General features: G+C 45.5%; 1 protein-coding gene and 1 long non-coding RNA gene across 8 annotated transcripts; both read right to left on the minus strand.

Moving 5' to 3' along the window:
• Nucleotides 1-15,088: 15,088 nt before the first annotated feature.
• Nucleotides 15,089-27,987, minus strand: LOC113630027 (uncharacterized). 2 transcript variants are annotated; one of them, XR_003436800.1, is made up of 4 exons: nt 27,859-27,987; nt 24,209-24,404; nt 17,736-19,308; nt 15,089-16,898 (listed from the first exon to the last, which is right to left on the minus strand). It is a non-coding gene; the product is annotated as an uncharacterized LOC113630027 (long non-coding RNA). The 2 variants fall into 2 exon arrangements; XR_003436799.1 differs by lacking the exon at nt 27,859-27,987 and having other exon boundaries at nt 24,209-24,657.
• A 14,000-nt stretch (nt 27,988-41,987) lies between these two features.
• ZNF605 (zinc finger protein 605) lies at nt 41,988-60,562 on the minus strand. Of its 6 annotated transcripts, none has more exons than XM_027125240.1 (7): nt 60,504-60,562; nt 56,138-56,267; nt 54,463-54,599; nt 53,962-54,129; nt 49,468-49,588; nt 49,145-49,237; nt 41,988-45,729 (listed from the first exon to the last, which is right to left on the minus strand). In XM_027125240.1, the coding sequence occupies exons 4-7, from the start codon at nt 53,974-53,976 to the stop codon at nt 43,934-43,936; spliced, it is 2,025 nt and encodes a 674-aa protein (XP_026981041.1). In that variant the 5' UTR covers nt 53,977-54,129; nt 54,463-54,599; nt 56,138-56,267; nt 60,504-60,562; the 3' UTR covers nt 41,988-43,933. The 6 variants fall into 6 exon arrangements, with proteins under 6 accessions (XP_026981041.1, XP_026981042.1, XP_026981039.1 ...); XM_027125241.1 differs by lacking the exon at nt 60,504-60,562 and adding an exon at nt 60,307-60,447; XM_027125238.1 differs by lacking the exon at nt 60,504-60,562 and adding an exon at nt 56,367-58,702 and having other exon boundaries at nt 53,962-54,020.
• Nucleotides 60,563-60,948: the final 386 nt, after the last annotated feature.

Consider the following 60,948-nt stretch of genomic DNA (forward strand, 5'->3'; position numbering starts at 1 on the left):
TCATAAGGGATGAAAATAAAATTTAATTCTGGTTCGTTCAGCTGAATTTTCTTGTTGCAGTGACACAGTCTTGAATCATGAGAATAATAATCACTTGGCTGGGTACACTGCTTTCTGATTTCCCTTTCACTGGCCCACATAGGGCAAAGTGGGAGATACAGTGAGTCTCTGAAATTTTTGGAAAAATGCCTTTGTCCCAATCCACACCTTCATGTGAAAAGTCTGGGCATGAATTTGGGTTAATTGTTGAAAAGATAAACTTGTAACTTCTGAATACACTGATTGTGTAGCAGTGAGAGAGAGCAACAACATTGGTGATTTGGAGCAGGGTGACCCTTAGACCCTGGGAGGTACAGGGAGTTCATGGGGCAGCCAGTGCTCTTTTTGCCCCCTCATCCAGCACTGATTCAACAGCTGTAGCTGGCAATCTGACCTGCAGGCAAACTTGTCATGCCCACCCATATACTATCAAAACAAAAAACTGACTCCCAGATTCCAGTCCAAGGTGTAAGGAGCTTCAAGTTATCTCTCCCAGCCTCACAACAAGAAAAAAGCTGAAGAAGCTGGAAATCAACAGCTCTTCTCAGATCTAACAGATAATTGACCCCAAAATTGTAGAGACAGAAAAATACAGGGAATCAAAACTTACCGGAGCAGAAGCCACTACTGGAGCCAGTACCAGGATATTAAAACTTACATGTTAATTGGAAAATGGCCAGAGGCTCAGTGTGGACAAGCTTGAAAGTTAAAAACTCCAGGGGTGCCAGTCTTAGAGGGGTCCTCACACTTTTGTTAATTTTACTCCCAGCAACCAAACACCCCCTTGTGCTCCTGGTAGGGGCAGGAGAAAAGTAAAAATTTTGAATATACCCAGAGTATTCTGTTCTCCTTCACAAAAGTCTGCCCTCAAGGGAAACTATTCCACCAGAACCTAACCTACTGGGGTTTTATTGGAGCCTATTTGACAGAGGGGAAGGAGAGAACCCAACTCAGCCTCCTCCAGCCTGCCTGCCACACATGGGAAGGGCAATACCCAACTCCAGTCTTCTCTAGCCTTCCTGTCTCACCTGAGGTGCGGGAGCTTGGAATAGAACAATCTGAGAAGCACTGTAAAGGTCACAGCCCAGGAGTACAGATTAAATAAATACTGAGACCTAATCATAAGCGGATAGACTGCTTCCCCGGCCCCACACATTAACAATACACCAATAGGGACGTTGTATAATAAGAGGGGGTACAGCTGCAAGAACTGCAGAGCTCAGACCTTACTTAAGAAGTAGTCTCTTGGGCTTCCCTGATAGTGCAGTGGTTGAGAGTCCGCCTGCCAATGCAGGGGATGCAGGTTTGTGCCCCGGTCTGGGAAGATCCCACATGCCATGGAGCAGCTGGGCCCGTGAGCCGTGGCCGCTGGGCCTGCGCGTCTGGAGCCTGTGCTCCGCAACGGGAGAGGCCACAACAGTGAGAGGCCCGCGTACTGCAAAAAAAAAAAGAAAAAAAGAAAAAAAAGAAGTAGTCTCTAGGGAAACCCAAGGACAAAAGGGGAGACAAAAACAAATACACCAAAGAGGAAATTTTAGCCTCTATCATCACCTACACCTATAGGAAACAATAAGCAACCTGCCTCCTAGCCAGATAAACATGAAACCTCACACTAAAAGCCTATTTACCTCAATTCCTTTTACCCAATGCATCATGTTCCACTTTCAACCAGAAGTCTACAAGGAAGACTAAAAGACAAAAACACAGTTTGAAGAGAGTAAGTGTCAGAATCGGACTCAGACACGGCAGAGATTTTGGAATTATAAGGGCCCTCATGGAAAAAGTGGACAACATGCAATAACAAATGGGTAATATAAACAGAGAAATGGAAATTCTAAGGAAGAATCAAAATGAAGTGCTGGAGATAAACATTAACAGAAATCAAGAATGCCTTTGATGGGCTCATCAACAGACTGTACACATCCAAGGAGAGAATCAGTGAGCCTGAAAAAATATGCCAACAGAAACTTCCAATGCAGAAATGCAAAGAGAAAAAAAGTTTTAAATGAAAGAGAATATCAAAGAACTTTGATGGACTAACATGTAAAGGGAATATCAACAGGAGGAAAAAGAGAAAAAAACAGAAAAAAATATTTGAAATAATAATGGCCGAGAATTTTCCAAAATAATGACACCAAACCACAGGAATCTCAAAGAACACCAAGCAGGATAAGTACCAAAAAAATTACAACTAGACATGTCATATATGCAGAAAACAGAACAATAAAAGAAAATCCTGAGGTGAGTAAGAGGAAAAGAAACAAAAGCCAAAAACACCTCACCTATTGAGAATCAGCATAAGAATTACATCAGGTTTCTCTTCAAAAACCACACAAGGAAGAAGAGAGTGGAGTGAAATATTGAAAGTATTGAAAGAAAAAAAAAAAAACCAAACACTGAACTAGAATTCCATACCCTGCAAGGTTATTCTTCAAAAGTGAAGGAGAAATAAAGACTTTTTCAGACAAACAAAAATTGAGAGAATTTGTTGCCAGTCATCCTGCCTTGCAAGAAATGTTAAAACAAGTTCTTTAGAGAGAAAGAAAAGGATAAAGGTTAGAAACTCTGATCTACATGAAGAGTTAGAGAAGGAATAAGTGAAGGTAAAACAAAAACCTTTATTTTTCTATTCTTCAAAGAGGTAACAGTTCAAAGTAAGAGCAACAATGTAGTCAGTAATTATAGCTGTAATAAGAGCTAGGAAGAAGGAATTGGGAATATTCTGTTATAAGATTCTTGTGTTACCATGAAGCAGTACAGTGTTATTTGAAAATGAACTTGGATTAGTTGTAAATGTTTGTTGCAAACTCTAGGGCAACCATTACAAAAAAAATTTTTTTAAGTATAATTGATATGCTAAGAGAGGAGAAAAATGGAATCTTATAAAATGCTCTATTAAAATAAAAAAGGCAGAAAAGAATATGATAAGTAAGGAAAAAATAAGGGCGATGCATAGAAAACAGTAACAAATATGTAACAGTAACAGTAACAAACATTCTACAAATATGGTAGATATTTACCTAACTATATCAATAATCACTTTGTTAATGGTCTAACTACATCAATTAAAAGACAGAGACTGTCCTTGTGGATTAAAAACAAAACAAAACAAACAAAAAACCATGAAGCAGTACGGAAAACCAGAAAAACCCAAGACCTAACTCTGTGTCAACTACAAGAAACCTTTCAATATAAAGACACACATATATTAATGGTAAATGAATGGAGAAAGTTATACTATGCTAACACTAATCAAAAGGAAGTGAGAGTAGTTACATAAATTTCAGACAAAGCAGACTTCAGAGCAAGGCAAATTATCAGAGATAACGAGAGGCATTACATGGTGCTAAAGGATTCAAACCTCCAAGAAGATATAGCAATCCTTAACGTATATACACTAACAACACAGCATCAACATTTGTGAGGGAAAAACTGATAGAACTGCAAGGACAAATAGATTAATCCAGTATTATATTTGGAGATTTCAACACTGCATATCAGTAATGGGCAGATCCAGGAAGGGCATAGTTGAACTGAACAGCACCATCAATCAACTGGACTTAATAGACATTTACAGACTACATCATCCAATCAAGGCAGAAATCACATTCTTCTCAAGTTTATCTGGAACATTCACCAAGATATGCCACATTCTGGGCAATAAAACAGTCGAACACATTTAAAAGAAAGTAAATCATACAAAATACGTTCTCAGACCACAATGGAATTAAACTAGAAATTTTCCAACAGATAGTTGGAAAATCTCCAAACACTTGGAGATTAAACAACACAATTCTAAATAACAAGCAAAACAATTTCTAAATAACAAATGGGCCAAAGAAGAACTCTCTCGAGAAATTTTTAAATATTTCAAACTAAATGAAAGTGAAAGTACAACTTAAAAGAGGAGATATATATATATATATATATATATATATAGCTGATTCGCTTTGCTGTACAGCAGAAACTAACACAACATTGTAAAGCAACTATACCCCAATTAAATATATATATTTTATATATATATATAAAAGTATGCTATTTCTCAGCTGCTGAACCTGATATAAAAATTAACAACAACAACAAATTTATGAGATGCAGTGAAAGCAGTGCTTAGAAGGAAATTTATAGTATTGAATGAATATATTAGAAAAGAAAAAAGATCCAAAATCATTAAGATACCACCTTAGGCAACTAGAAAATGAAGAGCAAACAATAAATGCTGGAGAGGGTGTGGAGAAAAGGGAACCCTCTTGCACTGTTGGTGGGAATGTAAATTGATACAGCCACTATGGAGAACAGTATGGAGGTTCCTTAAAAAACTAAAAATAGAATTACCATATGACCCAGCAATCCCACTACTGGGCATATACCCAGAGAAAACCATAATTCAAAAAGGGTCATGTACCACAATGTTCACTGCAGCTCTATTTACAATAGCCAGGACATGGAAGCAACCTAAGTGTCCATCGACAGATGAATGGATAAAGAAGATGTGGTACATATATACAATGGAGTATTACTCAGCCATGAAAAGGAACAAAATTGGGTCATTTGTAGAGACCCAATGGTGGATGGACCTGGAGTCTGTCATACAGAGTGAAGTCAGAAAGAGAAAAACAAATATCGTATATTAACACATATATGTAGAATCTAGAAAAATGATACAGATTAACTTATTTCCAGGGAAGAAATAGGGACGTAGACATAGACAATGGACGTGTGGACACGGGGGAAGGGGAGGGTTGGACAAATTGGGAGATGAGGAATGACATATATACACTACCATGTGTAAATAGATAGCTAGTGGGAACCTGCTGTATAGCACAGGGAGCTCAGTTGGTGACCTAGCTGGGTGGCGTGGGGGGGTGGGAGGCAGGCCCAAGAGGGAGGGGATATATGTGTAAATATAGTTGATTCACTTCGTTGTACAGCAGAAGCTAACACAACATTGTAAAGCAACTATACCCCAATAAAATTTTTTGTTTAATATTTTCATGGGTATATACATATGTAAAATTCAACAAATTGTAGGTTTAACCTAAGTTCAGTATCTGTGTATCACTTAAAGGTCAACACAGCAGTAGGAAAAAAACCTGACTCAAACTGTAAGAGCTTTTAACTTTCTTGACAAAAAAATAATAGCTTTCTAAAACAGAATTAAGCTTATGAATTTATAAGCCAACTTACAATTGGGCGTAAAAATGAACCCATAATTTACATACTAATGAATCTGGTGTTTCATTAGTAAATTCGCAGACTGCTTGGCTTAAGGCCATTGGAAAATATCTAAATGCATTCAGCATGGATGGGAAATGCACACTGTCTGAAAGGAAGCAGTGGCTCTTGCAGATGTGGGCCAAACACACACAAAGGCAGAGCCATCCTGTCACTAACTGGTCATTTCTACATCGGGCAACTGGATGCCGATACCTAGATTAGATTAGACTGGGCCGAGGAAACCATGCCTCAGGTGATTAATATCTGACAGTCTAAGAAATTAAAAAAAAAACTGCAGAATGAAAACTAAGAGTTATTTTGAAGGCTATACAGGGTGAAATTAAAATTCACTCATGTATAAGACTTACAAAGTGAGAGGCTTGACTGAGAAAAAATACTTTTCCTTCTGAGGAAAAGTTTAATGAGAGAGAATCTGGAAGACGGAAAGAAATCAGAGACACCTCGAGGAAGGAGACATTTATCTTTGTCTACTCTTTGTCACTGAGACCAGGGTTCATAGCCAACTCCATGTTTACCCATAGGGTGGTTTCAGCGTGGCTATAATCTCACAAAGAATCATAGGCCATCAACACCAGATGTTGTATGTAGGTCCCACCACCTGGTAAAATCAATGGTCGAGTTTACCTCTGTGCATCATCCCCACCAAGGAATTATTCATTTGAGAAAACAAGCCAAATACTCTGCTTTTACAGAAGACACTCTGCATGAGTGGTCGTCAGGAAGCTGTGCTACCAGGAAGGCAGGATAGTGGACAAGATGCTGTTGTTCCCCACAGAGCCTGTGACTTTACGGGAGAGGCCAAGCCATGTGCACACAGCAACCGCAACTCAGGCAGTGGGAACAGATGCCTCGGGGGCACCCAAGACAGCAGAGACTCCTGGATGGTCCTGAGGCTGTGTGACCCCAGAGTGGGGAGGGTACGAGTTGGCCTCAAGAATGGTCAACTGCACTTGAGGTCAGACATGGCCGTAAGCAAGGTAGGAAATGCCAGACAGGTAGGAAATACCTACTCTAGTGCTCAGAGCTGAGGCAGGAGAGCTCCCACTCTATGAGTAATGCACCCTCGCTCCAAGGAAGAGTTCCAGTTTTAAAGATTATCTAAAAATTGCCTCCTTATTCTGCAGAGATGCTTATTGTATTAGTGCAGTCGTCTGCTCTAGAAGGCCACTCCCATCATATACTATAGTGAACACAATATGTTATCTCTGATCAGTTCAATGAAAACACATATTTCAGAAGCCAATTTCCCAAATACACCAAGCTTTAACGTTCACCAACACCACTGACTTACCAAAATCTTACTATTAATAATACATACAGGGCGTCCCTGGTGGCCCAGTGGCTGAGAGTCCGCCTGCCGATGCAGGGGACATGGGTTCATGCCCCAGTCTGGGAAGATCCCACATGCTGCGGAGCGGCTGGGCCCGTGAGCCATGGCCGCTGAGCCTGCGCGTCCAGAGCCTGTGCTCCGCGACGGGAGAGGCCCACATACCGCCAAAAAAAAAAAAAAATAATACATACAGGGCTTCCCTGGTGGTGCAGTGGTTGAAAGTCCACCTGCCGATGCAGGGGACACGGGTTCGTGCCCCGGTCTGGGAAGATCCCACATGCCGCGGAGCGGCTGGGCCCGTGAGCCATGGCTGCTGAGCCTGCGCATCCGGAGCCTGTGATCCACAACGGGAGAGGCCACAACAGTGAGAGGCCCGTGTACCGCAAAAAAAATAAAAATAAAATAAAATAATAATACATACATACATTTTGGGACTTCCCTGGTGGTCCAGTGGTTAAGATTACACGCTTCCCAATGCAGGGGGCCTGGGTTGGATCCCTGGTCAGGGAACTAGATCCTGCGTGCCGCAACTAAAGATCCCACATGCCGCAACAAAGATCTCACATGCCACAACGAAGACTCAGTGCAGCCAAGTAAATAAATATTTTTTTTAAAAAAGCATACATTTTAAGGTAATTCATATTTGGATGGGATGGTTTTTAACATTATTTGAGGATAGCTAGGAAGTTTTAGTTGAAGAGATTCTGTTTAATTTTAATGGAACCATTAAAAAGATTGTTACCTGTTTACTGTCAGGGTGGTTTAGTATTCTAATGAATATAATATTTACTTACAAGTGTATACTTTGTCATTTGTATCCCAAATCTAATTATAAATTGAGGTGGAAAATGAGATAAAATCACAAAAGTAACCCAAATCAGGAAAAGATTGACCTACCTGTGAAAATAGAATCAGGAAACTCCTGGGAAAATACTGCTGTAACAGAGAGGAAAGTGTCCCCATTCCAGAGAAATTCCTGTGAATGTCCAAGAGTTAAGGAAAACAAGAAACTCTGAGTGACCAGAGACACTGAGGGAGAATCCAGAGACTACAAAATCAGGCAACACAGGATTCAGATAAATTCCAGATACCATGGCAACACAGACTCCTTAATCTTAAAGGGAAGCCACAGGTAAATGGTATTTCACTGAGTTCAATAATTACTGATGTATATTCCACTTCTACTAGTGATTCTTAACTATTCTTTTTATAAAAGCCATTTTGGGAATGTACACATGCCACTTCCCACCTCGAACCTCCTCTACCCCAGCCCTACCCAGTCTCTGAGAAAAGCCCAGCCATCCTACAAGAAGCACAAAAGCTTTTCTTTAAGTGACAATAGGTGATGAAATATAGGTGAGAAAAATTTAGAAGTAAATCAATTCCTGTAAGAAAAAATGTACAAATTGTGTCAAATGCCCTCTAGAAATGAAAATCTGCCAATTTGCTATACCATGAATTGAGAGACAATATATTAAAAAAATTTGTAGGTGAGAATAATAATAAATAAAATTTCAATATACCTCAGTGAAAATTTTTAATTTGGTGGCGTATGTTCCTACATGTCAATTGCAAGCTGAGGAAGAAAATGGGGCAAAAATCACAAAATAACAGGGAAAACAAAGCCAAGAAGACAAATGACCCATCTGTTAGCTCAGGCAGAGGAAGGAAGCTACCCAGGAACGGACTTGGCCTGACACAGGAATTTCCATCATAGGTGGCTAGAAGTACAAAAGACCCTGGAAACTCCGAGGGGCCAGGGAAGTGGCGGAAGGATTCCTATCTTTAAGGAAGTGGGCAACAGACCCTGCTGGGGCCGGGGGGAGGGGCCATGCAGGCCGACACCCGCCCCAGCCCGAGCCCTGCTGCACAGACCCTCGCGGTGCGGCGTCAGCGCTGGGAAGGGCTGCCGCCCCGAGCCCGGGACAACGGCGGACCCCCGCTGCGGGGCCCAGGTGCCAGCCCGAAGCCGCCCCCGGGGCGCCCACACGGCGGACCCTGCAGATCCTCCGCCCTCCGCGCCGCCAGCTCTCCACCCCTTGGGACCCGGGACGGGGACTGAGGCAAAGCGCGGCAGGGGAGCCGCCTCCGCAGCGGGAACCGCCCCAGCCAACCTCAGCACCTAGGCCAACGGCAATTGTCCGCCTCCCGTTGCTGGGCAGGATGCTGTCTCCCGGCAACACAGAGGCGCGGAATTGGCCAACAGACGGACAAGGATTTTAGCCAATGGCGTCTTGCGCCAGTGGGCCGTGGGCGCCCTGGCCAATGGAAAACGTGAGCGGTCAGTTACTAAGCTGAAACCGGTCTCTACGTAGCACGCCTGCGGAGGATGGAACCCAGAAGGCACTAGCTGAGCGTTGATAAAGGGAAAGAAAATATTCTCTGTGAGCCAGATTTAAAAGTTTTGCTTGCCTTCCTAAACCCACTAGGCTTTCAGTGTTGTTCAGCCTCGCTCATGTACTGCTGTCGATCTGGCAGCCGCTCTGCCCCAGGCCACCCCATCCAGACCCGGGTTTATCCCCGAAGAGCCCCGAGGACCGGGATGCCAAGGGATCACTGCACAGAGAAGGCAGGAGCAGCGACCTCCCAGGAACACTGAAATCAGTGCTTTTATTTATTTCTGCTTTAATTTTACTTTTAATTATGTTCTTGGGAAAGAAGTGCTGCATTCCCACGGGCTGGAATTTAAGTGGGTGGTCGGTAAGCTCAGTGACAGAAACCTGGCTGGCTGTGATGAGATTCCTTGGGCTCACAAGATGGGGACAGGGGTGTCAGAGAGGTGAGCTCTATCAGCCAGTGATGGGTCTGGTTTGAAATAGTGGAAAGATAAAAGGAAGAGTAACTCATCTGAGTATACATTTTGGACAGCTGTGATTTGGGAACTTTTTATATATTCAATAATAAAACAAAATAAACAAGGTTGGGCTTAAAACATTTAAAATTGAATACAAAGATAAGGGCATGGACTTCACTGTGTTTCAAATGAACACTACAGTCACACAGGAGAAATAAAAAGAACCAGGCCAAGTAGATTGAAATATCAATACGATACTTTTGTTATATGTGCTTAGGCCAAAGACAGAAATAACTGCAAAGAATTCTGAAAGCTACTAGTAGGTTGTTTTTTGCAGTAGTATGGTGTAGAATTCTAGAATTATTTTTGTATTATGTAACTGAATACATGATTAAATAACTGAGCAGTGATTAGTATTATTGGGACCCACAGTTTTCCCCACTGGAGAAAGGAGATACAGACACTGAGGAGGGAAGGGGAGAGCAGTTGCAAGAGGTTAGATTAGAATTAGTTATAGCAGGGATTTATAATGGTCACATATACGAGGTTATGTGTGTCTGTTTCCTAGCTCTGTCCATTAAAACAGCCTAGCTCTAATGATACCTCAGTAGCAACGAGCACACCAGCCTCCATATTGAGATTGATGAATCCCATTCGCCCCTGATAGGAACCAGCCTCCCTTGGAGAGGGGTTGGCTGAAGCAGGGAACACACAAGACTGACGTGAGGGCAGGGTCAGCGTGGCACAGCTGCCCGACACGGTGGCCACACCCCTCAGAGATGTTTTTCTGTGGTCTTTGCTCTGCGGTCCTCAACCAGTCACTCCCTCTCCGGGCCCTACTTCCTCCCTAAGAGAACAAAGGATTGTATCCTGGCAGCCTGGGGTCTCTTTTGCCCCCTTTGCTCCCATACCTACCTGTGACCCTGTGGTCTTTCTCCAGCACCAGTCTGAACAGTGGAAGTGGGGTGTAAACAAGCTGTGAAGCCACAAAGCTGAGTCCCCACCCTCGCTCTGAGACGTCTAAATGGCCCTTCTGCTCTCGTTTCACGGGAGCTGCAGCCTGAGGGTCTCAGCACTGCGCTGGGTTTGGGCAAGAAGGGGAAGCTTCTCCAGACTCGGCGCCCGGCTCGCAGACCGGCCGGGTGGGAGAGCTGGCACGGGGTGGGGTCCGCAGCCTCTCACTGCTCCAGTGGGGCCCGCAAGACGTTGCACGCGGGCCCCCGGCGTGTGTGCTAGAGGGACTGGCGGTGGCAGCTTCGTGGGCTAGTGCTGGCCTCCAGTTCTTCACGTGTGGCGACCACAGCCTGCAGGTCTCACTGTGAGGGCTCGTCTTCCGACTTCTAACCCACTGCAGGTTGGGGGCCACGCCCACCCTGAGCCCGAGCTGAGTCGCTGTGAACGCCCAGACCACGCACTGGAGGCCCTGCTCCGCGACAGCAGAGGCAAAGGGACCGGAGACCCTTGCCTCCCAGCCCCCCAAGCCTGTGCGAGCAGACTGCAGGGACTCCACTCCCTTCCTCATTCCGCGGAGTGCTGCTGGGGCTGGTGGCGGGCGCCAGCAGGGGCAGCCATCTCGTGACCCCTGTGCTGAGCTGCTTCCCCGAGGGAGAAGCAGGGCGGGCAGTGCCACAGTCACTGCCTCCTATGGCTTGCCCGTGGCCTTCAGCCTCTGCCTCAGCACAGCTGGAGGCTGAGTGGCAAACCCGAGAGCATCCTTGGCAGGAGGACACTTGCCCCGGGGGGCCAAGGAGGCCTCAGCAGCAGGGCCCCCTGCCCAGCCAGAGGTCCCCTGATAGCCCACCGCAGTCCCGTGGATGAGGAGGCGTTTCTGACCCTCTCAAGGGACCAGCAGCCACCCCGACCCCCGCCCTGGTGCTGGCTGTCGTGTAGCCCTACAGCCTCGGGCTTGGGTAGCTGTCGGCCCTGCAGCCGGGGTTCCTCCTGCCCGTTCAGTGTCAGCCCTCACTGGGGCTTCAACACAGACTCGTTTCTTAAGAACGTTTAAAACGTGAGCACACAGCAAGGTTTGGACGGTAAACTGTTGTGGATATGATTAGATGCATATAGACGTACTGTTTTACGTAGACATGCTAGAGGCCCCCAGGAAAGTCAGGCTCAGGGTACCAGCTCCTGCATTTCAGTGGCAGCTTTTCTCCTTCTCCCACGCTTCAATGAAAAGTAGGGGCAGGAAGTGAGGTGGGGACCTGCAGCCCATCCGCTGCCATTGTCGTGCTGTCCGCTCTTAAATCTGGTACTGGGGAGAAGCAGGAGGGGAGGAAACACCTGTCAGAAAATCCTGGAGGGACTTCCCTGGTGGCACAGTGGTTAAGAATCCGCCTGCCAATGTGGGGGACACGGGTTCAAACCCTGGTCCAGGAGGATCCCACATGCCACGGAGCAACTAAGCCCGTGAGCCACAACTACTGAGCCCGTGTGCCACAACTACTGAGCCTGCGCTCTAGAGCCCGTGAGCCACAACTACTGAGCCTGCAAGCCACAACTGCTGAGTCCGTGTGCCACAACTACTGAAGCCTGCGCGCCCTAGAACCCGTGCTCCACAACAAGAGAAGCCACCACAATGAGAAGCCCGTGCACCACAACGAAGAGTAGCCCCCGCTCCCCGCAACTAGAGAAAGTCCGCGTGCAGCAACAAAGACCCAATGCAGCCAAAAAGAAATAAATTTAAAAAAAAAAAAAGAAAGAAAATCCTGGAGCCACAGGGAGCTCGACTGGGGGATGAGGAGACCCTGGGTTGGTGGTATGTGGGATCTTCAGCTGAGGTAGGGTCAGTGTCCAGGCAGCCAGGGAGCCCTGGCTTCAGGCCCCTCCCCGTTGTCTCCTGCTTTCTGACCCTGACCCTCCCCTCCATAGGAACAGATGTCACTGCTTAAATGTCAGTCCCACGGGGCTCGGGGCTGGGAAGTGCCGAGCCTCCCTCATGGCCAGATGCCAACTTGGAGAGGCCTAGGGCAGGAAAGACTGGCGTCGGCGCCCGAGAGCTTGCTCACGTCACATTGCAGAACATCCAGGAGGATGGGAGACGGATACAAAATGGAAATTTCAAACATGAAAAGCGTTTTATACGAAATGTTCACAGCACAGAAAAAGCAGTTTAACTCAGAACAAAGTGACTTTGGCTCTGACTCTGACAATGAGTGAGCAAAGCACGTGTGACACCTCGCCCACCTGTGCCCACCTGCGCCCCAGGTTCTCACCTGAGCGCCCTGGGCTTGCGCTCTGGGGAAAAAATTCCCTCTGGGTTTACACTTCATCTTCAGAAAGCCACCTCTCATCTTCCGGAACTTTTTTGGAACTGAGGGTTTTTCTCACCCTCCCGAGGTCCCACATTCTTTGTTTCCCAGAATTTCTTCTCTATCTCTTTGATGTTACTTAACAAGAAGGATAACATGAAAGAGGGATTAGTGATCACTAAACCCTGGGGATGATCCCTCTAGCAGTAAACTGGTACATGGTTCTAACCGGTTCTATTATTAGTGCTGTTAACTATGAATTACTAAAATTTAAAACAATATTATATCAAAAGCTGATCTTAGAATAATTCTATTACAGCTCAAACTGTAGAGAACCAGGCAAATGGAACAAAAGTATAAATGTATTTCTTGCTTTCTGTTGACTTACATGGCCGTTTCAAGGGAAAATGGGTGTATTCACATGCCTTGCCATATAGAGGAAGAAAACATATTTTAAATTCTAATTCAGAGGCTGTTGTCCTGCAGCTCTTCACATACTATAGAACAATATCTCCTCTTTGGCAAGTAAGGTAAAGAGGCTAATTTGTGACTGGATATTTGTGGCCAAGAAAGTCAGGTGATACATCACTGCACAGGGGTGGGAGATGGGGGTGGGAGGTGGGCATCTGCTGTTGCCCCGAAGAGACCGAACCCAACCAAGAGCGAGGTCAAATCAATGACCTTGACACACCTGCACAGTCGTACTGCTCCTGACCAATTCATCATCCAACTTTATAAAACTGTTATACGATCACCAGCTTATCAACTGCATAGCAGAATTTCTTTGTCCAATTTTTGTGATAAGAATTAAGGGAACGGTCATAAAGGGTCTAACTGGATAAGCACATGTGCAGAGACATTTTTCCAAAATAATTAACACTGCACAGTTCTGTGAAAGGAAAAGTGTACACTGAAATGTAACACACCATTTAAAACTTGAAAATCAATAGTATTAACACTTGTCAACATTTTCTAAGATGCAAGCCACGTTTTAGATTTAAAACGTTTGGTAGATACTAACCAAACTTTAGTACTTAGTAGCTAAAATAATCAAGTATTTTTTAACCAGGGACAAATATAGTTTTGGTATGCAATTAATTATGTGAATTACTTGAAATTTGAAAATGAGGACTTAAATATTGAAAAATTCTTCATAAATATAGGGTACATAAAATGTATTTTTATTTTGTGGAAATGAAAGGATATTAAAACATACCTTGAATGCATCCAACCTTTTTCAAATGTTCACTCATTTACTTCATCAGAAAAAATTGAATATTGTAGACTAATATGGCCTAACATAGCATAAAATTGTCTGTGATTTCTAGATGTGCCCACTGTGTCCAGCAGAGCAAACCCAGGCAGAACGGCTGATTTCAGAAGGCTGTGAATGTCTTGATGCCCCATTTTTGTTCTAAATTCTCTATACTTACATGCAATTTGAGTGTGTCATTTTTTATATATAAATTTTTACTTTAGCTGCTAATATCAACTATTCACATGCAGTCTAGTGCATATAAAATATAATGACCAAGGGACTTCCCTGGTGGTGCAGTGGTTAAGAATCTGCCCGCCAATGCAGGGGACATGGGTTCGAGCCCTGGGCCAGGAAGGTCCCATATGCCGTGGAGCAACTAAGCCCAGGTGCCACAACTACTGAGCCTGCGCTCTAGAGCCCGTGAGCCACAACTACTGAGCCCACGTGCCACAACTACTGAAGCCCGTGCTCCTAGAGCCTGTGCTTCACAACAAGAGAAGCCACTGCAATGAGAAGCCCGCGCACTGCAACAAACGGCAGCCCTTGCTCACCACAACTAGAGAAAGCCCATGCGCAGCAATGAAGACCCAACGCAGCCAAAAATAAAATAAATATATAAATTTAAAAATGTATATAATGACCAAACAAAATGTTGTGAAATTCAGTGAATAGCTCTGAAATATTTTCATGCACTTAATTATAAACATGATAACTACCTGTGGGTTATTAAAAGATGCCTTCCTAGTCTCTCTTCCCAAAGGACACAGATTAAAACAATTACCAAAAACTGGTGAATGATTTTACTCTCTAGAAATCTGTAAATGTGAGACTCTTTCCATTCTTATTGTGAGGACTGATTTTTAAAGCTATCTTACTGATGGCTTTCAGGAGTCTAGTGCTACATTATGATTTCTAACAAATGCAGAAGTATCATATGACAAACAACTTTGAATGTTCCTACTGTATACATGAAAATACTAATGTGGCTGTGAATTACAATGAAACAATCTATGAATCATTTTTTTATAATTTGGGCATCCAACAGAATGTAAAAAATTTATTATTCCCATATAATTTTAATTATGAGTAATATTCATGATGAAATATTTTAATTCTTTAAGTGTAATAGTACACTATTGATCTTTATTTTATTTATGTATAACATATATAATTTGTTTATTTATATATGTGTACGTATATATCTTAAAGAACATAACGTATATGTATATATATCAGACACAAACACGCTGAGTGAAATATTTAGGTGAATTATGTTTTTTTGTTTGTTTTTTTGGCCACACCACATGGCTTGTGGGATCCTAGTTCCCTGACCAGGGGTCAAACCTGGGCCCTGGCAGTGAAAGTGTGGAGTCCTAACCACTGGACCACCAGGGAATTCCCTAGATGAATTAAAACAAGGAAAGCTGTGAAACAAAAAATAGCTCTCAAAATAGAATCAAATCTTTAGCCATCACCCACATTTTATACTAACATTTTAACTGAAGAATTTCTCATGTGTTTTTACGATATTTAATTAAGCTTATTTCTATCCAGGCAACGTAATTGTAAACCTTCTTCAGAAGAGCAATCTCTCAAATTAACATCGTACATTGCACTGACACTAGAATACAACTTGTAGGTCATGGCATGACAGGAAAGGTTTTTTTGGAAAACAAAGATTAAAGCTAGTGTATTTTCCAAGTAGTCATAAAGCTATAAGCCATATTTATCAGTTCATTTTGTCCCATGTATTAATTTCTGTTGATCTGGATGAAGTCATCAGGTTTTCCACTAGAGTTTTGTCATCAGGTTTTCCATTAGAGTTTTGTCATTAAAGCAGTTTATTTGAACTGCTACCTAGTTCAGTGGTATTATCTAGAGGCTATCAGAAACTTATATTTGTTTAAAAAAAATCTGTTTTATGAGTCTTCTTGAAGATCTTCATTTTGTAAAAGCATCAGTGTAAAATAATGATTGTCTTTAAAGGACAAAACTTAAAATAGCATGGTTAAAGATTGGAGTACAATGCAATTGGCAAGAAACTTGGATATTTCTGTGACATATAACATTGTAGGATAATAACTAGACTTATGACTGATAACATTATATCAGGGCATATCAGATGTTAGGAATTCCATATAAAGTTTGGGATATCTATATTAATGGCATTTATCCATATACTGTAACCTAAGGTTCATCTCCAGTCTCTTGACAATGCTTCTCAAGTATTTTAACATAACAAATAAATTTAATGAGTTTAGCATTTCTCTCTGAGATGTTTCAGGGTTCCTTCAAAGCATCCCAGAGTCAGTTGGAGGCTAAAAGTTAGATTTTGATATTTGGGAAATTTGTTAAAAATATCAAAAAGGTTTTAAAACACAACAGGATCATAGGTCTCTATGAAGCAATACTTATTCGTTTAACCAAAATCACAAAAAGATTTAAAAAACAAATACAGGTCACTTAAGGGGACAGAAACTCACACAATCTGTTATCAAAAAGGAGCACTCTAAGAAACTTCGTTCAAATTCCAGTCTTGTACAACAACAAAATCCATTTACTTAACTTCATTCTAAATTTAATTAATCCTGATCATGCATAAAACCTTTTTTTTCCCCCTTCAGGGTTCCTTTCCACAATCTTTCATCACTTTCTGTTTCCATATTAGTTCATCCCTTATTTTCCCATCCAAAACCAACCAGCTCTAAGACATACTTCCTTTTTTTCCCCCAATAAAGTGTAATTCCATTCCTCATACCTTCTTTACTGAAAACATGCATTCTACTTTCCTACTGTATACTAAAATGCTTCCTACTGAAGAGGGATGTAGAGGGGTTTAGGGTCCCTCCTCTTGCTGGCTGTCATGTCAGGTCTCTGTCCACTTGTCCTGGGGGGTTGATCCAAAGGTCCCATGTAGAATGAAGTCATTTCTTGAGTGTTGGTGAGCTGATATCCTTGGCTGAGGACCATCTGAAATGTCATTGCCTGAAGGCAAGAGGAGGGAAATTTAGTTAGGAAGTTTAGTAGGCAAGGCCAGAACAGGAGCAAAAGGAAGATGGAAGCATGGGGCCCCAGAAAAGGAAGGAGCCAGGACAGCCAAGACCATGTTTTTTTCGTTTGTTTGTTTTGTTTTTTTTTTAGTGAAACTCTTGGGAGGCTCTATCCTTGAGGCTGGTTTTGTGATTGGAACAAGTATTGGTAAACAGCCTCGGGGATCTGGACAGAAGGGCACTTGTGTACAACATAGTCTAAGTTGGCTGAGGTTAAAGCCTATCCCCAAGGTGTTGTCAGATAGGCGGATCCACTTCCCCCAACAGATTTGTCAAGGCATAGCCAACAGTAACTGGAATATGTAGAACTGGTTGCCACAAGGAAGTGCTGTGCCTGCTTGAGAACCCCCTGGTAGGGGTTTGTATCAGTGAACTCGGGACTGGCAGGAACTGAGAAGCAAGGCAAAAGTTAAAAATGACAATTTGGGGTCTATTCTTGAGGAAGACAGAGAAGTCAAATTACAAATATGAGAAGTCCTATTGTCAGGCAGCAGCCCAGTACTGGAGCCCAGCTATGTTGTGTTAAGAGGGTTTTAAGAGGAGCTACTTACCTGTTTTTTTTTTTTTTTTTTTTTTTTGCGGTACGCGGGCCTCTCACCGCTGTGGCCTCTCCCGTCGCGGAGCACAGGCTCCGGACGCGCAGGCTCAGCGGCCATGGCTCACGGGCCCAGCCGCTCCGCGGCATGTGGGATCTTCCCGGACCGGGGCACGAACCCGTGTCCCCTGCATCGGCAGGCGGACTCTCAACCACTGCGCCACCAGGGAAGCCCACCTGTTTGTTTTTTAAAGAGGAGCCTCACGTTCTCTAGGGCCTTACAAGTGTAGTTGTCTGGAGGATCCTTGGAGGGCTTCTCCTCAGCAGTTGCAACCCGTGGCTTGACCCTGTGTGATGGATCCAGCTAGCAATGCCAGGTACCTTGATAGGGGTTTTTTGGTCTCCGGGCAGTTTGTCTTCCAGTGTCCTGGTTTCCCGCAGCGATGCCAGTTGCCGGGGGAGTTGGGGTGGTGGTGAGGGGGAAGCCTCCTGGGGGCAACCAGGAGTTCGCTGCTGGACCTGTAATGCTGCCACTAGTTGGGCCTGCCTCTTAGCCTTGCGTTTTTCTTTCTCTTTTCCCTCTCCTCCTCTCTCTCCTGGTTGTAGAAGACAGAGGAGGCAGCCCTAAGGAGTTCTGAGACAGGAGTGCTAGGTCCTAGGGCCACCGTTTGTATTTTCCTCCTTATGTCTGGGGCAGCTTGAGTGTTGCAACGGTCATTTAAAACCAGTTTCCCTGCCTCTGAGTCTGGGTCTAAGTGTTTTATAAAGACTTCCCTCAGCCGCTCACAGAAGGCAGTGGGATTTTCCTGTCATCCTTGCCCATAATGAACAGGTTTTAGTTTACATTGTTTCTTTCCCTCAACCAGGCAGAAGAGGGAGTTGTCCCTGGCTGCCAGCCCTACTGAAGTATTATAGTCCCAATTGGGTTCCGTCTGGGGAACGGCCAGCCACAGTTCCCCTGGGAAATTGTTGGGGGTTTGTCACGTGGTAGCCGTCTCCCAGCTGAGCGGTGGCTTCGTATATGGTTGTTCTTTCTGACTGAGAGAGTGTCCGGGCAAGGATGATATAAACATCCCTCCAAGTTAACTCAAAGGTCATAGTTAGATGCCTAAACTTATCTAGATTTTTTTCAGGGTCATCTGAAAACTTTCCTAGATCTTGTTTTATCTGACTGAGACCCTGCATAGAAACAGGAACTTTGATCCTTATGGGAAATTCGGAGGGCCCTATTACCTCCTGAAGTGGGCAACGTTTTGAGTTATGGGGCCCCGGGTAAGGGGCCAAAGCTTCGGCGCGGGGTCGGGGCGGGGGGGCGTCCAGCGTTGGGTACAGTGGGGAAGAGGCCGTTTGTGTAAGAGGCTCCTTCTTTTCCCCAGAAGAGGGCGCCAATGGACAAGGCTTATTGTCGGCTAAGGCTTCGTATCACCAGGAGAGGGGGAGGAGGTTTGGTAAGCAAATTAAGCATTGCCAAGTCAGCAGAGTCTACCCAGCAAGTCCTGTAAAGTTCGGGGTTTTCCCTCAAGGCAAAGACGACTTGGACATAAGGGACCTCGCTCCACTTTCGACAAAAAAGGTCACGCTGCAGAATGGTATTGGAGTTTAAACTCCCATATTCAGGCCAAATTTCTCCCCCTCCTAGCTTGTACTGTGGACATGCCATGTTGCAAAAGAAAATTAATTGCTTCTTCCCCAAGGTTTGGGGATCAAACTTAGCCCAATTCTTTAGGATACATCCTAAGGGTGAATCTTGAGGATGGATGGTCAGTTGCCCATCTGATGAAGCTGTTGAGAACTCAAGGGTCTCCAGTTTCTGGAGGGACCAGGCAGAGAGAAAAGAAAGTGTTTTAATTTTACCCACAGGTGTAAATTACCATATTGTAAACCATAAGTAGCTTGAGCAGAAGGGCTTCTCTATATCTTGGCAGCAATCTGAGTCACGGCACCAAAACGTTATAGGCAGAACAGCAATTCCTCAGGGCTTGTCCTCCCAAAGGAAAGCATTCAATCAAGAGACATATAGAAGTTTTAAGCAGCAAGTGTTTTATTAAGCAAAGTGAAAGTACACTCCGGAGAGAGAGAAGGGGAGCAGACTGTCTGGAAACCAGAAGCAGCCTCTATTAGTTTTAATTACATATTTAAATTAGAATCCTCAGCTCTTAAAAACCTGAAATTCTAGTGAAAACTAAGAAATAAGCAATTATGAACTTTTACATTAGGATTCTGTAGATTGGTGAACATAAATGTCAGTGATAATTTCGAAAAACATTTGTTTTCTTATCGACAACATCTCAGTGCGGCACCAAACATATTCATTAATAGTCCTAAATACCTTTAGTTTCTCTGTTTAGTAACTGATGTCTTAGTATCTTATTTTTTGTGTGAATAACCTAGCTATTCAATAAACTTCCATCACTTAACTTTTTTTTTTTTAATTTATTTTTGGCTGTGTTGGGTCTTTGTTGCTGCACGCGAGCTTTCTCTAATTGCGGCGAGCGGGGGCTTCTCTTTGTTGCAGTGAGTGGGCTTCTCATTGTGGTGGCCTCTCTTTGTTGCAGAGCATGGGCTCTAGGAGCACGGGCTCAGTGTAAATGTTTTTTTCTTCAGCCCTTTAAATATATATTTTTATATATATATTTAAACTGGGGTAAATAGAGTGGACTTGTTTGGCTTTTAATGTTGAGGACCAGTAGGGATGCCTTTTGGCCCATTTAACCTTAGGTAGGGTAATATCAAAACCTTGTTTTTTAATCACATAAATGTCTGTTTTATTTATCCCATTTTAAATAACCATCTAAAGATTTCTTTATTCATTTGAGAGAAGTCCTTTTTAAAATTTCTATCTTGCTGGAAAAAGTATCTAGACTTTTCTTACAGGGTTTTTTTCCTGGTAACATTAATTATTCTAATGTTTTTATTAGCATTTGTAAGACCCACTGAGGGGAAGCAAAGACCACAAATAAGGCTTCCCAAACCGGTTTTTCTTGGTTTTAAACTAAAGATGTTCTTTTTAAAAAAATTTAAAAAGTATATTTATTTATTATTTGTTTTCTTTATTTTGGCATGTGGGCTCACCTTGGGGAGTGGCTGTAGAGTCTGATGCTGCTAGACGGCAGGTGTTCTTCGCTTCCTTCCCGAGTGCCCTCAGGGCTCACTGCTCACCTTTGGAGGGCTGCAATTGCTATTGACTATGACATCATTTATTTACTGATATGGCAGGCAATATTTTATTTCTCAAGTAAAAATAATGTTAATGAAGTGGCTCATAGGAAAGGGAGTCTTGTAAGTTTGGTGGAGTGCTCTTCTCAGATCTTGGAGTCGGGTAAACTTTAAGCAATTGGAAAAAGCATTTTCCCTCAATATAAATGATGATATCAGTTTTAAAACCAGAACACTGGGCCTTGAGCCAGTACTAAAATTGCTGAACCTTAGATTCACACAATAAACCAGGATTCCAAAAGGGGGTGGGAAGGGTCCCAGGTAGTAGGTACCTCCCCCTGGACTTTAGCAGAATCAAATACAAGTTGTCTCTGGAAGAAAATGTTCCCCAATTCATTCAGTCAGGAGTCCTCCAGCTTAAAATTAAACACATGTTATTGACAGTTCACAAACAAAGATCACCAAACCCACATGAAAACGAAGCCATTATGAGGGAAAAGATCACCCAAATGATAAGCAACAGATTTAGGCCCAAAATACACCAGATATTAGAATGATCAGATACAGACTATAAAAGGATTAGATGAAAGGTTTAAATAAATAAATTAGGGAATCACAAAAGTAAATAAGCAAAAAGAGACTATAAAAATGACCAGGCAGGGCTTCCCTGGTGGCGCAGTGGTTGAGAGTCCGCCTGCCGATGCAGGGGACACGGGATCGTGCCCCAGTCTGGGAAGATCCCACATGCCGCGGAGCGGCTGGGCCCGTGAGCCATGGCCGCTGAGCCTGCGTGTCCAGAGCCTGTGCTCCACAACAGGAGAGGCCACAGCAGTGAGAGGCCCGCGTACCGCAAAAAAACAAACAAACAAACAAACAAACAAAAACAGACCCAAAGAATGTACAGAGAATGCAGCATAGAGGTTGGGAATATGAACTAGCAGATATTGGGCACAGAGACAAAATGAGACAGTGCAATATTCACCTCAAAAGGAATTCCCAAAGGAAAAACAGAAACTGGGAAAGAGGAAATATTCCAAGGTAAAACAACTGAGAAGTGATGAAAGACGTGAATTTCAGGAATCATAACATTTCAACAAAAGGATAAAGGCATGATATCCCACAGGAAGTTAAAGAGAAAGATATATTACCCATAAAGTAATGACAATTAAACCGACAGATTTCTTAACAGCAATATTAGAAGCCATAAGACGGTAAAACAGTTTCTTTAAAGCACTGAGAGAAAATGACTGTCAACCAAGAATTTTATACCTATCCAAAGAGTCATCTAAGATTGGAGACAGAATTAACACGTAGAAAGATACAAAAGGCCCTTGCTCCCATGAACCTGGACACTCATTATACTTTTCTATAGGGCCAGCGGAGACATATGGATACAAGGAAGTTTTGAGGAATTCAGTTTCAGAGAGTAGCAAGCTCTCTATAGGTTATCAGAGAACTGTGGCAGATTCTATACTTGGGGACAGGTGTCTGTTCTGGATATGGTCAGTCAGAGGAGAAGGTGCCATAAGCCAGAGGGACTTAACAAGAATGAGGAGAAATTAACCAAGTTTAGACATGGGTGAGGACTGATGGGAAAAGCTGGAATCTAGAAGAGTCCCTAACAGGAATAAATGGTTTACCCAACAGGTTTTCATGGCATTCTTCTGGAATTTTGCCAAGAAAGTGCAGCGGTAAAAGAGTGGTGTTTCAGGGGTCCCCAAGGCCACACGCACACTCGGTAATTCAGTAGGGGGACTCGCAAGACTTGGCACAGTTGTACTCATGGCTAAGATGGATTATAGCAACACAGCAGGGACACACAGCAGATCAGTGAGGAAAGAGAAAGAGGCAGGTGCTGGAGGAGCCTGTGTGCAGGGTACCTGTGCTCTCTCCCTCCTATGAGGGGCCACACAGAGTACACTCCACCCCAGCAAAGAGAATGCAGCAACTTCTGTTTGATGTTTCTGCCCAGGAAAGACCAGTAGAGACTCAGCATGCAAGATGTGTCATGGAGGCTGGTCACACAGCAGCTTCCAAAAGGAAAGCAGGTGTCCACCATACACCATGCTGTTTATACAGTACAGGCAGACCTCGTTTTATTGTGCTTTGCTTTACAGCCCCTCACAGATACTGTGTTTTTCACAAATTGAAGCTTTGTGGCAACGCTGTATCGTGCAAGTCTACTGGTGCCATTTCTCCAACAGCATTTGCTCACATTGGGTCTGTGTCACATTTTGGTAATTCTCGCAATGTTTCAAACTTTTTCATTATTATTATATTTGTTATGGTGATCTTTGATCAGTGATCTTTGATGTGATTATTGCAAAAAATTACGATTTGCTGAAGGCTCAGATGATGGCTGGCATTTTTTGGCAATAAAGGATTTTTAAATTAAAGTATGTACATTGTTTTTTGAGACATAATGCCACTGCACACTTAATAGACTACAGTAGAGAGTAAACATAACTTTCATACGCACTGAAAACCAAAAAATTCGTGTTTTGGTCTCGCTTCACTGCAATGCTTGCCTTAGTGAGGTGGTCTGGCACCTCGGAGAAGGCCTCTGTGGGCCCACTGGCACCCTTTTATCAGTCAGGGAGCCTGTCACGGCAGTGCAGCGAACTCTCCACAAGCTGACTTGCCAGAGGCCTGCCTTGCAAACACCCTTTCAAAGACAGCAGTCTCAGGCCTACTATGTTAACCTTTTTGTTTTTTTCAACAGGTGGAAAGAGAAAATTTGCACAGTCCTACATATTTTTGCAATGTTTGGATTCCAAGAGTCTTCCAGAGTTGAATACACAGGTGAACCAAAATTAACTGAAACTGCAGTCCAACTCCCTCTCAGTTCAAATACTGAAAAGATCAAAAGGCAGTGTAAGTGGAAGCAGCTACGGGTGGGCTAATCATAGGTGAACCTAAGCTAATTTAAATTGTGAACTCACTGTAATTCAGCTCAACTCTAGAAAAAACCTGAATGATAAACCTCCACTCTAATTTCTAAAGGAAAAAGTTTGTATGCTCTGGAAAATGAACAAAACAAAAAATGGCACATTAGGGGCTTCCCTGGTGGCACGGTGGTTAAGAATCCACCTGCCAATGCAGGGGACACGGGCTTGAGCCCTGGCCAGGGAAGATCCCACAAGCTGCGGAGCAACTAAGCCCCTGTGCCATAACCACTGAGCCCGTGCTCTAGAGCCCGTGAGCCACAACTCCTGAAGCCCGCGTGCCTAGAGCCCGTGCTCCGCAACAAGAGAAGCCACTGCAATCAGAAACCCGCACACTGCAACGAAGAGTAGCCCCTGCTTGCCGCAACTAGAGAAAGTCCGCACACAGCAATGAAGACCCAAGGCAGCCAAAATTAATTAATTAATTAATTAATTTAAAAATGGCACATTAGTTTCCACTGTGCCATTTCAAAAAAAAAATTAGACTGTGGCTGCACAAGTAGATGATTGCAGAACCCTCTGAACTTACTAAAAAGTATTAAATTGTTCACTTTAAATGCGCGAATTGTATGAAACCACAATTGAGGAATAAATAAATAAGTTACTCACCTGGGCCTTGGTCATTTTTTGCTACTCTTGGGAAACGGCCAGCAAATCTAGGCTCTGCCCTATCGTGTGAATCTTCTGGACTCTGTCATAGTGCTCAAGTTAGAGGGCTCTGGCCAGGACTCTTCACCAAGGATGAATCCCTGGTCCTGGGCGTCCTCCATCTCACATAAGCCGATTAGTTCATGGAAACTGGAATCTGTTGAATCAGTAGCAAATTAAATTCTCTTTAGTTGAGGCATACTCTTTGGCATCTAAATCTCCCTATCTTGCTGGAAACTGACCTTCATTTAAAGCCCAGACTGGGTTTTCTATAGACTCTAAACAGAGCTAACAAGGACTGGAGTATGCAGAGGGTACCCCACAGCATTAATAGCAGTGCCTTTTTTTTTTTAATTTTTGGCTGTGTTGGGTCTTCGTTGCTGAGAGCAGGCTTTCTCTAGTTGCGTCGAGCGGGGGCTACTCTTCGTTGTGGTGCGCGGGCTTCTCATTGCGGTGGCTTATCTTGTTGCAGAGCATGGGCTCTAGGCACATCGGCTTCAGTAGTTGTGGCATGTGGGCTCAGTAGTTGTGGCGCACGGGCTTAGTTGCTCCACGGCCTGTGGGATCTTTCTGGACCAGGGCTCGAACCCGTGTCCCCTGCACTGGCAGGCGGATTCTTAACCACTGCACCACCAGGGAAGTCCCAGTAGCAGTGTTTAACCCAAGAGCTCTGCAAAAACTCCAAAAAGCCCTGTGAATTCCATGATCATCTGTGAGACTTAACAGGTCCTCTACAAATATCTCAAGACCCCTTGGTACAAAACATTTAATTAGGTGCTTGGGAGTGAATGTGTTTCAGGCAAAGAACATGAGATATGGAATAAAACAAATAAGGTTCCGTCTGAGCTTTGTCTCTTGCTGGCCATGTGACTTTAAGCAAGGCACTTCACTTCACTAAGCCTGGTGTGTTTTGTTTTGTTTTAAATGGTGATGGAAACACAGACCACGTGGGATGCTTACAAGAATTAAAGGTGATATGGACACGAAAGTGCCCACTAAGGACCCTTAAGATAAGAAGTGGAAAACAGAATGATTATGAGAAGGGTTTCTGGAGCTTGAATGTGTACATCAGAATCTTGTCTTTGCCTTGGAGTCCCCATCAACTCTTCAGCTCGAAGGGGCCCACATTCCCTTCTTTCTGTGCTGGAGAGGATTCGGGCCCTCTGGCCTGGCCTGTCCTTACGTGGGAGCAAGAGAAGAAGCACGGTCCAAACACAGGACTGCACGTGGGTGGAGGGAGGGGTGAGCGCAAGTGTGCATGGTCTCTGAAAGGCTGCCTCTGAATTCCAGAACCCTTGTCTCACACAAGCTTCCACAGCACAGCACTCTGGAAGGTTGGAAGAATGTGATTTTCTTCACAAGGGTGGGTGTCCTGGAAAATTGGGCATTTTCCATCATTCTCTCTGAAAGTAAGTGAGGAAGAGAGACAAAGAATGTGTGTGTGTGTGTAACATATAGCAAATGGGAAAGGAGAACATCAATTTCACTTTTAAAGGCATGAATAAAAGAGGAAATTGAATCCAACAATTCATTAAGTGAATAATTTGCATCAGTTTCTCCTCAAAATACAACAGAGTTCATTTTAACCTCATAATGTTCTTGGGTGTTCTAAATTAGTTAATACGTGTAAAAAGCTTAGAACTGAGACTGGCACACAAACATTTTATAAATGCTAGTTAGTGCTCTTATCATTGCATAATACGATTATAGAGAAATCAGAAAATACATGTAAGCTAAATAAAGAAACAATTACCCATAATCCCGCTACTTCAAGGTAAGTAGTTTCTCAAAGGGTGGTAGAAACAAAAACGTGATCTCATAGTCTTTCTAACTTTGTGAACTGGCTTTAATGCTATATAGTGAAAACATATTTTTATATACATATTTTTTTTCAGTCCAATAAATATACTCAGAGACCTGTTGTTTTGGCCTATCAGAGGCCACCCAATCCGTCTCAGTCACTAACCCCCAAATGATACCTAACCCCTCACCCTGAGCCCCTGCCATGCATTACCTCCCCAGGTCCCCCGGCCATCAGCTCCCAGAAGGTCTCCCTAAACATGAGCTGCCGAGGCCCTTCAATGATTCACGCCCACAGGCTCCCCCCACCCCTTTCTCTCCATAGTCCATTCACTAGCCCCCAGACCAACCAACATGCGATATCCAGGTGTCCCATGTCTCCAATCACTGATTCGAGGCCACCCAATCATTACCCTCAAAGACCCCTCGCTCAATCCCACACCCTGGGCAAACACTCGTAAGGCCCTCATCACTTACTCCACCAAGGCCGCCCCCAACCAGCCCTGCGACTCCCACTCAGACCCACGTGGCCCATCCCGGCCCTCCCACAGCCCTACCTCGTACACCAACAGCTCCCATCACCGACTCTCAAAATCATCCACCCCCCCAGGCTTCTTCATGTTTTTGTAAAAATTATTTATTTATTTGTTTGTTATTAGTATTTTTTTTAATTTTATTTATTTATTTATTTTTGGCTGTGTTGGGTCTTCTTTTCTGTGCGAGGGCTTTCTCTAGTTGCGGCAAGCGGGGGCCACTCTTAATCGCAGTGCGCAGGCCTCTCATTATTGCGGCCTCTCTTGTTGCAGAGCACAGGCTCCAGACGCGCAGGCTCAGTAGTTGTGGCTCACGGGCCCTGTTGCTCCACGGAATGTGGGATCCTCCCAGACCAGGGCTCGAACCCGTGTCCCCTGCACTAGCAGGCAGACCCTCAACCACTGCGCCACCTGGGAAGTCCTATTATTATTATTATTATTACTTGGCTGCTTCAGGTCTTAGTTGCAGCACGCGGGATCTTCTTTGAGGCACGCAGGATCTTTCATTGTGGCGCTCGGGCTTCTCTCCAGGTGTGGCGCGTGCCAGTTTTCTCTCTCTAGTTGTGGCGTGTGGGCTTAGTTGCCCCGCGGCATGTGGGATCTTAGTTCCTCGACCAGGGATGAGATAAGCTTCCTCCACGAGCCTATAATTTACACACACCGCACTCCCCGCCCCAGCACTGACCCCCATAGGGCCCCCAACCCACTCGTCCCTACGGCACAGTAATAAGCTACTGAGAAAAATTCTCCCCCCAACAATGAGATCCGGTCTCCCCATTCACAGAGCTCTCACAAACCCCAGCCATCCCCAAACCATACAGAACCCCAATCATTCACCCCACAAACATTAAAGGTCATGGTTCCTCCAAACGGCAAGTTCGTCGCCCTCTGCCGACCCCAGCAGGCACCCAGTTTCTGCTCTCCACACAGGCCGCCGTCACCGACCTCCAGAAGGCACCCCAGGTCCAGGTGCCGCATCACTGACGCCTTCGGACCGACTCAGATAACCTTCAAGCACCAGTACTGCGCACCCCACATCATTTATCACTACAGCCGTCCAGTCACTGTCTGCGGACCCACGGATCCCCACACACCGGCCCTCGCACGTCCGCAATCACTTAAAACCCCTTCCCCACGCCAGCTCGTCCCAATCACCCACCCCCGCAGCCCCGGTACTCGCCTCCCCAAGCCCGCACGGCGCCCGACGCAGCTGTCACGCTCCAGGCCCGCGACCTGCGGGCCCGAATCACCCAGTCTCCGCAGTCCTCAGCCACTCACCCCAAGAACCCCCGGATCCGACCCTCACTGGCCGCCTCACTCGGCCGCACGGCTATGCTGCGGGCCCGCAGCGGGACCCCCGCAAACGCGGACGCCGCCCCCCACACCTGACCTCTCCCCCGGGGCGCGACGCTGACGCCGCAGGGCCGCGCAAGTGTCCGCTCAGAACTACATTTCCCATAGCGCTGCTCGCTCTAGAACTACATTTCGCAGAGGGCTCCGCGGCGCATCTGGCCGGGAGCTCCCACCGCCTCCTCTGCGCGGGTGGGCGGGCTGCGATGATGGATGTCTGGACCTGGCGTCAGCCCGTCTGACCCCCCTGGCGTCAGACGCCGGGGGTTTTGAGATGGAGCTGACCTGAAGCACAGAGAGTGACGGTGGTGAGGGGAAACTAAGAGGAAACACCCTCCTAAGTGTATTGTTGCAAGAATTTTAGATCACATAGTGCAAAGTGGAGTATCCCACTACTTTAACAGGAAAACGTGGAAATAAATGAATTAGGCAGTAAAGACATTGGGAAGAAACAAAATAGACGTCTGGGAAGCAGAAGAAATAAATGTGTGAAAGAAAGATATTGCCTGCCATAACAGTAAACAAAGGATGTTGCTGCCATCAAGCCATCACATTGCAGCTGCCCCCATGGTGAGCCCTGAGGGAACTCAGGCTAGAAACAGGATGCCCCCCATCTAGCAGTCACCTGCTGCAGCCACCCCCCACCCCTGACAGTGCACCCTGAGGGGACTCAGGATGGGAAAACACAGGACACTGGCCCCAGAGAGCTGAGGTGCACATTAAAGGAATGACTTCAGTGACCTCAGACTCTTGCATCTTCCCATACATAGAAAAGCACTAAATCCCTTAACTTGAAGTATCTGGTTTTCTTTAATCAACACTAATCTTTTGATGTTCCATCTACCTGGTCTTTGTTGCAAAAACTCCTATGTATCCTGGCGCCCCCCACCTCGCCTCTTCAGAGCAGTCTCTCACAGTTATCTGACATGCTGTGTCTTGGGCTTGAAGTCCTCAATGTCCACCAAATAAAACATAACTCTCAACTTTTAGGTTGTGCATTTTTTTCAGTCGACGATGCAGCACATAAATCAGTCCTTATGTATCACATAAATCTAGTTCTTTGAAAATTTAGCAGCAACATGGATGGACCTAGAGATTATCATTCTAAGTGAAGTAGTCAGACAGAGAAAGACAAACATCATATATCACTCATATGTGGAATCTAAAAAATGATACAAATAAACTTATTTACAAAACAGAAACAGACTCACAGACATAGAAAACAAACTTATGGTTACCAAAGAGGAAAGATGGGGGGGGGATAAATTAGGAGTTGAAGGGCTTGTTAAAATTCCCCTGAGCCCACCCCCTGGAGAGTCTGAAATAGTGGGAAGCCTGAAATCTGCATTGTCAAAAGCACCCCACGGGCTTCCCTGGTGGCGCAGTGGTTGAGAGTCTGCCTGCCGATGCAGGGGACACGGGTTCGTGCCCCGGTCCGGGAAGATCCCACATGCCGCGGAGTGGCTGGGCCCGTGAGCCATGGCCGCTGAGCCTGTGCATCCGGAGCCTGTACTCCGCAACGGGAGAGGCGACAACAGTGAGAGGCCCGCGTACCGCAAAAAAAAATAATAATAACAAAAGAAAGAAAACATTGTTATCAGCTATTCATTAGCCCCAGTACATCAGTCCCACTCCCTTTAGCCATCCCTCCCAGCGCAAGGAGAGGCGGCTCTAATTCATCCTGCGTCTTTCTACTCAGAGCATCTATAGCTTTACTACACAGACTACACGTAGTGATGTTGTCTTAATCCATCTGGGCTGCTATGACAAAATGCCGTGGGCTGGGTGGCTTGTAAACAACAGAAGTATATTCCTCACAGTTCTGGAGGTTGGGAAGTCCAAGATCAAGGCACCAGCAGATTCAGTGTCTCCTTGGGGCCCCAGTGCTGGCTCACAGACGGCCATCTTTTCTCTGTGCCCTCACATGGCAGAAAGGGCAAGGGAGATCCCTGGGGCCTCTTTGTAAGGGCACCAATCGCATTCACAAGGGCTCCCCCTCATGACCTGATGGCCTTCCAAAGGCCCCCACCTCCAAACACCATCACACTGAGGAGTAGGTTTCAACTTATGAATTTCAAGGGGACACATCAGTCAGTCTACAGCAGATATTTTGTTTTATTTATTTTTTGTTTTATTTTTAATTCATATGAATGATAGGTAAGATGTAACACTGTTTTAATTCATTTTTTTTTAAACTCAACGTTAGGTTTTACCTATATGGATGAACATAGATACGGCTCATTCATTTAAACTATGGTATACTGTTCAGTTTATGAATACACCATAATTTATGCTGATCGTTAGATATTTGGTGTTTTTTTTTGTTTTGAGTTTTGTTTGGTTTTACTATTCCTAGCCTACTCAGCCTAGAGACTTTATCCCTCACCAGGTACACATCTGTAGTTCAACAACGTTCAATTTATTGACTTATTGCAATGAGGGAAGGTAAACGCCTGAGAAAGCGTATGGATCATCAGTCCAAAGGAAGAGATCAATAATGAAAGTATTTAGGTGAAAGGTAAATTTGGGTGAACTTTACATGAAGCAGTGTTTTGATAGCACAACAAGGCTGTGTGTAAAGGGAACAATATCAGGTCCAGAATGCCAAGTGGGTCCAGGGTCTGGTTTCCTAAGAAACTACAAAGATAAGATGACTGTGGAAGGCTGTGTCCGGACACCCCTTACCTGAAGCTCTGCCCCTGGGTTGGAAAAGAGTTTGCTTCTCTGAGTCAAAGTCATTTAGATCCCCCAGGCAAGAGTGAGATATTTCATTTTTACTGATATATTTTCAAAGGGCACAGTTTACGATGATTTATGATTTTAGAGATAAAGTTTTCTCGGTGAGGAAGAAAGCAGCAATCACTGTAAGAGGGCTTCTTGATGAAAATTTACAGCTTGTCCTAGGGAGAAACATTGTTTCCTGTTAACTTTGCAGGTGCCTTAATTTATGTCTGTCCTTCCAGCCTAATGAGGGGCAGTGTTTACTTCTTTTTTTTTTTTTTTTTGGCGGTACGCGAGCCTCTCACTGCTGTGGCCTCTCCCGTTGCGGAGCACAGGCTCCGGACGCGCAGGCTCAACGGCCATGGCTCACGGGCCCAGCTGCTCCGTGGCATGTGGGATCTTCCCGGACCGGGGCACGAACCCACGTCCCCTGCATCGGCAGGCGGACTCTCAACCAGTGCGCCACCAGGGAAACCCAGTGTTTACTTTCTTGATCCAAAGTAATTTTTACTTTTGCAACTGATTCAGCATTACTTCAAGGAACAATCCTACACATATTTCCTTGTCCTCCTGTGGACGCGTATCTACCAGTAATGGATGAGGGCTCCCATTACTCCCCTGTTCACATGTTCTGTGAAAAGCTTTTGCCTATTTAGTTTTCTGACTTTTGCTTATAGATTTACAGGAGGTCTTTATTTAATGTATTCTGGATACTAATTCCCTGTAATTATTGTTAAGCTCCTTCTGACGTGATGCTAGTCTTTCTATTTTGCTTATGGTGATTTTTTTGTTGTACAGCAAATTTGAATTTTAATATATTTACATTTGTTAATCACTTTTTATTGTGAACAATACTTTTTCTGACTTGCACGGGAAATTCTTCTCAAGAGTGTTGAATAGAAGCAGTGCTACCAGGCAGATTTGATTTTTTCCTGACTGGAAAGGCTGTATCTTAGAATGGTATGTATTGCAAGCTTTTAGTACAAATACCTTTTCAGGTTAAGGAAGTTCCTCTCTACTCCTACTTTGAAAAATAATTTTCTTTCCTTTTCATTTTTTAACATTGAATATCAAAAGTTTTAGGATGTTATTTTCTGCATCTATTAAGAGGGTCATACAGTTCTTGTCTATTTTATAATTTGTTGATTTGGTGAATTATGTTAAAAGATTTCCTAATGTCCAGTTGCCTATGTAGTACTGGGATAAACCCAAATGATCAAATGTAAGTCCATAAAAATATGTCTATTGTGTACATATAAAAACACATATTTATAGATACATGTATATTGCCTGATTCACTTTTGTTCTTTTTTTTTTTTTTTTTTTTTTTTTTTTTTTTTTTTTTCGGGGCTCTTTCTTTTTTTTCCTCTCCCGTTGTGGAGAGTACAGGCTCCGGATGCACAGGCTCAGCGGCCATGGCTCACGGGCCCAGCCGCTCCACCGCGTGTGGGATCTTCCCGGACCGGGGCACGAACCCGTGTCCCCTGCATCAACCACTGCGCCACCAGGGAAGCCCCACTTTTGTTCACATTTAATTGAGGGTTTAAAAATCTATATCCATGAGTAAGACCAACTTGTAAAATTTTTTTTTTTATGGCCCATGTTCAGTTTTGGTTTTTTTAAAATTAATAGACCATTTTTTTTAGAGCAGTGTCAGTTTTACATAAAAATGGATTGTAAAGTACAGAGAGTTCTCTTATACTCCATTCCCCCATCTGCAGACAGTTTTCCCTATATTTACATCTTATATTACTGGGGTATATTCGTTACAATTGATGCACTAATATCGATACATTATGATTATTATTAAAGTCCATAGTTTACCCCAGGATTCACTTTTTGTGTTCTACATTCCCCGAGTTTTGACAAAGTTGTATCCACCATTACAGTCTCATGATTAGTTTTACTGCCCTAAAAATCTCCCATGCTCTACCTATTTGCACCTCTCTCCATAACTAGAACCGCCCCCCCAAATCTCAGCAACCACTGATCTTTTTACTGTCTCCACAGTTTCACCTTTTCTAGAGTGTCATATAGTTGAAATCATATAGTTGAAATCATATGGTAGCCTTTTCACATTGGCTCCGTTCACTTAGCAATCTGCTTTCAAGATTCCTCCATGTCGTTTTACAGCTCATTTTAAAATTTCTGAATAATATTCCATTATATAGATGCACACAGTTTGTTTATATATTTACCAGTTGAAGGACATCTCGATTGCTTCCAAGTTTCAGTACTCATGAAAAAAGCTGCTATAAATATTCATGTGTAGGTTTTCATGTGGATATGAAATATTCATGAAATTTCATTTGGACATATTTATTTGGATAAATACCAAGGGGCACGACTTCTAGATTACATGGTAAGAGCATGTTTAATTTTGTTAAAACACATGCCAAACTGTCTTCCAAAGTGGCTGCACCATTTTGCATCCCCACCAGCACTGATGAGAGTTCCTGTTGCTCCTCATCCTCGCCAGCATTTAGTGTTTTCAGTGTTTTGGATTTTAGCCATTCTATATGTACCCGGTGGTATCTCATTGTCGTTTTCATTTGCACTTCCTTAGTGATGTATGATACTGAGCAGCTTTTCATATGCTTATTTGCCATCTCTATATCATCTTTGGTGATGTGTCTGTTCAGGTCTCTTGCCCATTTTTAAACTGGGTTGAGTATTAGAGAAACAGAGAAACAGAACCAATAAGATATATCTAGATTTATCTCTGTGTACATATTTTTGTATGTTATTGGGTCATTTGACGAAATTTGAACATGGACAATAGATTAACAGAATTGTATCACTATTAAAAGTTGATAACTGTAAGGGGGTTATGTAAGAAAATATCCTTTTCTTAGGAAATACACATTGAAGTATTTAAGGGTAAAGGTACATTTATGCAATTCTCAAATAACATCACACACACATACACATATGGGAGAAAGAAAGAGAATACATAACACAATAATGCAAAAGTGGGGGTGAATTGTTTACAATAGGTGAATCTGGGTAAAGGATATTCAGATGTTCTATATACTGTTCTCACTCCTACAACTTTTCTGTAAGTTTGAAATTATTTCCAAACAAAATGGGTTTTTTTCCCCAAAAAAGAAAAAAGTTGGTCAAAACAAATGCATATCATTGAGAAAAACCAGAACACTGGGCACAAAATCAAAATCTAATGGGCTTGCAGGAAGAAAAAGGTCACATACAAACGATTAGGAATCAGAAAAGCTTCCTGCTGGAAGCAAGATCATGGAGCAATGCATTCAAACTCATAAGAAAATGTGCTTACAGAATCACAGTGTATCAATGCTGAATATTGCCCTGACCACAGTGACAAGGTACTACTTTGGAAGCACGAGGACGTGGGAAGAGTGTGCACTTGTGGAAGCCAACCCCTCACCCTGATAACAAACCTATGGCTGGTGACTCATCACAGAAGCAGGATGGACAGCAGAGGTAAAGCACGTTGTCCCATAACTGACATGGTGATCTCCTCCATAAACCAAGTGCATGATGTGTCTTTGTCAGCTTGGGCTGCTGTAACAAAATGCCATAGAATGAGTGGCTTAGACAAGAAAACTGATCTTCTCACTGTTCTGGAGGCTCGGAGTCTCAGATCAGGGTTCCAGCCAGGGTGGTTGGGTCCTGGTCGGCAGATGGCTGCCTTCTCACTGTGTCCTCACGGGGAAGAGAGAGAGCTCAAGCCCTCCAGTGCCTCTTCTTAGAAGGGCACAAATCCCATCATGAGGGCCCCGCCTTCTTGATTTCATACCACCTTACCTCCAAAGGCCCTGCCTCAAATACCATCGCTTTGGGGCTTAGGGCTTCAACACATGAATTTGGGTGGTGGGGGGCATAGACATTCAGTGCATAACAGCATGCGTATGTTTGATGAACATAAAAACTTAAAGCCACGGTGATAGTTCTTGTCTTGTTTAAATTTTTTAACTAAAGGGATTTTAAATAGGTTAGGTTTCTTCACTGAGTTTGACATCTGATGAGCACCAAACGCCAGATTGGGAGCAGATTTAGGGAGCTCCTTTCTATCCCAAGCATTTTTTTTCCTAAAGAAAGAATTGGAATTGAATTTTATCACATACTTCTTCTATTTCTTATCTTTAAATCTATTCATCTGAATGTGTTAATTAGTAGTAATAGATTTTTCCAAAGTTAACTGTTTCAATCCTAGTGTGAACTTACTTGTCACTGTTGTTTTTAATATATTGCTAGACTCAGTTTGCTAAAGTTATTTTGGATTTCTTTATTAATGTTCAAAGTGAGTTTGATCTCTTCTCTATATTTTCTGAAAAAAGTGTTTGATCTAAATTTTCATATTTTGTAGTTTCCTCTAATAATTTTTCAAAACTCTTTTTTCATTAGATGCTGTTTACTTTTTATTTTTCTCAACCTTTTTGAGAGATTCATCATTTAATTGGCATTTTCAAAGAATGTTAATAATTTTGTTGATAATCTCTATTACATGTTTATTTTTCTATATCAGTGATTTTTCTCTCTGTTCTTCTCATTTAGCTAATTTAATTAATGTGCTGTTTAAAAATATTTCAAAGCCTGTGGGCAAAATCTTCAACACCCACTACTAGTAGCTTCAGCCTTCCCTTCCACCACTAGTTCCTGTCTCTCCGTTTCTTCCAGAGCCTGAATCAGCACCTTACTGTCCCCGTGTGGCCTCACCTACTAGCCCCAGGACTCCAGCTTCTGTTCAACCCTCTCCTTGGCCCTGGATGCTCCTTTTAGGGTAAGTGTGAATGAATTCAGTTGTTCTAATTGCACCTTTTCATTGAGCACTTTTGTTTTCCAGTGATTAAGAACAAGGAGAATTATTTAATTGTTAACAAAATGATTGTTTTTCAAATTATAACAAGATGTGATCATGGTTCATCATGTAGAAAATAGACACATACAAAAAAGAAAGTAATTGCCTTTAATCACACTCCTCTAGGACAAGCAGTTGAAATCATATTACATCCACTGCACTGGTACAGTTGGCTAACCACACTCCAAATGATAGGAATACCACTAGGTATTTTCTAAGTAAAGATTTATTGAGATATAATTTATATAAACTAAAAGTCACTCTTTTTATATCAACGTGTGTACGTTTTGACAAATGCGTAATTACATACCTACCACCATAATAAAACTCACTAGCTTTTAATATTATTTGAAACTTCTAATTACATTTACCAAAGCTTTGAAAAATGCACCCACATAACGGCCTATGGGGATGAACCAAATGACTGCTGTTTATTGTCCTAAAGCAGGAGGGTTAAAAAGGAGGAAACAAGTTAACAGGCGTGGAGGACCCCAAAGGAAAGGCTGTGGCCAGGACCAGGCTTACATCCCCACTGCAGGTAAACACACCAGATGGGAAACTAGGAGAGAAAAAAGCTGCCCCAGGTGTGAGAGTCTGATGTGGAGCCTCAGTCAGAGATCACTAAGGGCTGAGAAAGGAGGGAGAGATTCCCAGGGAATGGCCCTAAGGTGGGACTTGAAAGCTGGGAAAGGTTTAAATTAGAAGAGAGTAGATTTGCAAGTAGGGGCGCTGGGGACTGACTGAGCAGGAGATTAATACCAACAGTAACCTGGCTGGGAAAAGTCTATGCCAGCTGTGGCTGAGTAGACAGCAGAGCAGCAGTCTGGATGGTCTTACTCCATTCAGGCTGCTGTAACACCAAGACTGCGTGGCTTATAAACAGCAGGAGTTATTGCTGACAGTTCTGGAGGCTGGAAGGCGAAGACCAGAGTGCCAGCATGGTCGGGTTCTGCTGGGAGCCCCCCCCCCCCCCCGCAGGTCGCTGACTTCTCGTGTACCCTCACCTGGGGGAAGAGATGAGCTAGCTTTCTCGGGTATTTTATGAGGGCACTGGTTCCAATCAGGAGGGCTCCGCCCTCATGACCTAAACACCTCCAAAGCCCCAGCTCCTAATGCCTTCACTTTGGGGTTTAGGATTTCAACATATGAATTTGGGGGAAACACAAATATTCAGATCATAGTAGAAAGCAAGTTACAATAAGGTACTAAAAGTTGGGAATGAAGACCAGGTATGATTCTAGAGGCGCAACTGAAAGGTCCATGTGGGGGACACGGCAGAGCACAGGCGAGCACTGGGACCCAAGGTTCACGTCCTGGCTCCCCAGTGACATCTGTTACCACCTCTGTTTCCTACCTACATAACAGCAAGATTAAACTGGATGGCCCTAAGAGGCCCTTCTGACTCACATTCAGGACTAGGGGAAACGGGCAGTAGCAATAAGGCTCATTAATAACGGTATTTATTGGGCCCTCACTATATACAAGGCTTTCCACTTCCTATTGCATTCAGCCCTCCTAACAATCATACGTAGCATGTACTATTATGATCATCCTCATGTGTTAGGAAACCGAGGAGCTGAGAAGGCATGTCTGAGGTTATATGTTGAGTGACGTGGCCAGGACCTGAGCCCAGGCAGACCAGCCATCCGAACCACCACCTTCTGTTAGCCCTGCTCCTTAGGTGACAGCAACTGTACACGAGTGAATTATTAGAGGGATTGGGAGAGGGAATGCACATGAAATTAAACACGATGTACTGAAACAAGAACAGGACTTGGTTCCAGACTATACATCGGGGAACAAGAATAAGGAAAAGGCTGAGATTTCTAGAATGGGAGACTGGAGGAATGTTGTTACCAGTGACAGAAGGATTTGCAGCTTGGGAAAGGCAGAGAACGTGTATTTCAGAATGATGAGAGGCCTATGTATTCAAAAAATTTAAAACAGAATTACCACATGATCCCGTAATTCCACTTCTGGGAATAACTAAATAATTAAAAGCAGGGTCTCAAAGAGACGTTTGTACACCCATGTTCACAGTGACATCATTCACAACAGCTAAAATGTGGAAAACAGCCCAAGTGTCCATCAATGGATGAAAGGATAAGCAAAATGTGATGTATATATACAATGGAATGTTATTCAGCCTTAAAAGGAAGGAAATTCTGACACCTGCTACAACATGGATAAACCTTGAGGACATTATGCTCAGTGAAATAAGTCAGTCACATAAGGACAGATACTGTAGGATCCCACTTGTATGAGGTACAGACAGAAAGTAGAAAGCTGGTAACCAGAGGCTGGTGGACGGGCTTCAGGGAGTTTAATGGGTACAGAATTTTAGTGCTGCAAGATGAAAAGAGCTATTGAGATGGATGATGGTAATATATTCACAATATTATGAATATATTTAACACACTGGAGTGCACACTTAAGATAGGGTGGTATATTTTATGTTATATGCATGTTAGCACAGTGTTTAAAAATGAATAAAAAGAGGCCTATGCATTATTTATTTCTTACTTTGATCTTATGAAGAATCTTGCAAATAGCTAAGGCAGGTGTAATACCTACTTTAGTCAAAACTCTTTTGATTGCAAGAGACAGAATGCAACTAAAGCAGAAGATTAGGAGACAGAGAATTTGAGAGTGTAGCTACCTCAGGGACGAGTGGGTCCAGACCTCAGATGACATCACTGGGACCTTCCTAGTCATGTCTCTGCTTCATTTTAAGTCTAGAACCCTCCACCCCGGCTGAAGATCAGGTTCTCCAGGTAGGGAGGATGCACAGAGCAGCTCCACCCTCCAAGGGAGGCCACCACTTGGCACCCGTTTATAGGGTCTTGGTAAATACAACTTCTTGACTCACATGACCAAAACCTGGGCCGTCACTGGCCGACAGGACAGAATATGGCCGCGGTCAGGCAGGCCAGAGCAGTGCATTTGCAGTGGGGGGGGGGGGCAGGATTCCGGCCCCCCAGCACAGGATGAATGGACTGGCCAGACACCGCAAGACCACATAACCCCATTTTAGTTGTACAGATTGGAAACTGGAGCTCAAAAAAGTTTAATTTGTCAAAACCTATGCAATAGTAAAATGGCTAATAATGCAAATGAGGTATGCCTTTTGTGATCCTAATTCTTTCAGACCCCCAGTCTTTCCAGCTTTAGTTTGTGACAAATGCCGGTAAGGATTTTGAGATATCTAAAGAAATTAGCTGATTTATACAGTGATGAAAACAGCATAATTAACAGCAGTGTAACAAAGAGCACTTCATTTCTAGGGAGACAGAGGGGTTCAAACCCAGCCCTGCCACCTGGTGGGACCCTGGTACCAAAGTAGCTTAGAGTGAGCGTGGAGCTAAACACTAAGCAAGCAAACAGTAAGAGAAACACGGGAAGCGCCAGGCACAGAGCTCACCGGCCCCCAGCACTGCACTGACCACGCCCGGGGACTTCTCATTCCTTCCATCGGGAAGCCTCTCAACAAGGCGAACTCGTGAGACTTAACACCCACACTCAGGCATGAGTCAAAGACGGGACCTCACTGACGCTAGTGGGCCATCGAGGCAGGACAGGAGCCGAGGACTGCTGTCTCTCACAGTGACAGCCCGGACGTGGGGTGTGGGATCGAGGCCTGGCTGTGTTCGCTCTCGCAGCACTGCCCCTGTGTTTCGTGGGGACGTGGATTTGGTGTCTGATGGAGTTTCCAACATGAACTGTCTACGGCCCTGCCCAGACCCTCCTCTTCAGAAGGCGCAGGGCAGGTGTGGGTAAACCGTCTTAGACTCTGTGTCTCATCTCTATTTTTCTTGAAAGTTATGCTCTTGGTACAGCTATGAGTATCCTACTCTTTTAAACCTCAGAGGATTAGGGGTTAATCCCCTTCCCCCAGCTTTTTGTGAGTCTGAGCTTGATGTGTTTTTTAATGAATGATTTTAACGACTCTAGTGCTTTGAGAACTTCAAATTACAAATGTCACCTGTGTTTCTATCATTTCACCAGTGACTGCTTCATAGCTACATTCTCTTTGCTGGGCACCTTTAACGATTTAGGTATTGTTAAATACCTAAATAAAATGATTTAGGCATTTAGGTATTAAATAAATTTGGTGTTCCTGGTTTATTTCATCTTAGCATTCTGCAAATAAGAGTCTCAATGACAAGGTGTCAAGACTACCCAGATGAATTGTGTAACAACTGTGAAACAAGCTGTAAAGAGCCCGCAAAGAAAATACAGAATACATGGTATCACTAAATCTGCAGAGTTGGCCCCAGAACAAATCCACTACTAAGGTGAGTTGATGTGGCGATGGGGTGTGTGGTGTTGGGAAGGATCTGTGCTGTGTGGAAGAAAAGCTTACTTTAACTTAGTTAAATTTCATTCTTTTGAGCTGATCATGACATGTTACATTGCCTGCTTCTAAGTTGCAGACAGACATCAGGAGACAAATGAAATTTTCTAAGATTATCAGAGTGAGGATGGCTTTTCCCTTCACCATGTGGCAAATAAGGGCCCAGGGGAGAATTCCGATGGTGGAAGCCACTTTACATCATAAACAGAACACAGAGAAACTATTACAGGTAACTCACAATGCTCTTTTCCAATTATGCCCAAACCTCAAAAGATTTATTTCATTCACTAGCTATTTCCATAAAGACAGGACCAGAGTGATATACAAGTTTATTAACACAATCTGCATTGTGAACAGTACCTCCTGGAGTTATATGAAATGGAAAACCTGCAGGAAGAGCTTCTTCAAAATGCAGATTGACATGCAAATCCAACCGTTAGAGAAAATGCCGCTGTGTAGCCTGACGGCAATTATTTCCCTTCAAGTGAGGTTTGCATGTCAGCAGGAGAGAAAGACGGGGGCGGGGGGGGGGGGGGGGTCTGATAAATGACAGGGGAGTGTGGTCCACACCGGGCCTCTCTAACAGTCTACTTCCACCTAATTTATTAGGCTTCATGAGGTTATACCTGAAGCACCTCTGTTTTAATCTTAGAAAAGCTGATATTCAATTTGGCATGGTGTTTGTGATGGGAACTGGTGTGGAGACTTTGAAGAGCTTCTCTGGGGTGATTCTGACTCCTGAGATGGGAAATCTTGTCTACGGGTGACAGATTACGTGAATTATAATAAAAACAGCAGAATATTGAATAAGAGTATTTTAATTGTGCAGCACAAGTTTTTAAACTGAGAGTACACGGAAGTACAGTACATCATTCCTTTCTTTCTTCACTCAGTAATGGGATACCTTTTTCTTGTCTGTACACATTTAACATAAATAACAACGCTTTCTTGTAAGGCGTTCAGCTAACCCAGAGGCAGCATAAAGACCTCATAAACATTTCGGTTTCTATCCGTGAAGAAAGTCTAGTAATAACCGCAAGACCACTGGCATATGGAGCAGATGGTAATGATCTCCAGAGCCATTTACGTTTGCAGCAAAACAAAACAAAAACCACAAAGAACTCTGTTATAATTTCTACTGAATTATTAAAACACAAAGAGAAAACACTGATGTTGAGTGTGAAAAATCTTTTTTTTTTTTTTTTTTTTGCGGTACGCGGGCCTCTCACTGTTGTGGCCTCTCCCATTGTGGAGCAATGGCTCCGGACGCGCAGGCTCAGCGGCCATGGCTCACGGGCGCAGCCGCTCCGCGGCATGTGGGATCTTCCCGGACCGGGGCACGAACCCGTGTCCCCTGCATCGGCAGGTGGACTCTAAACCACTGTGCCACCAGGGAAGCCCAGAGTGTGAGAAATCTTGACAGATGTCAGTCTATGCCCCGTGGACCAGTAACTGATACTCAAAATTTAGTCAAACGTTCATCATTTAACACATCACAGAACACAAATGTTACACTCAAATTATTAACTCAGGAACATTTAATAAAGGGACTATTTACAGATTTGTGTTCACAATTAAGAAAACCAACCAGGAGGGATGGTGAATCCCCCAGAAGCAGTTAACACCCTTACATCTGACGAGCAGGGAGCTGCAGCCATCTGGGTGTCTGTAGACCAGCAGGAGGGAGGGAGGGCTGACACATACCTCCCTGTGTGAACCTGAGCAGAAACCCTAGGAAGCAGTTGTGCACTTCCTCTGGGCATGCAGAGCAGAAAAAGGAGAATGGGTGTGGCGACGTGCACAGATCCGTAACACAGACAGCTTCCATCGTGCAGTTGCTACAAACACAGGTCATCCCGAGCCCGTCTCAGACGACACAGTCTGTTCAACTATTTTTACAGATTCACACTTAAGTGCTATCGTAGTCATACACTTTACTTCTAAATAGATCATAACCCCAAGTATGTTGTCATTACTTTGGTTTTAAGCAGTCCATTAACTTTTTGAAAGATTTTTAAATGAGAAAAAAAATCTTTCATATTCATCCACACATTCACCATTTCCAGAGTGTTCTTTTCTTGCTGACCCCAAACTTTCTTCAGTGTTTCCTTATGGCAGGAACTCTCTCTGATTTTGTTTCTTTGAAGTCTTTTTTGCTTTCACTTTTGGAAGATGTTTTCGACAGGCAACTGAACTCCAGGTTGCAGGGGTTTCTTTTATATCTTTCATAATTTAATGATGTCACTCTGCTGTCTTTTAGTTTGCATAGTTTCTGACCAGAAGTATGTTGTTATTCTTTGTTCTGTGAACGCGTTGTGTCTTTTTCTCCAGACATTTTACAATCGTTCTCTTTAACACCGGTTTTCATCAATTTGACGATGATGTCCATTGGCATCTTTATGTTTCTTAGGTGTTGGGTCCTTTGAGCTTATTGAATATGTCGAGTTATACTTTTCATCATATGTGGATATTTTTCAGCCATCGTTTATCCAAATCCTTTTTCTCCCTCCTCTCTTTCTGGACCTCCCATTCCATGTGTGTTACACCACAGTAACTAATTCCCTGTTCTCCTTTCCCCCCAGTCATTTTCTCTCTGTGTGTATCATTCACCTGGATAATTTTTATACTTACTGTTCAAATTCATTGTTTTCCTTCTTCTATGTCTAATATGTTCTTAATTCCATCCAGTTTTTTTTTTTAATTTACAGATGTTGTTTTCATCCTGAGAAGTTCCATTTGAGCTTTTAAAAATATATCTTCCACTCATGTGTCATCAAATTCATGTTTTCCTCTACTTTATACTTACAATAGCTATTTGAACATCCTTGTCTACTAATTCCAATCACTTCAGTCTTTTCTCTTTCTACTGCCTGATTTTCCTCCTGGTTACAAGTCATATGTTCCTGCCCCTTGGCATGCCAGGTAAGTGTTTGGACGTCAGTCACTGTGGGTAGAGTAGCTTTTAATCTAGGGTTAGTTACCCTCCCCACCAAGACAATATTGTTCTGGGAACTCTCTTGATGCCCACGTGCTTTTGTATGGCTGGTGGGAACGTGAACTGTCCCCGCCTGCGCTGAGCTCCAGGGCTCGCCCAGCTCACTGCTCCCCAGTGCCACTCTCATGGTCTCAGCTTCCTTCCACACACGTGTGAATCAGCACTAAAGCCCACAGACTCAAGGGGGGACTCATTGAGGATTTCTGCAGGCCCTCTCTGGGAAGCTCCTTCCTATCCAGCACTTTTCCCTGCAAATTCTAGCCACCAGGGCTCCCCAGACGCCAACTCGGCAACTCTCTTCAGTCCAGCAGGACCACGTTCATTCCCCTCCCTGACCTGCAGCCTGGATGCTGCCCCCAGGGTCTAGGCTGGGCAGTCGTGGGGCTCTCCTCACCTTGTCCACCTCCTGCCAGGGATCACAAACCTGTGTTTGACATATGTCTAAAAAACCACTATTTCATAAATGGTACGGTTTCTAGCTGCTTAAGGCAGTAGAGTTTATCTGGTTCTTCCTATAGCACCATAGCAGAAAGCAGAAGTTTTCACACGTAAAACACAGCTACCACTTTAAAATGCCTATTTTCTTAAAATAATTTATATACAATGCACACATCTTCCTTTTAGAATTATTTTAATAGGATCATGCTTATCAAATTCTTCAAATTATTAGAACTACTCCTCTGCATGAGATCTCTAATATATAATACTCAGTATTTCCTTTGTGTATGTATTCTCTAGTGTACTCTGAGTTACCCTTTCCCGGTGAAATCTTTCACTTACTTGTTATAACAATTGAGTTTTTCTCCTGTTTAGGTCTTCTAAGTATTTAACAGGCTGTCACTTTTGACTGAAAGGTCTGTACTTATCACAATACTGATAAGATTTCCACACTGAGGAGCCATCAATATGTAATAAGTTTTGTTTTCTGGGAGAAGGCTTTCCTATATTGCCTACTTAAAAAAAGTTCTCTTTCTGAATTCTGTATGGTGAGACAGTCACTGCAGTGACAGGGTTTCTCTCCTGTACGTGTCCTTGGAGTGTGAGGGGCCTGACACCTGATGGCAGACTCCCCATACTCACCGCACCCGCCCCGTGTCTACAGCATATGACTTCTCTGATGTATCAGGAGCTGTGCCTTCCTGTGGAAGGCTGTCCCACATTCACTGCATCTATAGCATTTATCTCCTGTATGGATCCTCTGATGCCTCATAAGGTGCGACTTTCTAGTGAAAGATTTCCCACATTCCCCACATTTATAGGGTCTCTCTCCTGTATGAATCCTCTGATGTATAATGAGCTGCGCCTTCTCAAAGAAAGCTTTTGTACAATCACTGCATCCATAGGTCTTCTCTCCTGTATGATTTCTCTGATGCTTAATGAGCTGTACTTTCTGAACAAATGCCTTCCCACACTCACTGCATTCATAGGGTTTCTCCCCTGTATGAATTCTCTGATGCCTAAGAAGCTGTGGCTTCCAGGCAAAAGCTTTCCTACACTCACTGCATTCGAAGGGTTTCTCTCCAGTGTGGGTTCTCTGATGGTGAATGAGGCTTGACTTCTCACTGAAGGCTTTCCCACACTCGCTGCACTCATAGGGTTTCTCCCCTGTGTGTGTCCTCTGATGAGATACCAGGCTGGACTTTTGGGTGAAGGCTTTCCCACAGGCACCACATTCATAAGGTTTCTCTCCGGTGTGAGTTCTCTGATGTGTCAGGAGCTGTGACTTCCCAAAGAAGGTTTTTCCACATTCAACACATCCATAGGGTTTTTCTCCTAAATGAGCTTTCTGATGTCTAATTAGTTCTGACTTCTTAAAGAAGGCTTCTTCACAGTTCCTGCACTGATAGTTCTTCTCTCCTGTGTGAGTCATTTGATGTTTGACAAGTTGCGGTTTTCTGATGAAGGCTTCACCACATTCACTGCATTCATAGGGCTTCTCTCCTGTGTGGATCCTCTGATGCCTAATGAGGAGTGAGTTCCTGCTGAAGGCTTTTTTACACTCACTACATGCATACGGTTTCTTCCCTGTATGAACCCTCTGATGAGTAATAAGCTGTGACTTCCAAAAGAAGGCTTTTCCGCAATCACTACATTTGTAGGGCTTCTCCCCTGTGTGTGTCCTCTGATGTGTAATAAGCCTTATTTTCTGGGAGAAGGCCTTCCCACAGTCATTGCAGCCATAGGGCTTCTCTACTGTGTGGGTTCTCTGATGCCTTTGAAGCTGTGACTTCCTACTAAAGGACTTCCCACAGTCCCTGCAGCCATAGGGCTTCTCTCCCGTATGAGTTCTCTGATGTAAAACAAGCAGTGACTTCCTGCTGAAAGCTTTTTGACATTCACCACACCCATATGGCTTTTCTCCTGAATGAGTCCTTTGATGAATAGTGAGTAATGACTTCTGGGAGAAGGCTTTCCCACAGTCATGGCATCCATAGGGCTTCTCTCCTGTATGAGTTCTCTGATGTATAATGAGCTGTGACTTTTTGTTAAAAACCTTACCACATTCCATGCATAAACAGACTCCTGTATGTGCTATTTGGTTTGTAATGAGCCCTGGCTCTTTACTGCTGACTTTTCTACATTTACTGCAATCAGAGTATTTTATTCCACCACAGGTTTTGTCAGGCTTGATACAGAATAGTAATTTCTTATTAAGCTCATCAAGTTTTTTTCTTTCACAGTTACTTTTTGGAATAAGAAAATCAAAAGGATGTTTCAAACTTTTTTCACCTGTGCCACATTTATGGGATCTCATTCCTAAATGATCAAAGTTAATGCCTGAATGAAACATTTTCCCAAAGACTTCATATTCATGGCCTCTCTCCATACTTTTAAGCTTGTCTTGATTATCCTGGTGCCACATTTTGAGATTATTATCTAGCCAGACTTCTTCTAAAAAGGAAAAAATGAACCATACTGTGTAAATTTCCCCAATGATTATGCTTATTGAATAAGTCTTCTGAAATGGAGCCTAAGATCCCAGTCCATAAAAAAAAAAAAAATTCTCCCAAATACAATGTCTACTTATTAGGCATTGAGAATTTTAATAGAAATGAAAACAGATTTTGAAATTACAAATGTTTATAAACACAAGTTTCAAATAAGGAAAAATGAAATATACTCAAGTGATCACGATGAGGTAAAAGAGACAAGCAATTTCTGGGGGTGGTTAAGCACTCATTCCACAATGACCTACTGATCATCTACTGTGTGCCCAGATGCTGTGAGTAGCAGAAATCAGGGAGGAAGGCAGGTAAGTACCCCCATCAGAGAAGGCTGAGAATCACAGTACACAGAAGAGCAAGATTAGTACACAGTGCTGAACGTCAGGCAGGAAGAAACACTGAATATGATGCACAGCAAATGCAGGATATCAACTTCATGTCTGAAAGGTGAGGTACGTCAGTTTGCCATACTATTGGTACATTAAAAAAACATTCTCATTCAAGATCCTCACCCGAATCACTGATATCAGTAATTTTACCATCATGAGTTACTTTTTGGAATTATCCAAGAGTTCTCCAGAGCTCAACATCAACACTTGTATTTAGGTTTTTGACATTTTAGTTGAATCGATCATCTATATATTGCATCTGTATATGATGGAAATTATTCTAAACCACAAGTATTCTTTGCATAACATTAGGACAGATTTTTGTTTTTTTTACTCTGTAAGTACAATTATTTGTGATCTCCACAATATGACCATTTATTTATGTTTAGTTCACGATATTCTTTACTAGGAATTGTGAGGTAATACTCCCAAGATGAAAGATATGGCAAGATCTCAGATGTAAGGCTATCACTCCTTTTCTGCAGGATAATATTTTTTTGGGGAAAAAAATCCACATCTAACTCTCAGACATACCAGAATTTCAGAGGAAGAACCAACTAGAGCCCGATATGGAGGAGAACAAAGGATTCAACGATCCGAGCTTCAGTGAGTGTGGATGATAATGCTATTCGTGGGTATTTTAAAGACTAGAGAGAGAAGTTAGGGGGTTAAAAACAAAGTCGTCTGTAGACACAGAAGTGTGAGATCCACCTGAATGGTTTACAGAAAATTGTTTCAGGAAATGTTAAAGAAAAATTACAAATTTTAATTCAAATCAAATCAGGAAATAAGATTAAGATATATATCCAAATTAATAAGTTAAATGATATAAAACAATATTGAAGTTAAACTGTACCAAAAAATCTTTAAGAAATTTTTAAAAAGTCTTGTCACTTTGGCAAACACGTGGACCGGGTTTCACTGGTGCCACCTCAGGTGCGGGTACACATGTGTTTCCCCGTCTCTGTTTCCATTACACTCCTGTCCTTTCTGCCTTAATTTCACCCGATTTTCAATTGATATTCCCACTCCTAGGCTTGCTTCCTCCCAACTCTAGTCTCCACACAGCAACACGTAATATTTAGAAAATGTACTCAGGCCTTTTAACCCTTTGCTTAGAAACCTTTGATAAACCCAGACGTTTATCACGGCTTCCGCACCCCTGTGTGCCGGCTCCTTCCAGCCCCCACTCCCTCTCACAACACTGGGCTCCTCCCAATCCCAAACCCCAAAGGCCTTTTCCTGCTGTAGGCCCTTTGCATGTGCTCTCCCTGCCCAGCTTCCAGCATTCCTGGCTCACATTATTTTAAGGGCACACTAACAAACACCCTGTTTATTCCCTTCATAGCATGTATCAAATAGGTAATCACCTTGCTTCTGTCTCTCGCACTAGAATGTAAACCCTGAGGGCAGGGAACAGGTTTGTATTTTTCACTGAGGTACCCCCACTACATAGCGCATAATCAGCCCTCAATACATATAGGATAAATACTCTTCACTTGTCATTAAACTTCTAAAGCAATTCCTTTCTATATAGTTAATCTTGAGAGTTAACTTCGCATTTTGACACAAATGCTTCATGTTCAAACACTGAATTAGTTTTATATTTTCTTCTAAATTAAAATTCTCTTGTCCTGCAAGGTCATTTCATGACTCATATTTTATCTCAACGCCTCTCATTCCACAAAATAGCAGTGGTTCTAAATTAATGGGGGAACATAAAGTCTATCTTGACAGCTTTTCTAAACTACACATAGCCAGTCCTAATAATCCGCATGAATGGTGCCTAGACATCTGTAATTTGAAGTAGTTCCTAAGGTACGCTGAAACACTTACTTAGACGAAAACCTTTGTACTAAAGAAATATTTGATAAATAAGAAAGCTCCTGCCATACCTGGCCTCACAACAACCAATTAATGAAGTATTTAGTAATTACACAGCATAAATTCCATACAGAACAGAGAAGAGGAAGTTACTCACCATCTTTCTATGTAGGAAAAAACCTTAAGACCTAATTGGTTAAGGAATTACAGATAATGTGTGATCACACCCGAGTTCCTACAATACTGCTCAGTGGGTAGAGATTTCAGAAAATGCTGGGAGTCAGGGAACACTCCCTGGAGGTGGAAAAAGAGCTTAAAGTGAAGAAGGGGAGGGTGTCTAAATGGGAAAGTGTAGGACAACCAAAGGCCCACATGCAGAGAAACAAACGTGAAAGACATGAGGAAAGAACTACTTTGAGTGGCGTCAACCAGGACCTCTGGGCACAGGAAAAACTGCAGAGATAAGATGCTGCCACACCGTGAGGGTCTTCAACACAAATGGCGTTAAAGTATCACAGAGCAGGTCTTAAACCCAGCAGACTATTTGAAGGGATAAATGAGAAGCTTTATAAGCTGAATACCAAAGGCACCAGAAAGAAGCCCTGGACACTGACCCTGAAGTTCTTATCTGCAGGGAGGCCAGAAGAGTGCTTAAGGCGTTAGACTTTTCTCCTGTATCCATGGACTCACCTTCTACTCTATGTGGGTTTGAAATAGAAATCTGACCAATTAGGCAGAGAAAAGAAAATTAATAAAGGAAACTCAAAGGCAATCAGTGTCACCTCAAACAGGAAAAAACTATGAATTCTTAAAGAAGAGGAAGGAAGCCCACCTGTACAGGTGGGACTGGGGAAGCTAGCAAAAGGGGTGTATCCAAGAAGGCAGGTCCTAAATGACTGTGCTGCTGGGTACGGAAGACGGGGCACACCTCATCACCAGCTCCGTCAAAGGGGACGCATCCTGACATGGAGACCAGGATGGAGAGCACATGAAAAGTCAGGAAGGGCTTGTGTCACTAGTCCTGAGTCAACTCTAAGGACGGAGGAACTTTAAACACGGTTTTACAGATAACATTTAAGAAGTACCAACCTGTCATCCAAACCCGAGACCTAACTTTCACTATCTGCCATATACCTGATTATTTCTCACCTGGAAAGTTCTGACTTAGGATTTCTTCACCTAATATCCACGGCTCTTCTTGCTCCAGTTTGAAAATCGCCTCAGGTTTGATCATTTGATAACCTGTCAATTGGAAACACAGAGAGTCCCAACTGCTTGGGCTGAGGGACTCTTAAATATAAAGAAGATTTCACTACAGAGGCTAAAAAACAAAACAAGCAAATAAAAGCCTTTCAACTGGGTGTAGCAATCAAAAAATCCTTTGACATCTGAAACTTAAACCCGAAATCCGTAATATCTTAGGGGTCCCACAGTTGCTGAGTGCGCCCTGTGTCACACAAGAATGTTCTTACCCAAGAAAACTAGATTGCTATAGTTCTCCAACATCACATCCCTGTACAAGGTCTTCTGAGTAGGATTAAGCAGCTGCCACTCCTCCAACGTGAAGTCCACAGCCACATCCTCAAATGATATCTAAAAAAGCATAATGCCTGTTAAATCGGAAGTCATTCTCTTTGTTGAATACAGGCTTTCTTCTCTACAGTGACAGGTGGCCTCCGAGTTGGCCCCATGATCTCCAAATCCTGGGGTTCATGCTTTCGTTTAATCCCCACCATCCTGACTATGGGCTGGACTTACTGACTCACTTCCACTGAATGGAACAGGGTAGAAGTGCTGGATCAGGTGTAAGAGCATGTGACTTCCACATTGCAAACCCTCTCCTGCTCTCCCTGGGCCACATGGCGAGGCAGCCCTGTGCACAAGCCCACGTGGCAAAGACCCGAGGCCTGCCAACACCCACGTGAGTGAGCTTGGAGGGGGTCACCTCCCTACCACCCCGTGAGATGACCACAGCCCTTCTCAACATCCTGATGACAGGGTCGCATGAGACCCTCCACCAGAACCAAATGGGTGAGCAGCTGTCAGACCCCTAACTCACAGAAACTGAGATACATGTTTGTGTTTTCAGCCACTGAGATTTGGGATAATTTGTTACATAGCAATGGGTAAGTAATATAATGTCCTAGTCGTGCATTATACTTTGAGAGGAAAACAAAAATGTTATTAAAATATTCATCATTATGAATTCATTCACCTATCCACCCATCTATCTATAGAATAAGAAGTTGGAATAGTCTGTCTTTAAATAAGCAGTGTTTCTCAAAGAAGGTGCCACTGGTATCTGGGCAAAGGACAAGACACCACAGAGACCGATACTGTCCCAGGCTGGGCCCATGTACGTGTGCTGCCGTGTCGTCAGAAGGTGCCAAAACAGCGCAGAAAGCTGTCCTGCCTTCCAGACACTGGACGAGACCCAAAACACTGCCCAGGGACAGGCTCCCTTGCCAGCGGGCCACAATGCTCTCAACACATGGACCTCACTGGTCCTCTGGTCCCAACCAGAGGGTTTCACTGGACCCTGACACTTTCCTGGGGTCTGGTCTGGCCATCCTCATGGGCTCCCCAGGCACGGGTCACACACTCCAGGCCTTACCTGACCACATTTACTTCCTGTTCGAATTCACTGCATCTGATAATAGCCCCGTATTTGCAGAGGGGCTGAGTGAGCGTTTTAATGGACAATTTGAGGACAGGCTTAAGGGGCTGACAAGAAGGCTCATGGCGACCCCAGCCTGGAGCACAGAGCTCAGAAGGGAGCGGCCCTTTGCACGGTGCCGGGGCTCGGCCAGGCTGCCCCCAGTCACAGCCCTCCTCTCACAGTCACTGACCCGTCATGTTCTGCGGAAGACCCCACGAAAGCCTCCACCCCTACGACCCCGTCCTGAAGACTCAGTGACTGCCAGATCCTGTACATCCACTTTCAAATCTTTTAAAAACTCAGGAGTTTCTGCTAAGCAATTCTTACATGCGCTCTATCTCTCTGGTTAAATTATGTAAAAATATCTGTTCCTCTGTATAGGGACAACGTGTCTTTCCAGACAAAGGGTCTGGACAAAAACGGAGATGATTTCTTTTAAAGTTTTGATTACTAAATGGAACACACTGATGATGACCAGAGAGAAAGGAAAATAAAGCCCAGCACCAGGGGAGGCACAGGGGAGGGAGAAAGACATTAACGACCTTTGTGTTTTAGACCTACTCCTGAAAACTTTCCTTCCGCCTGGAAAAAACACAAGAAACAAAAGAAAATGACTCGCTGTGCTTCTCTCCGTGCCCATGACCGCTCTGGGTGTAGACTGAAGCCTGCCTGCTCGACGGGGCTGCCGGCCAGCAGCACAGGGCGCCTCAGCCCCCGTGCTTCCCACACAACAGCCCGATGCCGTCTGCACCCCATGAGGTGGCAGGGCCTGGACAAACCAAATGGCCTGGAACTCAGTGCCCCAGGCAGCCCCTCGGAAACCAAGGACTGAAGTAAATTAATCAGACCGGGCAACGGAAAGCCACGCTGGGGCCGTTAGCCTAACTGCCTGATGAAAGCACGTGCTGCCTGGAGGCTCTGGGACTGTGCTTCTGGTGCGCACGCCCAGCCGTGTGACCCCGGTGCCTCAGCCCTGGCAGGCGTTCAGGCCAGCCTCCGCCTGCTGCCAGAGCTGTGCTATGCGAACCACTGCCTTGTGCCAGGTCACAGAGGTTCACACGGCCACTTGAGAAGCCTCCTGATGGGCTGACACATGCCTTCCTGATTGGGAAACGGCTGAGACCACATGCAGGCTGAGAGGCTGCCCCGGATGAACCCCCTGGTTCCTGTCTCGGCCCCTCTAGGTCTGACCTGTTCAGGTCCATGATGGGGTTGCCTGTTTCTCACTCAGGTCCTGAAAAATCAAGTGGATGGGCTGAGGAGTCTGGCTCCTGGTTAAAAACCTACATGTGAACCTTCAGGTCCAAACACAGGCAGGCCCAAAGGGTTACCCCGCAGGGCTCCTGGGGGACACTGTCCCCACTCCTGCCCCCAGACCTGGGGTGCAGCCTGCGTGCCATGGCCTCCAAGGGGCCGGTGAGGATCTCGTGTGCCTGCATCTCTGCCTGAGGCCTTTGGCAGAAGCCTTTCTCAGATGCCTCTCTAAGACCCCCTTGTGAGAGGGGGGACCTGAAGACACTGTCCGCACTCCGACCCAGTACCCTGTACTTTCCACTCCCTCGTCCTCTTCCCCTCCTCCTGGCCCCCAAGTCCACAAATCTGCCGGAGCCTTTTGTTCGGGGCTCCCTGGGCAGCGAACACCTGTGTTGACACACCTGACACGTGGCCAGGGCACTGTTCACTCCTCAGGAAAAGGTAATGGGGAGTCGGCGCCTTCTGCAGCATCCGGCTCTCACTCGTGCCAGCACTCTCGGCTACTGCCACCCTGGCTGCGCCGTCACCAGCTACTCTGACACCTGGCAGCTCAGCCCTCTCAGCTCTGCTGAGCTCCTGGCACAGAACACAGCAGCGAAGGGGAAAAGCTACAGTGCTGTGCGCTGCTGTAAACAACGGGATTTTTAAAAGAAAGAAAGGAACAGAGGAAGGAAAAGAGGGAGGAGGTCAGCTAGGTGGATGGGAATTGTTTTGAAAGGTGAAGGGAGGGATTACCCTGGTGGCGCAGTGGCTAAGAATCTACCTGCCAATGCAGGGGACACGGGTTTGAGCCCTGGTCTGGGAAGATCCCACATGCTGCAGAGCAGCTAAGCCCTTGCACCACAACTACTGAGCCTGTGCTCTAGAGCCCGTGAGCCGCAACTACTGAGCCCATGTGCCACAACTACTGAAGCCCGCGTGCCTAGAGCCCATGCTCTGCAACAAGAGAAGCCACCGCAATGAGAAGCCCGTGCACCGCAACGAAGAGTAGACCCCGCTCACTGCAACTAGAGAAAGCCCGCACGCAGCAACGAAGACCCAATGCAGCCAAAAAATTAATTAAAAAAAAAGAAGAAGAAGAAAAGTGAAGGGACACCGCAGTCGTTTCTTGAGTCAATAAAGTCGGGGTGGTGGGGGGAGGGATGAATTAGGAGGTTGGGACTAGCAGATGCAAACTATTATATCTCGAATAGATAAACAACAAGGCCCTACTGTAGAGCACAGGGAACTATATCTAATCTCCTGGGATAAACCGTAATGGAAAAGAATATGAAAAACAGTGTATATATATTTATATATATAACTGAACCACTTTGCTGTACAGCAGAAACTAACACAACATTGTAAACCAACTATACCTCAAAAAAAAGGTCAGGAAAAGGAACTGGGCAGACACCCTCCTGTGCAGCAGAAGCAAAAACAGTTCTACCTAAAATGTATCGAAATTCCAACTGAGGGAATATATATGGGGCCATTTGAAGGTTTTGTAACAATCAGTTGTGCCGGATGATTCAGGTTTCTTCCCTAAACCCAGAGCTCAGGTGGGACATGGACCCAGGCCTGCTGCCCATTGCTGTGCTCTTTACACCCGCGCCCACCGAGGACCTGCGAGGAGCAGCCTCAGAAATGTGTTCATCCGTTACAGGATGTCATCTGCCACGTCATCTACATCAACAGCTAGTAAAACGCTTTCTTTACAGGAAACCATCAGGAGATGTTTGCTCCCACCGAGCAAATGGTCTGCTTTTTGATGGAGGAAACCACGCAACTCTTCCTGTTTCTCTTTCTGTGGCGGCTTCTAGGAACATGTGAGGAAGCTTGCGGCTCAACTCCAACAGTGCAGGGCCTTAATTCTCTTATATCTGTGCCCCAAATTTAAGACTTTTGTATGATTCTGTGATCCACCTTGTACTTCTTTTGACATCTTCCTTCCCAAGGTTGTATTTTCTCCGGTTACAATTTAAATGTATTTAGCCCTTTCCTGTTAGTTGTAGAGATGCCTGTGAGCCTCATCACACCCACAGATAAAACCGCTAGAGGACAAATAACTCACCTGTGACTTGACCATTCTCCCCCGGTCCTGGGAAATCTGCTCTGCTCTGTCCTGATGCTCTGGAAAAAGGCCTCTGGTCAAAGGTCTGTGGACTGGGAATGCACCCCGAGTCCTGAGGCCTCTTCTTTCTTATTTCACATGAGTTTTCGTGCTCCTGAGGGCCATGGCCTGGAGGTGCAGTGGGAATTTTATTTTAGATGATGTAATTCATTTGGGGACCTCAATCTTGGTTCTCTATAGCTGGGAACTCAGAAAGGCTATGTGCTAGCACTAAGAAACAGGATAGAAAGTGAGCTACTGGCGTGTGTCAGCCGAGCCGACCGCAGCCAGGCCAGGCCTGCACCACACACTGGGCTCTGCAGCCTGGCTCCCACCTGGGAATGCCCGACGGGAGCCACCTGCCTCACTGGTTCAACCAAAGACCCCAGGGGAGCCCCACCACCTCAAAGCACTCTGCAGAGACGGCAACAAAGTCTGGAAATGCAGTCTTGGCTCACTCACCCTGCAGCACCTTTTCCCGGGGGCACTTAGATGAAACCACTGGCACAGGTACTACAGAGTAAAACGCCACTCACTTCTAGGCAGGACAGGGAACGGGCAATGGCCTGGGGTGCTGGCTCTCTACTCCAAAATCAGCCCTGGAGCAAAAGGAAAGCATAGATCAGAGGAACTAAAAGAAATGGCCAAAAGAAGAGGAGAGACCCCGGGGGAGATGGAGGCCGTGGTGAAGCTGACGCTCGGGTGTGGGTTTCTGGCTGAGCCGGCCGCGCTACAGCCCAGAGCAGACGCAGCGAGAAGAAAGGCCTAAGGAAATCTTTTCAGTTCTTTCTTTCTCAGCTCACATTGGCGCAAATACTGCCTTCCCTTCCCTCGGAAATCAGCAGAACAGCCTAGGCCACGGTAGAAGGCAGCTCAAAATCCCTGCTGAGTTTAGGAATCACAGAAACGGCAAGGGCCCAGCTGCCTTCAGGCACTTGTCTCCCACCGCCCCATGGACCCCAAGGAAACTGCTCCACACCTGCTTCTTCCTAAGGGTCTCTGATCCCTGATCGGAGGAACTGCTCAGACAAGTGGTGGGTATGGGGCTATCCAGTGGCTCTAAGGTCCACACTGCTGGCCCTGGAGCCCCTTCCCTTCCCTTTACTTCGAAGGCCTGGCCTCAGCCCTTCCCTAATGCAATTATCAGAGTAGGAAAGCAGATAACACCTCTAGGGGGATACAGTTCAGAGCCTGTGAGGGCAAATACAAATTAAAAAGAAAAAGACTCTCCAGAACCTTATTCAAAGAGTATTTACTCTAGAAAATTACAAAGTCTTTCTCTGCCCTTTTGGGATGTAGGTTAATCTTTCCTAAAACTAAGTTTAACAACTCAAGAATGCCTTTCTTAAGGACCTGGGAGCCGTCTCCGAAATCATCCAGGAAGGTACAGCCCTCTCTCTGGGTCTCTGGGAGGACAGGAGCCTAACCAGCCTGACTTTGGCACCTGGCTCCAAATTGTAAAATTACCCCCCATCATAAAGGTATGACAAGTGTATTTTTCCTTTGGATGAAGGCAAGTAGCCAACACAGTAGCCACCCCCACTACCAGGCAAGGTTAGGATGGACTACAGGTGACAAATGATCACTTATCTTGAGATCGTGTGTATAATGGCTTGTACCTGCCCAGCTACAGAAAAGGGCACGATCTCTTCCTGTCTCTCGCAATGTCTTTAGCAGACTGCCTGAGGTGGGCATCAAATTCTGGTTCAATTTTTATTCAATAATAAAACTATTCTAAGGGACTTCCCTGGTGGTCCAGTGGTTAAGACTCCATGCTTTCACTGCAGGGGGCACGGGTTCGATCCCTGGTCAGGGAACTAAGAACCTGCATGCCACGCGTGCAGCTAAAAAAATTTTTTTTTAATTAAAAAAAAAATTAAGAAACAACCACCACCTATTCTTTCTCTTCTACTTTTGTGGAAAAGTCTTCTGGATTGGCAGAGACTGGTTGAAATTATTTCCCCAACAAGCCAAATAACCAAATAAATGAGTACAACCACTATTTTAAAAACTTTTTAAAAGATCACAAACTGTATTACAGAGATCACCTGAGGCAGAATTATCAGAACAGATGAACCAATAGTTAAGATCAGCACAGTCAAAAAAACATGACGCCTTCATGCACACAAATACTTACACTTTCAATGTCTCCACCGCTGTGGAGTGAACCAGGCACTTACACCAGCCGGATACCGGATCAGGGTCAAGGACTCCACGGGCTCACAGCAGGGTCACACAGGGATGTGACTTCCTTCATGAGGGTACACCTGAAAGGAAATATCCAAAAATACAGTTACCGGTAAGCCTGGGGGCCCGAGGGACAAACTCCACCTCCCACCCGAGATGCCTAGCGCTGCGGTCCACACCTGTGGCAATTTGTTCTCCCGGCTTGGTCCCCACAGGCGGACAGGCTGAGAGGAAGGCCGACATGGTGGATGGCCAGTGGGCACCTTTCCGCGAAGTAAGCTGAGCAAGGAGAGAACGTAATAGCTACAGGAGATCTAGAGCAGGAGCCCCTTGTTCTAACAAAGAATGGGGGGAGAGGAGGGAGGTATCCTCAGGGTCCCAGTGGAACAAAGAGAGATGGGTGGACTCGTCCTCCACAAATGAGGGAAGCAAGTTACGCCCTGGTGTTAGCAGACTGCCAGGTTTTGCTCCCGGGCAGCTAACAAGAGTGGAGAGAACACTGGCCCCTTTGAGGCCCTTCTTGCCCACCCCTAGAGCTGGGCTGAGGGCTGGAATCAGACCACCCGCTCGGGAGCCCCACACCCTCGGTCAGCAAGGGAAAGAGGAAAGGAAACCCAGGAATGCTACTCAACGCCAGGCGGACAATGGATCAGCTCCTGGCACCGTCTCTCGAGGGCCTTAAACATCTCCCTCTTCGTCCTTTAACGAACCGAGGGAGGACACAGGCCAGGGAGGGAGGGCAGGTCCCAGTGCTCCCCAGGTGCTGAAGATCCTTCGGAGAGTCAAGAACCAGCCCATCTGGACAGACAGGCTGGATTCTGAAATTTGACGTGAAACAGTGGCAGAGGGCAGAGCGAGGGCGTCCAGGGCAGGAAGACCTCTACAAGTGGGAATGGAGAAGGATGGCATGCGTTCTGCCCACGCGTGGGGGGCAGCAGACACAAAGGTCAGATTCCCTGAGTGAAACCGGACTCTCCTGAGACCAGAGTGAACAGTATGGTGCACGAGAACAGGTCTCTCACGAAAAACGTCCTGGGAGAGCAGAGAGCGACACCCAAAGGAGAAGCGCCTCTTCCCGAGATGCACAGGGAGCTCCTGGGCACGGGCAGGTCCCGATGGTCTAGGAGGCCCAGTGAAAAGAGAGCCCAGAGTCACTGCTTTCCAAACCTGAGGCCCCTGAGACACAGGCCCACCTGCCCTGGAAGCTTCTATCTTGTCTGGACCCCTTTTGGGTTGATGCACAGGAGACCTGTAGCTTCTCCTCTGGAAAAGGGGACGTGCCAACTGTACTAACACCCCGAACGGTCACCCTGGTTCCTCCCCCAGGACCCCAACATACTCCTGCACTGTGCTCTCACATCCACATCAGATCCCACTCACACACTAATGCAGCCCTAGACACACACTCACAGTCTCATTTACGGGCCAAGAAAGCAGCAATTTGCTGAAGGCCTCTTACTACCAGGCCCTGTTCCGGGCACGTGGGAGAGACCACTAAACAGGACAGACAGTCCCTGCTCTTTAGGATGGGAAACAGACACACAAGTAAGTAAAATAATTTCAGACTGTGAGAGCGCGCAGAAGAAACTTCAGATGCACCAGAGGAGTGGGTGGGTGGAGGGCACTCCTTGCAGATGACTTTGAGCCGAGCTCTGAGGAGGCGGGGCCGGCCCCGGAAGGCTACAGGCCAGCCACGCCCGGCAACGAGCATTGACACAAAGGGCTGGAGCAAGCGGGTGGGGGGGACTCCTAGCTGGTGGGGTCTCTGAGTACTTTTCAACAAGGCAATGTTCAAGTAAAAGGAGCCATCACTGACCAACACAGCCATGCACACGCCGGGTGAGAGGGGCCAAAGAGCAAAGGACAACACGGTTACTGAACGGAAGTCACCACGTTGTCTTGCCTGGGCCAACGAAGGACTCACCCAAACCCCAAAACACCACCCTTAAAGGCCCCGCAATCACCAACACCCAAAGCCCCTCAAATGCGGTTCCAAAGACCGCCTCAATCACACTGGCTGACCCCCCGAGAACCCGCAGCCCCCAGATCACTGGACACACGAGTCTCCAGGACACACAACCATCGACTCCATAAAGCCCATGTGCCCAATGCCCCCCCAGGGGGTCTGGGCCGTCAATTACACACACTGTGAGTCCCCATCGGCTCCTCTAGCAAGGCCCCCCCCATCACCAACCACCAGTGACAAAACCAATCCACAGAAGTGTGTGAATCAAAGAACCCCAAAGTCTCTCCACAGCCAACCCACGATCAGACACCCACAGAACCCCTGACTCCCGGTCACGGCGGGCTCTCCGTCACTCAGCCCTGCGCACCAGCCACAGGCCGCCTTACGGACCACCTGGTTGATTATGACCCCAGAGCCGTCTGACCTCCACAGGCTTCTCAATGCCAAGGCCAAGAAACCCCACCACTGGCTCCTCCAAACCCCACTCGGTAACCTCCACGGTCTATCCACTGACTAGACACTGAGTCAGTGGAACCCCAAATGTTGAGTCCCAAAGGACCCCCAGAGAACTCCAACCCCTCCCTCTCACAGTGCCCACCCACTCACCTTCACAGAGCCCGCCACCACCCGCCCCCTAAACCAGGCCCTCATCACACGGGGCTGCCAGCCACTCACCTCCAGATACCCACTCTCCAGTCCACGCCATGCTCACCCACCACTCAGACGCCCCCAGAGCTCATCACCCTGCGAGGGTCCCCAGCTCCTCACAAACACCCCCGGCCCCTCCAACGGCGCCAATTACCACCCCCACTTCCCCCTCACAGCCCCCAACAGGCCATTCGTCAACCTGTGTGCAGACCCCAGCCACTGACACGCGGCCTCCGACCAGATACCTCAGCCACAAGGTCCCCAAACACGGGCCGCCCCGGTCACTGCCCTCCACCGAAAAAGCTACCATCAAACTGTCAAGTCAAACCAAACACAGACGTAGCAAAGAAATGTTTTACTCCGAGGATTTATTCTTGGGTGGGGGGGAGGGATGCTGGAAGAGGAAGGACGCTGCGGCCCTAAGAGGCACAGCATCTCTGCAGAGTGTGGGGAAGCTGGATCAAAGGGCGGGGGACCAGACAGCAGACGAGAGGACATCTCACCGGAGGTCGGCCAGTTCTGGGCGCAGTGGCGGGCTACAAGCTGCTCAAGCCTACTGCCCAGAGTTCAGGGAACTGCAGGAAGGAGAGAAGCTGAACCAAATTTGGTTTCTAAGCGTTCTGATCAGTGAGAACAAACAGTTCAGCTAATCATTGATGAGGCAAAAGATGAGAGGGGCTGCGTCATATTTACCTACGGCCTTGTCACAGGTAAACAAGGGCATCATGTGGGAAGGGGGTTCTTTGCAGCCAGCTGTTTCCCGGAACCCGAGGAGGGGGGGATCTTCCCAGGAGCACACGGCTCAGGTACAGTCCAACACTGCAGCAACCAGCGGCCCCTCCTGCCGACGAATTCCTCAGTGCAACCACTCCGGGGCCTCTACATGCCCCCCACGCGCCCACAGAGCCCCGTCGTTCATCCCTTCGCGCCCCGTCGCCAAGCCAAAAGCACGCAAATCATGGATGGCTAGAGCCTTAACTATTGCTGCACACACACCCGAACCCACATCCCCAGGGCACACGCCGGCCCCGCACAGCCCTCCACTCACTCCCGAGGGGAGCCTCCGGGCTCCCTCACCCCCAGGGCCTGCTGCCTCCAGCCCCCGAGGCTAAGGTCCCCCCAAAGGCCCCTCCCAGAGGCCCCCACCATCCACTTAATTCCCTCCGCCGGCTTCACAACCACTCACCCCTCCCTGGCCCCGAATTACTGATTTTCACAGACATTCCACTACCTCGCCCGCCAAGTGTCCCCAGCTTCATCAGCCCCACCGTCTCCCCGCACAGCCCCTCCTCTCCCACCACCACGGGAGGCCCTGCCCTGCCCCCCAAATCTCCCTCCTGCTTCCCACATCACTGCCGCCCACACCCGCCCCTCCAGACCCCTGTCCCCCAGGCGTTTCCCCACCGTCGCCCTCCCTCCCGCCTCCCCGCTGCCCGGCCGCCCCGCGGCCCCCGCGGCCCCTCCCCTCTGCCGCCCCACGCCCCTCCCCCACAGCGCCCCCCGACCTGGACCGGAATCGGCGCCTGCGCGGCAGGGCCGTCCTCTCGCGCCTTCCCCGCACCCGGCTCCGGGAGCCGGTTCGTGCGCACGCCGGCTTAGCCCCGAGCCGGTCCGCGCCGGGGTCACCGCGGCCCCGGTCGGACGCTGAGGCCACCGCCAGCCCGCAGCACCCCCGTCCCGTCCCCGCCCCCCACACCCTTACCCCTTTGGCCCACGGCGCCGAGGCGGACACGGCCGGGCCGCGGGAGTGTCCGCGCAGAACTACATTTCCCGGAGCCCCGTTCGCTTTAGAACTACATTTCCCAGAGGGCTCCGCGGCACGCCTCCCTGATGAACAGGGGTGAGGTTTCCTGGTGCCAACCTCTTTGCGGCTGCCTGGGGCTCCCGGTTCAGACGGTGGGATGTAGCCTGCGCTCCCCCCAACCCCTCAATGTGCTCCAGTTTTGATCATAGAGAAAAGTAATTTATAAAATCAAAGTAGTAGTATAGGTACGTTTTATCCAGTCCAACAGTACTAACAAAAAGAATGAAAATAAATGAAATGAGGGATTTGGGGAGAAATAAAATGTAATTACGGGAAGAGAAGTAAATTAAAGAATATAAAAGCAGAATATAAAAGGAATTAAAATAGAAAAAACTAAACTTGA

This window comes from Aethalodelphis obliquidens, unplaced genomic scaffold, assembly GCF_003676395.1.
Source record: "Aethalodelphis obliquidens isolate GAN/ISIS:26980383/991018 unplaced genomic scaffold, ASM367639v1 scaffold28, whole genome shotgun sequence".
Taxonomy (NCBI): domain Eukaryota; kingdom Metazoa; phylum Chordata; class Mammalia; order Artiodactyla; family Delphinidae; genus Aethalodelphis; species Aethalodelphis obliquidens.

Excerpts from the sequence above, each read along its gene's own strand:
- ZNF605 (XM_027125240.1), bottom strand. Across the intron at positions 49,238-49,467 it reads TAGCAATCTAGTTTTCTTGG|GTTATCAAATGATCAAACCT; the intron begins GTAAGAACATTC and ends TCCAATTGACAG. Across the intron at positions 45,730-49,144 it reads CCTAAGTCAGAACTTTCCAG|AAGAAGTCTGGCTAGATAAT; the intron begins GTGAGAAATAAT and ends TTTCCTTTTTAG.